This window comes from Caretta caretta, chromosome 7, assembly GCF_965140235.1.
Source record: "Caretta caretta isolate rCarCar2 chromosome 7, rCarCar1.hap1, whole genome shotgun sequence".
Taxonomy (NCBI): Eukaryota; Metazoa; Chordata; order Testudines; family Cheloniidae; genus Caretta; species Caretta caretta.
The window spans coordinates 24,570,601-24,642,689 of NC_134212.1; the positions used below are offsets into that span (position 1 = coordinate 24,570,601).

The window sequence follows — 72,089 nt, forward strand, 5'->3', positions numbered from 1 at the left end:
CCCAGAGTCCTGACTGACTTCATGGGGAGCAGTTCCAGAGCATCGCCCAGGGACTCCGTGACAACTGGTGGCAGCGGTGGGATGTACTGCACCCCGTGGATGGTGCTTCCTGCAGTAAGTGACTGGGGAGCAGTAACACGAAGGGGGATTGCCGAGGACCAGGCCTGCTGAAGGCTCAGAGAGGAGCGGTTTCGGGGGGCGGTTAACCCCTGGGAGTGTGTGACCAGCGAGAAGGATTGTGCAGTAACAGGGTTCCCCTGGGGACTGCAGCGAGCAGTCCAAGGGGCGGAGGAGTCTGCAGCTCGACCCTGGCAAAGAGGTGGTGACCTCGAGAAGGGCTGGCACACTAGGGGTTCTCCCTGGAAACCGTGGGGAGCTGAGAGCACACGGGCCTGTGAGTCCACAACAACTTGGGAGGAGCGGAGTGATGGCCTGTCACCGTCTCCTTAAGAAGGACATTGTAACCCTGTGCAGAAAGAGAGGGTTGAGCGTTGGAAAGTTCACCAAAGCAGAGTTAATCGTGCAGCTGGAGGAGGATGATCGCTCTAAGGAACAGATTCCTGACCCCAACTGGGGCTATAGCAGGATCTGGGAGCAGCTGGAGCGGGAGCCAGGCATTGCCAAGACTCCTGTCCCCGACCAGACGGGGGTCTTCACGATCGGGTTCCCCATCGGGGGATCGAGACGGACGGGATTGGAGCGGAGTCTGAGAGAGCAAGAGGACCGTGGGAGACAGCGAGAGCCCGAGAAAGAGCTGCAGAAGCAGCAGCAGGATGAACTGGAGGTGGTGGGGCGGAGAGGCCGAGGGGACCTCCCCGGGGTGAGTGGGGATAGATCCCGGGGGGCCAGTTCCGCAGGGAACCTCGAGACTAAATTGCTGCCCCTAGTTAAGGGGGGGGGTGTGGATGCCCACCTCACTGCCTTTGAGCAGGCTGGAGATCTGAACCAGGGGGACCCTGCGGAAAAGCCCCGGTGTCTAGCTCCCTTGCTGGGTCCCAAGGCCACAGACTCCATCAGCCAGATGGGTGGGGAGGTGGACAGGCTCCCACTCCTGACCCCAACCTATATGTCTGTGTGGAGTTCCCTGGGGTCAGGCCCCTCGGACCTCCAGTGGGAGCAGAAGGGGATGGTCAATGGGGAGACATTCCTGGGGTGGCGAGATCCTGGGACAGAGAGAACTGGTGTCAGACCCTGGGTGGTGCAGCCTCAGAGGCTGAGGGCCTGTGTGAGCTGGGTGAGGGTCCCAGGGACGAAGCCCCTCGCCCTGCCTATGGCCCAGATCCCTGTGCAGACCCAGGAGGGGTGGGGCTGGCTGGCCGTTGGGGTGCCCCAGGACACCAGCTGCGAGACCCTGTTGTGGGGTGACTGTGTCTCTTTGGGACAGGATCCAGGCCCTGCTCCTGTAACTGCCGAGGGTTTGAATTTGAATCCAGGGAACCAATCGGTGGAGAGGGAAATGGTCAGTGAAAATGCAGATGACCTGGCTGGCAGCAGGGAGGAGCCGCTAGGCTCAGGCTACCTGCCTGCCTGGAACCAGACCCCTGGGACTCGGTGGGACAGAGAGATGCTCCCTGCCCCCTTGCACACCAGACTGGGGACTCTCGCTGGCTCTGATGCAGTGAGGAAAGCAGTGGCCTGCCCCCACTGGGACAGCAAGGGCAGTGCTGAGCACAGTGGGAGCTGAGACCCCAGCTGAGTGGGGGGAGACACAGGCAGGGCAGGGGATCTGTGGGGAGTGGCAAGGTGCTTGGTAAGGGAAGTTTGGATGAGCCTAGGCAGCCTTGTGAGCTGATGGCTGTGTCCAGTCAGCAGGGTGGGAAGGCGAGGAGAGTGGAAGATGAGAGTCCCTGGACCTTACCTGTTAGCTGGGTGGAGAATTGGGACAGTGAAGGAAATGGGTCTCTCTGTCAGGGGTATTGACTTGCCTATGGAGGGAGCTACCCTGATCTCCAAGCAGTTGTCTGTGACCAGCCTTGTGTGCTGGGACAAAGGGAATGAGATCCCAACCTGTGTGTCTGGTAAAGGAGAAAGTGTGTCCGGCTCTTCTTGGTCTGTGGAGCAGACAGAAGGGGCCTTTCAGCCTGTGATGGTTGAGGGTCATGCAGTTGTCTCAGAGCTGGTTCTGGATTCAGCTAAAGCCCAGGAAGGGAAGGGTCCTAAGTTTCTGTCTGCTCGGGAGAATGGCCCTGTAACTAGGTCGCATCCAGTTAGGGTCTATGTAAAATCCCCGAGACCAGACAATTCTGGTGCTTGTATTTTGCCTGTTGCTAGTGTGTTGTTGGAAAGGGTGTAGCAACTCTGTCTAATCAGGGTGAGATCCTAGCCAGGGCACAAGGAGAGCAGGAAGGTGATGTGATTGTGGAACCTACTGAGGGTGTGGAAACCTGTAGCAAGAAGGAAAAGATTCCTGAACTTGTGTGTGGCAAAGGGAAGGAGAATGCTTCTAACCTTTTATCTAGGAAGTCTGTAAGTTTGCATGAAAGGGGATTGTGTAGGAATCCGCCTGATGGGCCAGAGGTGATTCTGGATGTAAGGGAGACCCAGAAAGAGTCTGTAGTTGCTCAGGAAAGTGTTCCCCTAGAGCAAGCCCTAGGTAAAGAGGGTAAGAGCAGAATTTCTGGGAGGGGGTGAATTGTTGCATAGAAAAGCCCTCGGGAAAGGAATCCTCATGGAGTCTTTGCAAGCAGTTTACTGCCACTGAAGGGTGTGAAAGTGATTTAATCAAGAAAGTTTCAGTTCCTAACAGCCAGAAATTTTCTGTTGTGAATGGATCCACTGACTTTCCTGTTGAAAGATCCAGTGTGGAGAGCTTTGAGAAGGTCTCAGATGGAGTGAAAGCTATTAAGAAAGGTATACCGTCCTATAACCAAGTGGCTGTGTTTGGCCAGCTTGTTGGGGAGACAAGGTTGTTGGGAAAGGGATGTCTCCATGCTAGTTCTGTAAGTGAACAGTATGTGGCCCAGGTCAAGATGGGGGCCCTTAACCAAGAGAGCCCGAATTGCAGCCCTCCAGACTGGAGCTCTGGGAGAAAACCCAATCCCAGTTTGACCCCCTGGGGTTTTGGGGTGGCCAAAGGGCATGGGCTGCAGAAACCTTCCCACATGCAGCCTGCTAGTGCTATCGACCACCCCCGACCTAAGGGAGGGCGTGAAACTGGAAGGGCCTGGTGTAACTCCTACCAAGGAACGGGAGAGATGCTGGGGCATCCATGGGAACATTGGTGGCTTCAAACTTCCCCAGGTCACCGGGTAAAGTGACCCCGCTCAGTTCGATCTCGAAGGGGGGAGAGATGTGACGAAGTGGGCCTGTTCTTAATGTTTCCTCTGAATAGTGTGGGGGTGCCTCAGTTTCCCCTATGCAGTTCTTAAGTATCTAGGTGGTGGGGTAAGGGTGTATGATCATTGCAGAGCCCTAGAGGGCAGGTGTGTGCAGGGATCTGGACACAGAGAATGGCCGACACCCTGTTTCCTGGCAACTGATGGCCTGGGCCCTTCCCCCCTGCAAGGTGAGAGCTGAAGGGTTGGAGAACAAAGGAATCAGGTGACCACCTGGCCCGGGAAAGGAACAAAGCCCAGAGGAGGAGGGGCTGGAGGGGTTTTCAGTTTGGGGCTGGCTGGGACATGGAGTGAAGTGCAGACGTGGTTGTCTGGCTCACTGCCCCCCAGAATGGACCCAGCAGAGGGGTCCCGTTCTCTGCACCTGCAAGCTCTGTTTTAGACCATGTTCCTGTCGTCTAATAAACCTTCTGTTTTACTGGCTGGCTGAGAGTCACGTCTGACTGCAAAGTTGGGGTGCAGGACCCTCTGGCTTCCCCAGGAGCCCCGCCTGAGCGGACTCGCTGGGGGAAAGCGCACGGAGAGGCAGAGGATGCTGAATGCTCTGAGGTCAGACCCAGGAAGGTGGAAGCTGTGTGAGCTGTGTGTCCTGAAGACAGGCTGCTCACAGAAAGGCGACTACCCCAGAGTCCTGACTGACTTCATGGGGAGCAGTTCCAGAGCATCGCCCAGGGACTCCGTGACACCCCACCACATGGCTAGTCTCTGGGATGATCCCTTCACCTCTCCCCCCGCCGCATGGCTATTCTTGGGGATGATCCCTTTTAGCCAAGTGCAAACAACCCAGCATGAACGGGGTTCTTTTACTGTTCCCTTCCAAAAATTCCCCTATTTCAACCAGGTGACCATGAATGATATCACTCTCCTGAGGCTAACACAAAAAGATATAGACCGAATGTTGCTTGAATGCGACCAAAACCCAGGACCATTCACTGCCATGCTTTGTGCTGCAATGATGCCAGACTACTTGCTTCTGGCTTGGTAAAGTGTCCTACTGTGGAGGACGAAATAAGGCAGCCCTCCCCAGAAACCTTCTGCAAAGGCTTTCAGAGTACCTCCAAGAGAGCTTCATGGAGATGTCCCTGGAGGATTTCTGCTCCATCCCCAGACACATTAACAGACTTTTCCAGTAGCTGTACTGGCTGCGGCTGCATCCCAAGTCTTCAGGGAAAATCAAACACTAAACACTATTGCTTTTAAACCCTGTACTGTAGTTACAAATGTGCACTCACCAGAGGTGCTGTCTCCGGCTTCAGGGTCAGGGATCCCACCTTGGGAGGGTATTGGCACCAGGGCGATGAAAAGATCCTGGCTGCCGGGGAGAACGGATTCACTGCTTGCCTACTGCGCATTCTCCTCCTCCACAAAATCCTCCTCCCTGTCACATGAGACTCCCCTCTTGCAAGTGTCCACAGACAGTGGTAGGGTAGTGGTAGGGTCCCCACCTAGAATGGCATGCAGCTGATCATAGAAGCGGCACATATGGGGCTCTGACCCGGAGCGACCGTTTGCCTCCTTTGTCTTCTAGTAGGCTTGCCTGAGCTCATTAACTTTCACTTGGCACTGCTGTGTGTCCCTGTTGTAGCCTCTCTCCACCATGCCCTGTGTGATTTTGGCATATATATTAGCATTTCTTCTCTTTGATCAAAGTTCGGCCTGCACAGATTCTTCTCCCCATACAGCAATAAGATCCAGTGTCTCCCTTTCAGTCCATGCTGGAGCTCGTTTGCGATTCTGGGGGGACTGCATGGTCACCTGTGCTGCTGAGCTCACCAGGCTGACCAAACAGGAAATGAAATTTCCTAGGGCTTTTTCTGTGTACCTGGCTAGTGCATTGGAGTTCAAAATGCTGTCCAGAACAGTCACATTGGAGCACTCTGGGATAGCTCCCGGAGGCCAATACCGTCAAATTGCATCTGCACTGCCCCAAATTTGACGCAGCAAGGTCAATTTTAGCGCTACTCCCCTCGCCAGGGAGGAGTACAGAAGTTGATTTTAAGAGCCCTTTAGGTCGATGGAATGGGGTTGGTTGTGTAGATACATTCATTTTAAAATCGACCTAACATAGCTAAATTCGACCTAACCCTGTAGTGTAGACCAGGGCTCAGCAACATAAGGCCAGCATAAGTAGAACTCGAGTTGGCAGACCCTGGGTTTGTGGACCTGGGGCTTGAGTGTGTCTACACTTTTATTTGTATAGCCACATTAGGAATTGTTGAACGCTGTGTTATGCGGGCCCGCATCCAACTGTCTGTAACCTAGACTCCTACCGACCTCCCAAAATGAGGCTACTTTAGCCCTTTGATTGTGGTGCAGCATGGGAAAACACAATTGTCCATCAAACTTGACTGTCCAGAGGACTAAGAAGGTTGGCCTGTTGGATTATGGGATATTTTTAACAGACTTACAGAGCACAAGTCGAGTGGGGTTGAGTCTACACTGCAAAGCAATAGGGCTTGAACACTGGGTCCTGCCTTTAGTCAGGCTTGGACCCTCCCTTCCTGTGGGACCGTGGGTGCAAGCCCTGGGTTAGTGTGATTTATATGTAGACAGAAGTGGAGCGGGGGGGCGGCTTGAACCTGAGTTGGAACCCTGGGCTTACATTGCAGTGCGGACATACCGTAAGTGACTTAGGGTAACATGTCCCCAGGACCTCCACTCAGGACTTGTGCTTCTAAGTCACCTACGTGCTTTGAAAAATCCTACCCTGCGTCACCAAATGTAAAACAAACCCAAGCAGTTATCAGCTTAAATGGGAGCGAGAGAAGCGGCTGCCTGGTCTAACTCAGGGCCGGAAGTCAAATGCTGCTGAGCTCCTTCCATCAATTCCTACTGTAGCCTTGGTCAAGTCATCGAAGCTCTCTGCCATGGTCTCGCTATCTTTACCCACCTCCGGGTGTGTGAGAGGACTTACTCATATCAGTGACTATCTGTGAGAGTCTCTCATCAGTGCGATCACTGGTGGCCCTGCTGCTCAGGCAGATTTCTGGAGACATGTATCGGCTTTTCTGTGGCCACGTCACCTCCCTTGGCTGGATCTTGAACGTGCAGGGCCAGGTATTTGCTGACTCTTCCCTTTTATGCAACTTGGGCAAGAAACAGCCCAGGGAAATACAGAAGTGAAGTGTACAAAGTACCATAATCAGCAGCCAAACAGCTGCTTTATCTGCTATGGAGAGAGGGAGAGCGCTCTAAGTGAGTAAATGTGTTTACTCATTGGCAGGCTCTCTCAGTGCAGCACAGAAATGGAAAATGCCTGGTACAAATGCATCCAATGCCAGCACATGATCTGCTGGTCAGTGCATGCCATCCAAGGAGGCCATGCAGCAAACCGGCCTAACTGCCAGGGTTGCAGCTGGTGGCATGGAGCAGCTGCTGTCTCCAGAGCAAAAGTCCCTCATTCTAGCTCAGGTGTTTGAGATCTGCTCCAACAAAGAGAGAGAGGCTTACACCATAAAATTACTGAACAGGATTTCCTGCATCAGCAACCAATACCCATCATCCCTTTGTGCCCTACTGCTCAGGGAGATTGTACAGAACCTCCCAACTCCTCAGTGGACTACAAATTTCTGAGCGTGAGGTGAGAGGCACCCCTAGCCAGGCACAACAGCTGCTGGAGCAGAGTCAGAGACCATCACATTGTCATATCTCAAAGTCCTCGTGGCACCTTCCCAGACACACAGGTCATATGAGAAGCCTCATCAGGGCATGCAGTTCTCTCTGCTGTGGAACAGGCAATCTCCTGCTCTGCACTTCTGGACCAGCTACTGTCTTAACACACTCCCTTTTTCAGCTAGTCCATGCCTGTGCAGCTTTGCATGTCCCCCCCCGCCAAGTCCCACAGAGGAAGTCTGTGGCTACTAAGGGGGCAACCCTTAGGCCTATGGGTCTGTGCATCCAGACCTGCAGTGCAGAACACCCAATTAGCCAGGACAGCGAGTACCTCCCCACATCTAGACCCCCTCCCCTCACCATGCAGTTGGAGCCTCTCCTTAGGCCTTTCTGGTGTCTTTGGAAGCCGTGTTGATGAGAATTTTTCATTCAAATGACCTTTTCAAAAGTCTTTCCTGAGTTACATGCCTCCCAGCTAATGCTTGCAGTGACTCACGCATTAGTGAAAGGATTAGAGCAATTTTAACCTGCCTTTTGTGGTGCCCTTGGAAACTGCTCGTGGAGTGTCTAGGGAGCAGTTATCAATGGAGGAGATAGCAGCCTGCAGCAACGGAACAGGAAACACAGATGTCTATGGTGAGCGTGTCCAACCATTTGTTCGTTGCACATGCTCCCCAGCATTTGCTGCTGCTGGCACCTTGACACAAACTACGGGCTACAAAAATCCTGATATTCAGCGCATGAGACATCACCCCCAGCTGCTGCCAAAAAACTGACAGGAATATCACTGGAGTGTCTGCAAAAGAGTCCCTGTGACTTCAGCCTGTCTGATGGGATTAAGGTGATGGGATTAACTGCTGGGATTAAGGTCAGACCAGCCCCACACATTCCCTTGTATAACCATGGGGAGAGAAAAAAGGGGAAAAAAAGCCAGGCCCTATTTGTCAGCTCATGTTGGTGGCATTTCCTACCTTCATTCACATCTTCCTAGCAAAAATGTGCCTATTGCACTGGGGTATCCTGTGCTGACAGCCTGGAGGATGAAGTGCTCTGTATTCACAGAACAGGCACAACAGGGCAGCTCCCCACACACTGCCCCAGCCCTCATCCAGAGGGGTTCTCTCTGACTGGAAGTGGGTACCCAGTTTTCATGACTTGTACCAGCCTTAGTCTCTCTTCTGGGACTCCCAACAATGGGGTCAGTTAGTGACAATTTCTGGACTGTGGACACAGTATTTGAAATCACACTCTGTGCTCCCACCTACAGACAGTGCTTTACATGAGGAAGCTCTGAGGAGGCAGTTATGTAACTGGCACTGTTCAAACATAAGAGGCTGCAAGGTGGAACTTCTGAACAAGATGGCAGGGGTCAAAATGCAGGCTTTCTTGCTAGGCTAAATAATACTGTCATTCAGCTCTCTTCCCCCTTTTGTCTAGTTTACGCCTTTTAATCCTTGAGCAACATGATTTAGGATTAAAAAAAGTGAGTAACACAGTCTTCCCCTTCCAGCCATCCCAAAAGGAGATGCCCAGCTCAATATACTGGCTATATATTTTTTAACCAAACCTGTAGAATACATTTTTCCCCTTGGGACACTCTGGTTTTGCCTTTTAAAATGACACAGGTGTTAGTCATGCCATTTTCCACGCCCACCCACAATTCCTTCATGTCCAGGAAGTTCCTTTGATCTGCATTTCCTCCTCCAATTGTGTTTGTCTGCATTGCAATCCTGGTATGTTATCTATATAACCATAAGACAGGTGACACTGATAAAAGTGATGGATTAATAGCACTATTACCTTATAGGCAGGTGCTACATGAGATCCTTTCCACTTCCCCACCGCCAAAGTACTCCAGTTCTGACCAGCACTGTTCCTGTTACATTAGGTCCAAAGCCTCCCTTCATCGGAGACTGTTGGCCATGTGGTGGTCAAATGAGACCATTGAAATCCAAGTAAAGCTGAACCCAAATCGCCAACTAGTGCACTACCATTTTTGTCTCCAGCCTGGGATCCTCAATTGGCTTGAAGTGAAGCATGGGAGAATTCACTTGAAGTGAAGTGAAGCTCATTCTGGAGTCACTAAATGCTTGAGTTACATTAGACCCAACTCCTTTGAGAGGGAACCTATTATATTTGTTCACAGTAAGGTCCATGTATAATAAAGCAGACTGAAATGTCAATCATTACCAATTCCTTTTCACCTTGCATACTTTAGAAAGAGCATAGACAAGGTTAACTTGGGCTGCGGAGTATGACACCTGCAGAAGGTGCATGATTATACACAAGGACAGGTGACTGCAACACATGCAGAGAGCTTTTTCATTGGTTTGTTAACAGACATGAGAACACTATTAAAAATGAAGCTGAAAAGCCAGCAACACTTTGCAGTGAGTGACCCATCCTCTCCCACTTTGGTATTTCAACTCATTGCGTTATTTTCTCACATCCCTCACAGAGGTGGAGGAGTATTTCATTGGTTAATTCTTATAAAGCATTTTTAAATTGAAAAATGCAAAGGTTATTTAGGGTTCATTTATCTGGTATTCATGCTGATGTCGTGGGTAGTTACACAGAAACAGCGAGGCCTATACCAGCCCAGCAGTGCTCCATCACATCCAGCATCTCTTCTGTGGCCAGTACCAGATGCTTCAGAGGAAAATGCAAGAAATGCAGTAGTGAACTATGGACTAACGTGCCCATCAGGGAAGTTGCTCCTGAATCATAGGCAGTTCAAAGTTAGGGGTTACACCCTAAAATCCAACACATTTTTATTTAATCACATCTAAGTGTGAATTCTCATTGTACGTAAAAAATGCTAATTTTTTTGAACCGTGTTAAGCTTTTTTGGCTTTAATAATATTGTGTAGCAAGGAGTTCCACAAGTTAATTGCATGTTGGAATTTAACGTGAACTGATGTGTAACTACTGCCAAAAACTGACGTCCACTATAAGAAACCAAAACTATGAGAACAACTGACAGGAAAGACTTAGTACACCTCTATAATAGACTTAGAATAGCATTGTCAGAATATTAAGCAGCCTCAGACCTTAAACAGGTAAGTATGGTCAGAAGAAAATCAGCAACTTGTAGGCTTTGAATAGCGGACCATAACATCACCCAGGGATTCAATGTGTTGCCTGGAAATCACCTTGCCTGGAAATCAATGTGTCAATAAGAGACCAAAGAATAGCAGAACCAATCTTCCATTGTGACTACTGCAACATCCTCCTCTCTCCCAATACATACATCCCACTCCCCTCTGATGCATTTGAATACAACTTCTAAGATCATCTTCCTGGCCCATTCTGCCAACATCGCTCCCTTTGTTTAATCTCTTCACTTGTCTGCTCTGTCTCTTGTCACATCACCTCATCTACTCTGCCATCAATGCCGGCTTCACCTGCACGTATGTCAACTGCTTCCACATAAACACCTTAGCCTTTTCTTCCATGCTGCCCCCTGTGCATGGGACTCTGTCCATGAATCGATCCATAAGGCCATTACCCTCTCTTTCCTCAAATCCCTCAAGAGCCACCTTTACTGTGACATGTACGATAGATCAGCCAATCCTTGTCGGTTTGATTGTACATAATTGGGGAAAGCGGATATGTATTTTTAAAAACTGAAGATGATTTGGCATCATCAGATCGTGCAATAGCTAATTTGAAACTGGGTGATCTTTGTTCCCCTTGTCTTCCCTCACTGCGTCACACTTGCTTATTGCATCTTGTCTCAAATTAGATTTTAAGCCCTTTAGGGGATGGGTTTTCATATTGTGCAGCAATCCATCAATAGCTGTGACTGAACTCAAACTAAGCTGAAGGTTAATCCTTTGAGGGGTTCTTATTCATGCTTTGGTTCAATTTATCTTTATGGTAATATTGTACAAACTATCCAAATGGGGCTATTTACCCCCATGAGATTTATAGTAATGAGATCCTGAATTACTATAAAAACAATTATTTGGATATTTTTAAGATAATTTATTATTTGCCCCTAAATATCCAGTGATCAAATCCAGTTTCTGTACTATATGACTGGGAAGATCTGGGAACTCTGATTCTCTTTCCTAATTACCAGCAATGACACCATCATCATTTACAATGAACAAAAAGAATTTTATTGGAACATATACACACCGGGATAACAGAGGTATTTGAATAATCAAATATGGAATGTTTAAGAAAGAGTTAAAATAAATAAGGATACCAAGATTTGCCAGTGCTAGGTCCAGCACCATTGTAAGTAAATGCCCTCCGCTGAACAAGTCTGACTCTGTTGGGACCAACCCAACAGAGTCTGTAAAGATTCCTACCACTAGAAAGTGGCCAATAATTTTGGAATACAAAGAGTCACTATAGTGCTTTCTACTGATGTGCATTCAAACTGTTTATTCGCTGCTTTCGTCTCTTATTTCTTTAATAATACCTATTAAGTTCTGAAGTCCAAAAACATAACCTGTGTCTTGGCCTTCATGCACCACACTATCTTCCCCATAGTACTTGCAGGTCGTGTGGGCAAAGTCTATCATACGGACATCAACAGTACTAGCAGTGGGCTTGTACGCATATGCTCCAGCTGATTCATCCGAAGACTCCTCTGAGAGATCCTCTAAGTCCTCTGGGTCTGAGTCCACAGTCACTTCCTGCAACTCCTTGCCATCATAAATTATCAGCAAGGAGCTGGAATAGAAACGGTAAGACTCCTGTTTTTCTAAGACAGATTTGAGTTCAGTCAATTTCTTTATAACTGGTTCAAAGAGTTCCCTGCGCAGGTATTTGCCATTATGAAAGAACTGGTAAAGTGCTTCTTTAAATCCTTGGACTGAAAGCTTTCGCCCATGGTATTTATTCATGAACATTAACTGGCCAGTGCCTGTCTGGTAGACCTGTATAGGAGAGAGAGGAACAAAAGGAATGGTTGGATTGCCAGCAATGGTAACTCTGAATCATACTCCAGAAAAATTAACGTCCCAGCAGAGAAAAAAAGTTTTACCAAGATGATGTGTTTGTCTCTTAAAACAGCTCTTATGCAGTTCGAGGGGAAAGCATCCTAGCCACCACAGGCCCACCAATACCTGAGGTACTGCTAGTCACAAAGGAAACTGAAAATTCCTCCGGCTTAGACTTGAGCTTTTCCATTTTGAAAAAACGGATGAAGAGTTTAAGTAAGATTAGGAAGGCTGAGGCCAAGATTTCTGAAGTCAAGTTACAACATGTAGGGCAGCCACTCCATATCACTCACTCCATTAGCAACTACTGCATGCCTCTGCTGGCAGCCTTACCAAACCTATTCCCAGAACTGCTGGGAGTCTGAATGACAGCAATTTCCCATATGAAACACTGAAGCAAGCTCCCATACAGAAGAAAAGGGTATTTTTAAGCAAATAGTAATCATTGCTTTTTCCTACAAACCGAGATCATCATTTACATCAAACCCACAAATCAGGTGGAGTCTATATTTACAGGGCAGAGACCTGTAAATCGAACAACCACCCTCCACAGCTCTGTATGTTTCTCCAGCAGAGGCCTCTATGTCTGAAGGGCACACACGCTAAATGGGCTGCAACAAGAAACCAGAACCTTTATCCTAGTTGAGCACCAATATGGTGGTGAACAAATGTGGCACTCCTCCCCGTCCATCTCTGCTGACAGGTTCTCTGTTCTCGATACATGAGTTTAGGTGAGCCGAGTGCCAGTCACAGGAATACTCACTTTCCCGAACAGAGCAGGAAGTGCTGAGCGAACACATCAGGCATTGGGGGAGTCTACTGGATGGAAAAGGAAGTACCCCACAGAACTGTCCATTGCCATACAGAACATTTGTGAATGGCAGTGGGTAGAGAAGTCATTTTCTCCACCTACTAAGGCCACTGGGAAAAAAAAACATGCCCTCTCTCTGCCAACATCTACGGATGAATGGGAAGAGGCTTAACTCTCCCACACAGAAGCTGGAAGGAGAAGAATGGACAGTCCTCACTCCACTTCACAGCAGCAGTGGTGGCTCTTCAACACCACTAGAGCTGTAGTGAAGCAGTTAAGGCATTTCTTAGGACTCAATCAAGTCACTCAGTTGCCAGAGATATGCAAGCTGCAGGGTTTTACTTTAAATGAAAGCCTAAGCTGCTCCCTCATTGTATCTGCACTGCAATCTTATCACTCATATTTAATGATCAACTTCTTGTTTGCACATTACACAAAGTTTACTTTCGGCAGTGAAAAGAAGCCAGACTTTCCAAGTCTCCAGGATAGTAGTAACTATAAGAGTTGTTGCTGTTGTTCTGACAGCCAAATAGTAAGATCCATGCACAGTGAGAGAAGACAGGTTTGTTTTCTGATCTCCAGCTCACAGGACAAACACACTGTGATGCAGAGGGAGAACTGCAGGTTGCTATGCAGTCGCTCCTCTGACTGATTAGTGACACTGGTGTGCTCTGAAGAAAGTCATCAAATTTCCTTCAGTTAGAAAAGTGAATGAAAGGTAGGACCTCTCAAGGGTAGGGGCATGAAGTGGGATGATTGGATAATAAGGAGATGTCTAAAACTACAAATACAAAGAATACAATGGATTAAGAAAGCAACAAAATTCATTTTCCTATTGCCATCTTAATAAGATAATGCAGTTTGTTTGTGATTGGCTGGAAAATTACTGAGCTCACATTCCGACTATTACCAGTGAATCACACTTGTAACTCTGGGAAGCAGATATTTTCCTCAATTCTGAGCAGATGAAGGCTTGTTTCAGAAGAAAGTTAGAGTCTTTGCTAATAGTACCAAACCACAAAAGGTACGAGTAGAAAGTGTTTAAAAAATGTCTCTTCAAATATAGCCTGTTTGATTCCCATCCCTACCCGCAATCCATTTCAGACTCACCTGCATGCCACACACTCGGACCCCAATAACTGCTGAAGTACTCTGCTGACACTTCCGGATCTGGTTAGCTTTCTTCTCTTCTGATGCATCATCTCCATGCTGCCGGGTTCCCATTTTAAGGTCCAACACACATGGCACTTCGTATCGGGAGGTTAGATTTTCCAGCAAGATAAATTCTGACTTGTTAAGGAAAAAGCCTTACAATAAAGAAATAAGGAAATGCTTTAAAAAGCATTCTGACAGCCCCATTCCAAGTGGAGGTAGTGGTGGCATTTCTTAGCAGTCAGCAAAAGTTAAAAAAATAAAACTGAGAAACGGCTAAAAGTAGGGGCATCCAAACTTTGCCCAATCATGACTGCGCTAGCAACTTAGCAAGAACCAAAAGGATACACCTACTTTGTATTAAACAAAGTAGACTACACATGACCTAGTCTTTCATTGGATGTGTCGTCCAAAGAGACTATAGGTTCCAGCTTGCACTGCTCTCTCTCACTCTACAAGCACCTCCAAATTAGAGATGAAAATCACTACGGGCTGCATTATTTACAAGGCTGGCCACATTCTGGCAATCCACAGACTAATTTTAAGTTGTCCCTGGACTGAGTAAACCTAGCAGACACTATTTCCATAAAGGGAGGAAAAACGTTTTAGTGATGAAGGCACTGGACTGGAATTCACGAGATATGGATTCAATTTCCTGCTCTGCCTTTCATGACCTTGGGAAAGTCACTAAAATTCTCTGTGCCTTGGGTCCTCATCTCTAAAATGAGGGGATAACACTTCCTTCTGTCACAAAGGGGTTATGAGGATAAATTCATAAATATTTGGGAAGACCTCAGATACTATGGTAATAGGGGCCCATTAAATTATCTAGCTAGGAACTTAGCACTTGTGAGGCTAACCCCTGGGAGAATTCTATTTGCATTAATCGTTCTACATGTTTCTAACAGGTTAATTACGTTTATGCATACACATTTTTAGTGATCCAATCACCCAAACTCTTCACATACAAGATTCCCTTCCCTAAGCATGTAGGTCTTAAGATCTTTACAGCATCCGTGCCAGTTGCAAGCAGAATGTATTCAAGGTTCTTTGTGCCTTATTATGGAAGAGAACCAACATCACTCTAAAGCAGCAGTGAGCAACCTGTGGCCTGTCAGGGTAATCCACTGGTGGGCTGCGAGACAGTTTGCTTACATTGACCGTCTACAGGCACGGCCAACCACAGATCCCAGTGGCTGTGGTTCGCCATTCCTAGCCAACAGGAGCTGTGGGAAGCGGCGCAGACTACAGAGATGTGCTGGCCACCGCTTCCCGCAGTTCCCATTGGCTAGGAATGGTAAACCATGGCCACTGGGAGCTGCAGGTGGCCATGCCTGCGGACGGTCAATGTAAACGAACTGTCTCATGGCCTGCCAGCGGATTACCCTGATGGGCGGCTTCCGACCAGCGGGCTGTCTACCACTTCTCTAAAGGTTCACAGGCATATAGACTCCTTTTGTCTTTACTAGAGTTAAGAGTGCGTGCTCTGATGGCTGCACTGGCACTAACAGAACAAGGAAATCTCATTTTCCATCACATGATCAATCCTACACTCTCAGAGCCAATTAGTATAATCTGCTTCTGCTTTTAGGAGCCTGCATTTACTAAGGATTTTCATCTTTTCTCAGTTATAAACCCAGATAATATTTTAGGTTCAGTTTGCTTTCACTAAAAAATTAGCTGAAATTAGGAAGCTGCTGGCAGCAAAGGACTAGCCTGTATAAAAAAAGTTTTCAAAAGTACTGCTATTTTCTCACTCAAGGAATCAAAATGTTCCACATTTGACTACTTTAATTAAAAAACAATCCCCTCATACTTAAAAAAAAAAAAATCTGAGAAGATACATTTTTGGAATTGTGAGGGTGGGGGAGTTGAGGCTAAATCCTTTGACATCATCCTAATATATGCAACAAATCTCATAACTGCTCATGCCAAGGAAAGAAGCAGCAGAACTCCACACCTCTAAACTCATGCATTAGTAAACCTGTCTAGTCAGTGATCACTTCACCTAGGATGCTGGAAATTTTTCCACTAACAGAGACTCATACTAAAGTAGATTCCTTGAGTTGCCCAGCACAGATGTGTTTAAGTGTTGGGAAAGCCCAAATTCTGGCAGAGTAACGATCCCTTCATAGTCACCTTCTATCTGACAAACCATGGTTTCAGATAATCCCATTCTCAGTGTTATAACTACAGAGTCTGGGCTGGGCCTTTTCTTTTTTTGGGGGGGGGAGGGGGGGAGGGGGAGGCTTTGCTAAGAAAAGAAAAGCAGAATCCCTCCTTGTTCTGCTGTTGTGGGAGAGACTTCAAGAAAGGATACTATATTGGTTCCGATGTTTTGCATTTTCCTTCATCCGCCGTAACTGCTGCTGGTGACATTTCATACTCCAAGGGTTATGATGCTTAAACTGTGAACTGACATTCCCCTTTTTCTCTACACTGTAATACAAGACTTCAGATTTCTTCAGCCACTCAAATTCTTCCTCTAATTTGTGACTAGAAAACAAAAAAAGTAAGAAGTCAGAAGCCAAATGGAGAAAGTAAGTACCCTACTTTTAAAAGGAAAAGATATAATTTGTTCAAGCTTTACATATTATACACTGCTGACTCTCAACCACTCAATGCTTTCAATTAGCCCATTCATATGTATCTCAAAATACTTCTACCAAAATCCATTACTTCATTATACATGGGTCCGGGCAAGATTCCCATTGCTGATATTTCAGACTTTGTAAATCTGCTTCCACAATCTGACTATATGCTAATTTATATTTGCAGACTTCAACAGACCCTATGAAACAAACAGTAATGAGATCTACAGAATACCTCATCTGCTTGTACTACTTAGAGTATGCAGGGCACAGCTAGAAGTTTTCCAGATTTCCATTTTGTTACAGCTCTCTGGTAACTGCCACTACAGTATATCACAGATCGGGGGATTTGAATTGGGAACAGGTTTCCAGGAATCCTGCTTTACCTCTAATTGCATTTTTCCTCATTCACCCATGCAAAAGATTCCAGTAGACTCATTCAGCATAGCTGAATTTTTCTCTTGCACAGTCATGCTTTTGCAGACACTACAGTTAGAAAATAACCAGAATCCTAGAACCTTCCTCGACTGACCACTGAGAAGATAGAATTGTGAAGGGGCTCAAATGAAACTCGCCTGAATGGAAACCACTTCTGCTACTGAAAGTGTTTCACAGTGGAAGAAGAAGAGAAACAAATGAGAGTGGGAGAAAGAGACATATGGCAGAAGAAACAGAAAGACTGGATAAAAACCTCCATACTAGCATTGAAACATAGTCCCCATGTATTTAATTTTATTCATATCTGCATCAGAACAGATATGAATAAAATTAAACACATGGAGGTTATGTTTCAAAGTTTTACACTCATTTCCTTTTGACCTACCTTTTCATTTTTTCCTCTTTCCTGTGCTGTCGGACCCATTCCTTAGTTATCTTGTCATTTTCTAATAATACAGTCTTTTTGTTAGACCACCGTAACAACTTATTTTTGGGTTCACAGTCAGAATTATCTATGCTTTCCAAATTATCATGGTCCCCATTTAATGGATAGGCTATTAGACACAGATTTCCATCTTCATCCTCTTCAAAGCTCACCGACACCACGCCTGGGGAAAGAAAGGAGATGACCAGTTAGCAATCATTGAAATGACACGCAAACACTTTATGCAACATGATTTTACACGAAGAATATAGCAACTTTTGGTTTTTCTCTTACCCAGGTCCTTAGTTTTTATCTTGCCACAGGCCAAAACTCATCTGTCAACCTAACAAATATCAAAACATCTAGACAAAATGACACCTCACAGAGAAGACAATTTATCATGTAGACAAAACAATAGTGACAGAAGAGATTTTTCTCTCTCTGATGCACAGAGTCAAATAGGAATCAAATAATAACAGGAGACGATTTCAATTATTGAAAAATTTTATTAATTTAAAAAAAAGTCTGACTGGTCTGACCCTAGGAGAGATGTAAAACATTTTATATTTACATCTTGCAGTGAAAAATAACCTGCATAGAAACACCAAAAGCTTTAAGTTTTGCATGACAGCAAAGCAAAAAGCATTTATCCAGATTTTTTTGCGGGTTAATAGATTCCAAGGGCAAGGAAAGGCTTGCAAGCAGAGCAAAACAAGAAAAACGTCACACATTACAACAGATACTAGTTCAAAGGCTTCCACTCAGAATCACCACGTTTAATTTTACACTCCCCCCCCCCCCTTTTTGGGGTATATATTTTATTGATGTTGGTTATGCAGCAGTCTTGTGAAATAAAGAACAAAAAGCAATACAAAGCAAATCTGATTGCAGTACATAGAAACATGGTGAACCTCGAAAGCATTTTTTCCTCCTCATCTCAAACGTCTCTAGAACACTGCATTGTATATTAAGAGTCTTAGAGGAAAGTTCTGATAGGGTTGCCCCCAGTGCCATATTAGAAAGTTTCAATGATTATCGAAGAAGCCGTAACAACTGGCTGAATGTTTTTTTATTTTTTTTTCTCAGTCCTTTCTCTTTATCCTCAAATCAATCAATCTGCACAGTTCTTGCAGCACATCACTCGGCCGGAGGGGAGAGTTCTCGGCGAGAGATTGGCACTTCTGAGCAGGGCAGGCGGTTCTGGGACCTACAGTAGCTGGGGTAGGGAGTGCAGAAGCTCTGACTGACAGTCCTGCTGCCACATAGGAAAGGACTACAGGAAAAAATGGGGGAGCCAGCTAGCAAATGGCCTTTGGCTTTATCCTGGAAAAAACAACAGAGATGGACCAAATGAGGCCCCCTTACCCCTAAATCCCTCCCACACTCCCCCAAAAAAGAAAAACCACATATACTAGTACAATTGTTCTACAACATTTTGTAAAGTATCATTTATAGACCACATTTTCTTCAACAATTCCAAAAGAGCTTTTAATAAGATGTGTTCAAACCTCTCAGCAAGTATGTGAACATTCAAACAATATAACTTTGAAACATCTTCTCTGAAGTCCTCCTCCAATTTTACAATCAATATCAAAAGACACTTGGCCACCCTTACTCAGTGTTCAAGTCTAAAATGCTTTAAAAAGCAATTGAAAATGAATAAATGCTTCAGACTTATTTTATCAATTAATCACCAGACAGCAGTTAATGGAATACCCCACAAAGAGAGAAGCATTTTGTTTAACTAGTGCAATGCTTAAAAGAACTGGAATTTCCACTCCTACATACCATCTGACTCAGCCTCATCACGGCTACTTGATCCTTGCCTATCTAAATGCCAGGAATTTTCGTTTCCTTAAGGGCAGAAACAAACTGCAAATGTTTAACAAGATACTTTTCAACTTTCTTTGCTATGCTGACATTAGATATAGTGATTAATATACGAGAGTTAGAGGACAACCCAAAACACAAAACAATACAGCTAAACTTCCACAAAACATGTATTCAGGCAATCTTACCCAGCCCCTGAAGACACACATTAAACAAGAGGCAACAAAATAATAATAATAAAAAAAAATTAAAATCAGAAATAAAAATGAAAGTATTACTGAGAACATTTACAAGCTGTTAACTACTTACCTGTCTGTGCCTAAGGGAGATATATGGGCTGTCACCAGCAGAGTTGCTCTACTCTAATGCTGTGTTAGTCAGCCCAAAGACCCACTGGCAAGCATCTCCACCCTGCATCTCCACAGCCTGGCTCAGACAACATCAAAATACATGAAAAGAAAACCCCTAAAATCTCTTCCGCACAGAAGAGATTTTAGAGGAAACAGAGCACACTTGGATTCACAAAAGAGAAAAAGCCCAACCCCTTTCTAAGGTTTCATAACATACCTTCATACTGTGGAGTGAATTTACGCATTTCTGTTGGGAGAGTCTCATAGAATTGGTGTTCCCTCTGGATGAGGGGTTTACAGATGGTCTTGTCATTAAACCGGAGGACACAGGAGTGACCCCCAACCTGGTGGACAAAAGGCTCGAGCAGGACTCCCTTGGCATAGTGCTCCACTTCCATAGCTCCAAATGCTGGGCTCATCCTTGTAGCACATTAGATAAAACAATGTGGCAATGGTGAAGGCAGTTCAGAAGTAGAAGATCTGTCTCCCAAAAGGTGTTTATTCCAGTTAAAAAAGTCTGTTAAAAGAAATACAATAGAATCCTTTGTGTTAATAACTTTGTATGTTGAGGTCTGAGCAACCAAAGCTAACAGTTACTTTCATAAGGCACAGCAAAGGAAACTGAATGTAAACAATCCTCTATGCAAGGTGAAACTGAAAAGAACCTACAGCTTTAAGTTCAGAGGCAAGTAAGAGTGAGATCATACAGGCAGAGAAAAACAAAACCACTTACCCCTCCCACCAAAGCCTCAGCCAATGGGAATTACATTTAGCTGCTACGCAGACCCACAATGAAGGAGGGGAACTGAAGGAGGGGAACTAGGTGAGGCGATACAAAAGGGAAGGGTAATAAACATACTGCTTCTCTCGGCTGTTCTCGTTACTAGCCCTCACAGCATTTTCTTATCAACAGAAAGGCCCATAGGGAAACCTAAAGATAAAACTTCATGTTTTAGCACTTTATTCTACATACTCATATTAGAGACTAAGCAGAGTTTAGATCAAAGTTAGGCTTTACATATAAACTATTATGAACACTTACAGAACTACACAAATCAATCATTGTCAATCCATGCATAAGTTTCCATTTAATGCATGTGATGTTTTACTAACTTTCAACACAAACACAAGCTATAAAGAATGAAAGACTAGTTAAAAACTCCCACTAAATTGACAAATCATCTTTTCCAGGAACTGGAAAAAAAACCCTATAAAATCCAACCTGAGCAACTTTCTGTTCTAAATTACTTTGAAATAATACATTGTAGAAATATGCTATGCACTGTTCATGCTATCTGTGAAAAATATTGATCACAGTAATTAAACTTGTAAACAGTTTAATTTTTTGTATCATTAAGCAATTTTCAAATGTACTATACTGCATAGCTAAAGGCAGAGAATCTTTAGTAGAAAGCCTCCAGATAACAAATAGCACCCAGAAGGCTGCACATCAACCCCCATTCAACAGTTTCAGTTACCTGTTATTTTACGGTTTCATTTTACAGATAAAAATAGTACAGAATGAAAAATCACACAAAGACTAAATTTTACTAGCAAATTTAGGCTGAGTAATAGTAATTTGAGACTCAGCTTTAATGATTAACTTCAGTATCTAAAAAAAGAACTGACACCTTTATTCCATCTTAAAGAATGTTGCATGAACAATAAGGCACTTAATTCAAAGACACTACAGTGTTAAAGGTCACAGGGCTATTTTTGTTTGTCCTTCTCAGATATTTAGCGGCTTTAGCTTACCTTTAAAACTAAACAACTAGAAGCTTATGGCAGTGATGACAGGTCTGACAGGCAACGATGTTAATACAACTAAAAATATCTAATGTGCTTTTTCATACATAAGAACATTAAGTTGTTTATCTGCCTAATTTAAGTTACCAGAAACAACAGGTCAACCAATTTAATCCTGACTGCTGGAAAATATACCTTCAACTAAGACACCTGTCAGTGGAATTGTTCCCAGGCACACAAGATAACAATGTATAAAAATTCCAAATTTCCCAAGTATAGAGAACACACTATGCAATAAAATTAACTACTAGATTTTTATACCAAGATTGAATTAGAGAAACAAAAGAAAATTTATCTATTGATTTAATCAATTCTCTAACAAAGGTATTTAACACCTAACTTAGAACAACGGACTCAACAAATTGTGCAATATTGTATTTGATATTCTAGTTACGTTTTATATTGGGGGAGGCATGACCCTTCCCAATCTAAATGGATTTCCCAATATTTTTCAGAATACAATCACTAAATCTACTTGGCAAGAGAAAAATGTTGTATCTGCATTAACAGAAATACTAACAATTCATTTACTTTTTAGCTGGACCTATACAAATACAAACTGAAGACTTAACAATATTTATTTGGAACTAGCCTGTTTAAAATACAAGCATGTTATAATATGATTTTTTTTTGGTCTGGAACTTTCTGGTACTGAAATTTGTCCTCACCCTACCTCATGAATACTAACTGATCCAGTCAAGGTAAGCAACGCTGTCTTATCCAGAAGATGGCACTCTTAGTATTTTTCAGTTGCAAAAAATTACAGAATATATCCTCTGAACTTTTTCTACTGCATTTCTACCCACCTTATGAAAATATACTACTATGCTGCCTTCTACCCAGACTGTAATAGTCAAGCACCACTCTACTTGTCAGTTTCTGAGATACAAGACAACACACAAGTCCATTTAAAAACAGATAGTCCAATGTGCTTCTAAGAGACAGATACATTTCAATGGACAACTTTTTGTTTTGTTTTGAGGGTTGCTTGCACACATCACTAAAACCATTTTATATACATTTTTTCAACCAAATTTTAAAACCCCCAAAGACTTAATCAGGCTTCCTGGAGCAAACAACTCCAGCCCTCTGAAACTTTGTTCAATCCTAGATAACAAAGCCTTATCTACAAACAAAAACTGTACCGATTTAATTATAAGGTACATTTAAAAGCAGTACATCACCACTTCATACAGACAACATTATACCGGTAATAGCTTATTCCAGTACGTGAAGGGGAATAAGCTACACCAATATAAGCATTTTTATACCAGCATAACTGTGTCCACACTAGAGATTATACTAGGATAACTATTTCAACAAAAATAAATGAATTAAAAAAAGAAAAGTCACACTCTAACTTAGTTGTACCGATACAAAATCGGTGTGGAGACCAGGCCTAAACTTGTGTCAGAACAGCAGAATTTATATTGAAAAGTATGCTTATCATTAGCACTACAGAAAGGAAATAAGTATCTGCCAAAAAGACACGGTTCATCTGAGAAAAAACACACCATGCCCCTCCCTCATATCCCCAGTGAGCTCATTAGTTCTTCGGTGTAACTTCACAACTTGTTTTCTTTCATATAGACCCAAATGGTCCATAAGGTATTTGCGCACTGTGTATTTAGAAAACAGTAGTCACTTGGGTAGGACATTAGCCAGTATGTAGTTCAACAGGAAAAAAATCCTAATACTTTTATCATTAAATCTGTATTTAATAAAGGAACCTTATCTATTATGCCATTATCTAATGCAAGTGCTAAATCAGAATTAAGCCATATATATGTTCTCATAATTGCTGTGTTTTATGCAAAATTTTATCAAATTTATTACTTCATATTTAGGCAAAATTTTCAGTGCGCGGATTTGGGATCATCAGCACGGAGATACCTGCAAAAAGGTCCCTTTTTGAGTAAGCGCGAGAGGTAAATACAAATCCTTCAGAGTAATGTGAAAAAAACAACACTGAAGCGGACTTTCACTGTGGTTGTGTTATGCAAGCTCTCCTTATATTTTTATATTACCAGATTTAATGAAATAATGTGTATATTCTGCATCTGTGTTCTCAAAGTATTGATGTAGGAATGTGCTTTAGGAATGTGCCACATTGAGGATTTCATTTTACACTATCAAACAAAGCTAATGCTGTTAAAATCTTAAGGCTGGGTTACATAAGGAAATTTACTGCTATAATTATAATTAATTCTCCATGCGAACACTAACCTGGAATCAGAATAACTTTTTCTGGTTTAGTGTATTTCACTTCGGAACCAGTATAAACTAAGCTAGAAAAAGCCACCCATTCTCCATGAATAAGAATCTTCACACAGGGAGTGCCAAATAGCTATAGCAGTCTAATCATGCTTGCACACTTCACTATGCAGACAAGCACTCAGAAAACAAAACTCAGTTTGGAACTTGGCTTTATTCTCAAGAACAGACTTTGATGTAAGAAATCCTGGTTCTACTTCCTCACAATCCAAACTCAGATTTAGACTGATTGCCTAACACTATAACGGATTCACCCAGTGAGAGTGTTAGATAATTCTGGGATTCTGTCCCCCAGATGTGCTGTACTAATATAAATTAATTCTCAGGACTCTTTAGGTAAGAAAGCAAACAGAAAGAACAGTTTGATTAAGTGACTTTCACAAGGTCACTGACATAATTGAGTTAATGTGATGGAATGGACTCAGAAGAGTTCCCGGTTCCCAGTAGCATTCTCTGTCTCTGCTATGTTTTAGACTGCTTCTCTAGCACATCTTTTGCTAACTCCAGTCAGCAAAAGAGACAAAGATAAACAGAGGATGCATTAAAGGATACTTCTTTACTTATACCATACATTTCAAAAGGGGAAAGTCAGAGGGATTTAACTTTAAAGAATTGGATGTAAGCTCTGCTTTTAAATAGTTTTTAATAAAAACTAACCCAACAAATAATTTAACGTCATTATTAAGATACTAGCGCTTCTGGATAGTCAAGTGTAAAGACAGAAGAAAAAAAAGGACACATGGAATCTCTGTTCATAAGAAACTCAAGAATATCTCAAGTGGAGACTATATTTAAATGCATTAATTTTATTCTCACAGGCATTCACATGACCAGCTGACCAGCCAAAGCATATCAGTCTGGATTAAGTTTTGATAAGGTGATTAATCATTTCTATTAATCATAGGCGCTAAACACAAAGCAATCTATGGAGAATTTCACCAGGTTTGCTTGCACTGCGCCTATGTCTAACTGACACTAACATCATCAATGGAACAAATTCATTAGAACAAAATCTGTTCAGCAGAAAAGCTGAAGAGCTACCCTACCCTCCAGTCATTCCATTGAACACCTTATACACCAAGAAGGAAAATGCCTATAGGCCCTAATGATTCAGAGAAAAAAATGTGTCTTAAGAGCAGGAATTCAATGCTCTTTAAGAGTGTGATGAATGTATTGTATAAGACAAGAAATATACCCCACTTCCACCACGCTCCTCAAGAGAGTTCCCTTTCCTGTTTCATTAGAATAGTCCCACAGATGTGCATGGAAGTTTATAGACAGTAACACAAGGCCCCCAAGTCAAATAATTTACAACCAAAACATACAACATGAAGACTTAACCTTTGCCTCTCTTTTAACTTTCATATTTATTCCGACCTGTTCTCAGTGTAACAGCAACATCTTCACCTACCTCCAACTTGCCACTTTTTTCATCCTTTCCCTCATAGTCCAGGAGCCCATGAATTACAGAAAGATTTAATTTAGAACCAATTATTTTTACTTATGTCAATAGGCTGATATAGACATGCAACAGAGTCCAAGATCAGAGAAGTTCATTGCAAACATATTCCAAAGATATTTCATGTTGCTAGGGGCTGGATGGGAGAACAAGCTCTCCCTGGACTCTGCCTTCTGAAAAAGCTGTAGCCTTTTAAGATATTATTTTAAGCTGTTGCTGCCATTCAGCTGAACAGGCTACATGTTCTTGTGCTTTGCTGCAGGAGTTGGCTCTCTCTAGGTGCTTTCAAGAGAGCAGCACAAGTAACTGCAATTTGTACTAACACCTTAAGATGAATGGGGAAAGGTAACAAAAAAAATCTAAACCTACTGCATATGTGGGAAACTAAACATTTTAGCACAACCTACCGAGCAAACATTTCTCATAAAAGATGCTTCTTAGAACTCAGGGAGATCTAGAAAATGAACCATATATGGAGGAAAAAATGTTCACGCTTTTAGTAAATTCGTGGCATACAGAAACATTATTTTTCTCCCCCACCTCTCCATCACTCAAAACTGGCTAAATAGATTTTGCGCACACAGACACACGCGCGATACCTTTGAGCTAAGATCACAAAAAGACAGTTTCCATCTAAGTTAATTTTGTTTGAGAAAATTAGGAGGAACCGAAGAAGGGAGTTTAAGTCACTTCGATTTAAATCAGTCCACCCTGAGCAGGTGCCAAGAGCTCAGAAGAAGGATCTGGACACACCAGAAGCCTCTGTCCTAAGCCCAGAGAGTACTCGAGAGTGGTGAGGAAACTGAGGCAGGGAACCTACCTGTGTTTCTGCCTGCTTCACCTATTAGGTAACCCTAAAGGGAAAAACTGTAAACCCAGAGCACTCACAGTGTTGGAGTTCTGGGACAGAATTTGCTTAAGCTACTGAGGAGCCGGCCAACACTGGTCCTGATGCCTAGGGCAACTGGGTTGTATGCTCCCATATCCATGGACGGGTAAAGGACAGAGTGCATATGCCCAGGAAATGTGCTTGAGAGGCCAAGGAAAGAAACAGTGTTGCAGCCTCTCTCAGTCCATGGGAGACTCAAGAGCACAAGGGCCCAGTGTGTGAAGCCCTACACAACAGCCTGGTAAGTGTTCAGCCAGGGAAAGTTCTACCAGGACTGTGTATGTAACTTACAAAAACAATGTTTACATTTATTTAAGGAATAAAACCTGAAGATGACCTCTATCTGAAATCATCTTGCTGAAATAATGGTGCCAGCTGAAATGTAGAGCCATCAAGATAAAAACAAGGTGCTTGGCAGTAGAAAATGAAACTTACCCTTCCTTTTAATTCAAGGCATCAGGATTTATACAGCACATTAAGATCAAATTCTCTCAAATTAACTCTTATCATGGAAAACAGTTATGTATGACAGTAAAGTGGACGAGTTTGCCTGAGAAATGTTTTGATTCCACATTTTTAATTGCATTATAAAACTGGCCTAAACTCTCCAATGTAATTTCTCTTCCAAAGAGACTACAGTCAATATATCAAGTTGGTAAATGTATACCCAGTACTAGAAACAGATAGGATGTACTCGGGCAGTATTCAGGAGTTACGTGCTAGAGATCTTGCATAATAAATTATAGGTTTACATTTTGAAAGGAACCTCCAAGAAACTTTTATTTGTGGTAGTATTTTAATGACACATATAAATCCCTTCCCACAAGAAACTACTTAATCTATCTTTCATATTAGTTTTTGTTTATTCAATTTGGATCATTAATTCAATTTAATCTCGCAGTCTGTCCAGCTGTCCTAACATAGTATCAGTAACAAAAGTGACTAATCATTTAAACTTTAGAGATGAACTACCCACTATTTTATTTCTCAGTCCCCACAGAAAATCCATTCATTACAAATGGTCGCACAAAACTGATTCCCATTTTCCATTTTTTCCATTATAGCTCTTAAGTAAAAGTGACCTGTTCTCTTTAAAGTGTGAAAGGCCACCTTCCACCACTCATTTTCTGTACCTCCTATACAACTTTGACTTGCCTTTAAATAATCAAAAACAATGTAAACGGTATTTCTGTGTGTTTCTAAAATGTTATCCCTTTTGAGATATACATGCTGAGACTACATAATCATATACTCATCACTGTACCCTAAAAGATAAACTTTAAAATTTCTGCTAACAATGCTTTTTTGTATTAATATTAGGAAACAGACATTTCATTTTGGCAAAGAACAGTGTTTATTAGCGCTGTAGGACTACCAAAATGTACTAACGTTGATCACTAAAACACAATTATTTTACTAATTTTGTGTTCTTTCTTGTAAGCAAGAAAGTTCGGGATTTTCAAGATTAGCTGATAATGCAAGTTTAATACAGTAGGATTAATGATTTGCAGCAGTCTCAGGGGAAAAACAAGCAAGTATGCTGTTCCTTGAGAAAAAGAAACTGAACAAGTAATGCAAGAGCGAAATGACAGAATGCTGCAGTGGGGAAAAAATCTACCATAGTGCATTGCTTGCTGCATTCCCTTTAAAACCTTGTTTAGTGTCAAGAAATATATCGACCACATCAGCAGTTTGGAAATAGACTCGGTAGATCTGTCAGACGCAGCTCAATTTTAAAGAAAATATCCAAACTAAGATTATACTCAATGTTGCCTGGTTTGCCAGGTGCAACTCTAAATACAGACAGCGGTGCTGAACAGTGCCCTTTGGTTGCTTGTAAAGCAAGTAAGAAGAGGAAGATAAGGGTAAGCTGAAGTAGAACCTTCTCCATAATTCTTTTAGTTTATGCATTTCTGCATCACATCAGTCAGCATATTGATTTTTTTAAAACTGTCTTGACAACTTAAGTCACCTGCATACCTAACATGAAGTCTTCTAAAGGATCTTCATCGAGAAACTCCCACAAATCCTAGATACCTTGGTAGGTAAAATTTACTCTCCTAGGTCTGTAGTATGTACAGTCCCTCAGTCACTCGCACAAATGAAAACAATTTTCACTTTAGCACTTACTGGTAAATCCCAAGGGCATCAGATACCTTGGTGATGAGCACAGCATAACTGCCTAGAGACACAGAGAAGTCCAAAAAGAGAAGATTAAAATAATTTTGTTCCCATGTTGGGAAGATCTAGGGGACTTTTGCAATGTCAATAAAGAAGACTGCTTCCTTGTAATGAAATAGCAGCACTGACATAACGTAATTGCTTTGCCAGAGTTACCTTTGTTGCATGGCTGGCACCTACAGCAATTACACAGCTATGGAAGATAGATAATAAACCCATTTTATCTGGAAGAGTTTGAGGATCGCTCATCTTGATCCCTTATATTCTTTTTAAATAAACAAAGAAAATCCAGGCCTAAGCTACATGTAAATTTACGCACAAGATTTCTTCAAAACTATTTTAAACACCCTCTCCCAAACTGAAAGAATGCGATGAAGTGAGCTGTAGCTCACGAAAGCTTATGCTTAGATAAACTGGTTAGTCTCTAAGATGCCACAAGTACTCCTTTTCATTTTGCGAATGCAGACTAACACGGCTGTTACTCTGAAAACTAACCAAATAGTGGCCCTAATGAATTAACTGCCAGGGAGGCAATTGGCTAAAAACGAACCGTGATTATCTTTAATATTAGTCCTTTCAGAGGAGAAAGCTACTCTTGAATTCTTATATAACACAAAACTGCACAGATGTTCAGTGGGTAGAAAGTATCCACACATCCATTGAAGAAATTAAAGCAAGAAAGCTTCTATACCAATTATTTATGTTAAAGATGAGAATTCAAAGTTCAAATTGTTTGAACTTTCTCTCCTTTCAGTCACTGAAAGGAGAGGAAAGATGGTCCAGTGGTTAAAGCACTAGCTAGCCTGGGACTAGGGAGACCTGGATTCAAGTCCCTATTCTGCCATAGACTTCCTTTGTGGCCTTGGGCAAGTCTCAGCCTTTCTGTATCTGTAAAAAATGGTTTCAGAGTAGCAGCCATGTTAGTCTGTATTCGCAAAAAGAAAAAGGAGTACTTGTGGCACCTTAGAGACGAACAAATTTATTTGAGCATAAGCTTTCATGAGCTCATGAAAGCTTATGCTCAAATAAATTTGTTCGTCTCTAAGGTGCCACAAGTACTCCTTTTCTTTTTGTAAAAAGTGGATAACTGCACTTCTCTACCTCACAGGGATGCTGTGGTGATAAATACATCAAAGATCGTGAGGCACTCAGATACTATGGTAATTGGGGCCAGGTAAGTACATTAGGTAGATAGAAAGGTATTTTAAAGACAAATTTGACAACTAAAGGGATATCTTTTTTCTACCCGAGTCAGCAAAATTACCCGTTTCAAAGAACACCTTCCCCTACCCCTAAATTCCAGTTTTTATTACCCTTTACATACAACCTGATCCAGCAATAGACTAGCAGTAGCTTTCTGTGTCAGAATTAAGACATTTAAAAAAAACCCAACAAATTATACCATCCAAAGCAGTTGCCACTAACAACAGTTTTGATAAAACAAAAGTCTATGTGGGTAATAAGACAGCTACATTTATCCTTCCTCACTCGAATGACTGGCAAGAATGTAAGGACTTTCTGAGTGCAACTGTAAATGCCACTGCTTCCTAGGAATTACCAGATATAGGTATCATAGTACATAATGCTGGACACAATTATAAGACATATCTGATGTTATAACATTTGCTTTATTACCCACCTCCATGAAAACACCACAATTCCTGTCTTCTCTAACCCAGTTCTATTTCCATTTAACAGGAGTGTAATTTCCCTGGCCCTCTTCTGGAGGTATGCCCAAAATACTTTTAAAAAATTCCCTAAGGTAACCTGAATAACTCTAGTATATTAATTCAGTTTGTGAGGAGATTATGAAACACAAACCTACAAAACAAAAACAAAAAAACCACTAATTTCACCAATGTGTAACAGTAAGCTGCTGCTGCCTGGAGCTTACCCATCGCCTCACCAAGTAGCCTTTTCAGATATTGAGAATACGAGCATCCAACTTGGTCTAAATCATTTTACACCTTGTTTCCTATACACATAAAATACCAAAGAGAAATGACTGAGTTCTATTTTTTAGTAAATCTATTTTTCCTCTTTAGTGAAACAAAACCAAGTTAGAGAGGTTACAGAGCTTTTCCTGCTCAGACAAGAACACATGCATCTGATCCATGCAGCTCTTGAGTTACATAATACCTGGAAAAATTAATTTCTTTTCCAAGAACATAACTGCCATAGTAACTAAAGACCCTAAATCATGTATTCTAAACTACTTGAACTTCTTGGAAGAGGACCAAAAAAATCTGTTTGGGGCACTAGTTCCTAAAAATTCCATCCAAAAGATATGAAAAAAAAAAATCTTTTGACAAAGAAATGAAGTGTTTGGTTAAAGTACTGAATAGTTACATAATTTCAACTGAGAAATATTTCTACAAGAAAACTATTTTTAGAAGGATGATTTAAATGGCTGACTTCTGCAGGAGACTCATGAATGTATATATATAGAAACTAATGGTGTATATGAATGGCTAATTAGAGACAGTTTCAGTATAGAATATAAGATAACAGCTAGAACTCAGATCCACTGCTTAAGAAAACATTCAAGCTCTGAAAAATTTGGGAGTGGGCTACTTTCCAGTGGTTAAAACAGACTGAGAGGTTAATGTGAGTTCATGGTGTTGAAGTCTCCAGGACAATCAGCAGGGATCTCAAACAAGGAGCCTCTCTCTGAGATTAGCTTTTAATTTGTTTTTCATTTTTTTTATTCCCAACAAAAGTGACAGAATAGTTGCTACCATTTTTGAATATACAGCGTTGAGTGAATCTTTAATTCTACAATAAGCCAGTCCTGGTTAACGTTATACAAATTGCTAAACTTTGTAAATAAACGCTGCTATAGAAACATGTCCACTAAGTCAAAATAAATAAAATTCTATTATATCTAATACTCATGATAAGCCACAGTGATCTCTGCAATTTTCACCTTTGGACAAAAAATAAATTCATGAATTCAAACTTAAGGGCTGTAAAACATGCTTTGGTATCAAGAGCTTCATTACGCTAATTAGTCATTTCCCCACAGGAAGATTTTTTATGAAGTTCTGTCCAACAGCTACATTGTTTTGACTAAGAATTTTTTCTTACTCATATTCAGTTCACAACCCCCTAATCCTAATGTTTTTCTTGCTCTTCCACATCTGGGTCTCAGCACATATTTTAAGGAGATAAATACTTTAAGTTTAGGAGAGGATTTTCAAAGGAGCCTAAGGGAATTAGGTGCCCAAATCCTACTCACTTCCAAAGTGATTTGGATGCATAACTCCACAGGCTCCTTTGAAAATCCCAGCTTAAATTAAGTTTTTATAAATACATGTAAACCACAAGTGTTCTTTTATTGTAGAAAGACAAGTGACTGAAATCCATCAACACATAACCTAATAATGTGTGGCTTGCAATGAACAAGAGCAATATACATAGTTTTCTGCAGCCACTTGTCACATACAAAGGCAATTTAAAGAAAGGGGTATTCATGTCTCCTTTTTGTGATTAATTACAATTTAAAATAAAGGTTTCCTCATCCTCTAACACCTATTTCTGATGTATCATGGCAGAGTGAGCCTGCACTCCGATGAGCTATCCATAAGGTTCATGACTGGTTATGTACCAAGGGTGCACCTTAGATACTATATTAAATGCATTTAAGGCAACAACCAGTGCTAAGCATGTCACCTTAGTGTAATACTGCTACCTACTCATACATTTTTAATGGAAATAGCAAATTGTTTAGAGGATACATCAGGTATCTGTTCCTGCCCTAAGTTCAATTGCAAGTCAACAACAGTTTAACAAAGGCTCTTTTGGCAGCAGCACACATTGTTGTCCACAAAGGTACAACTTTCTTTGATTAAAGTCAGAAATTTCTGCCAAGGCTGTGACCAACCTCCTGTCCTCTCCCTTGAGCACGTACTGTATGCATTTTAAACTGTTGGTGTGTACAACATTTTAATGAGATTCTACAATTATGATAATGCACTCATAGCATTTTGTTATAGCTGTCTGAATATTTTTCAAAAACTTTTTTTGTTTGTTGACATTTAATTTTTTTCAAATGAAGAAAAAGGTTCTGGTTTGATTTTTCAGCTTTCCCCCTCACCTTTCCCCTTGCCCTTTTTTTTTTTTTTTAAATAATTAAAAACTCTCCTCCTGTTCAAACCCCTCTCCTCTCCTCCCCTCCCCCCCACCCAGTGGGAAAAAACGGAAAAAGTTTTTCTTGTAACAACTGCCCAACACACATACTTTTCCAGTTACATAAAAAGGGGGAAGGGATAAAGAGAAATTAAAAAGGGGGAGAAAGAATAAAAGTGAAATGAAAATTGGTTCAAATTTTTTGCGCAAAAATAATTTCAATCATCCTTACTTTGATAAACTGCTCCAAGGCTGACATAAGATAAAAACTACAGTTTTGGCTTCCCAAACACTCTCCACCTTCAGGTAGCTTCCAGAAACACAGCTTTCTAAGGCCTTGTCTACACTACAGGGGGGGGATCCATCTAAGTTATGCAACTTCAGCTATGTGAATAACGTAGCTGAAGTCGACGTACTTAGATCTACTTACCGCGGGGTCCATACTACGCAATGTCAACTGGAGATGCTCTCCCGTCTACTCCCCTTGTGCTTCTCGTTCAGGTGGCGTATAGGAGTTGATGGGAGAGCCGCTAAATCAACCGCTGATGCATCAATTGCCACGCATTGAACCCCTGGTAAGTGTAAACAAGCCCTAAGTAAAAGCTGACTAGCAACTATAGTTAAACAAAGGTCTTATTTTTAAAAAGTAACATTTCCCCTTAAATGGGGAAAATTCAACAGTAGTTCAACAGTTAGTTGAGACCTGTGTTAGGAACCTCTTTCAAAGGTTACAAAAGCAATACAGGTTTCAGAGTAGCAGCCGTGTTAGTCTGTATTCGCAAAAAGAAAAGGAGTACTAGTGGCACCTTAGAGACTAACTAATTTATTTGAGCAAAAGCTTTCGTGAGCTACAGCTCACTTCATTGGATGCATTCAGTGGAAAATACAGTGAGGAGATTTATATACACACAGAACATGAAAAAATGAGTGTTATCATACACACTGTAAGGAGAGTGATCACTTAAGATGAGCTATTACACCCCCTACCATTCCTCAGACGTTCCTGTTAACTGCTGGAAATGGCCCACCTTGATTATCACTACAAAAGGTCCCCATGTCTCCCCTCCCCCCCCCCCCCCCCCCGCACTGGTAATAGCTCATCTTAAGTGATCACTCTCCTTACAGTGTGTATGATAACACCCATTTTTTCATGTTCTGTGTGTATATAAATCTCCTCACTGTATTTTCCACTGAATGCATCCGATGAAGTGAGCTGTAGCTCACGAAAGCTTCTGCTCAAATAAATTGGTTAGTCTCTAATGTGCCACTAGTACTCTTTTTCAAAAGCATCACAGTGAGCCATCAATATTTCAAAAAACAAGGATCCTCTTAAGAGCTTTCAAAATATAGTTGAATGCATAGGAAAATAGCTGCCCTGAGTCAACAGGAGTTGCATTTATTATGCATAACAGCCAGTGCACTGAAGTGGGGAGGGAGACCAATCTCTTATGAAATCTTTCCCAGCCACAGCAGATCAGATCAGGATAAATAGAGGCAGAATAGAAAAGGGCGTCTCGTAAGCAAAATTTCTTAATTAGTGATACTGTGCAATCTGACTGGAAAACACTTTTCTACAGTACTTGTCTCTTCTGTGATTCAAGTAAAATATAAAAGCAGGTGATAGTCTAATTCTTTCCCTGTCACAACCACAAAATTTTCTCTAATTAAATACTGTTCAATAATGAACTTTTCCAATCAAATTATATCAAGGTGGTCTTGTTTTTTCTTCTCTACAGCATTACTAATATGTATTACATACACAAAGCTTTATATTTGACTTATTCCACACTTTTCATCCTTTTGTGTTGAGAGGCTGGCTTTCCCGGGCACCATACATGGTCAATAACTTATTCACGAGAATTGCCAAGAAGTTCACCTATTCTATTCTGTAAACTAGGTCATGAGATTCAAACAGCAATGTGAAACCACCTGAGTAGCAACCTGATGGTCCACAGTGGCAGGTCCCATCACCTGAACTCCAAAATGCACTTGAAAATAATTATTTTGTTATAATTAGCCCACCTGATGAGGGATGACCACATCAATATTATGCCTGTATGATGTGTTACTTTTTACCAGAAATATATCACAATAGCAATCAGCATTTCTGCACTACAAGCAAAGGTGGCGAAGTTTACTTTATTCAAACTGAGGGTCCAATAGGACTTCACGGGCAAAAAGCCATTGGCAGGACCCATCATCCACCCAAACAAGAACTGAAAATCCCTAGGAGGAAGTTGCTGACAGGCTACTTCCCTCTCCACAGCCAGGGGACAGCCATATCCAATAAGACATTCATGGCCTGGAATGAGACCAAGAATATGGATTCCGCCCCCCCAGATGATGCAGTTTTAGTGTTTATGTGTAAGGGCATTTTGACAGAAGAAATGCTAATTTCAGCTAGAGGCCAGTCTTGAATAGGAACATGATTTTACCTTTTAATTTTAACTTTCTGAGCAAATTGTGCATAGTTCTCTTTAATTTATTTCATTTACATGTCTACTCGATATTCTGGGAAAGCACCTCTTGGCTCTTAGAAGTTTTTTAAAGCAAAAAGGATAAACTGCTTCAAAGTTATTTAAACCCTCAATAAAACTGTACATTCATCTACAGAGTTCTCTAAAGGAGAATATTATGACACCATGAATTTTGGGAACAATAATCCTCAAAATAATATTTTCTACGTTTCCCCTCTTCTATACAGGAGAATTTCATGTTTTTCACTAGATTCACCTCCTGGCATTTTAAACATCTGCACATAAGGTTACCAAACATAAATCAGCTCTAATAAGAACAGCAAATTTTTTACACAATTTTTTAATTACCCCCTGAATAATTTGCATAAGCGCAGAACAGTGACTCAGATTAAGTTTTATTTTAAAGAGCTATAGTACTGCTATCATTCTGCTTAGCTCCCACTTGGGAGTGCAAATTAAAACTGACCCTCCTCTGGTCCAATTCTAAAACTGCGATTAGCAGAATTGCATCATCTCTTGTAGCTTTGCCACGCCCACTATGAATAGAAAAAGGCAGATTTAAACTGACTCACTAAATTGAGACCACAGGCCAGATATGAACTGGGTGAAAAGTTTTGAGAACACTATCAATGAAAATTAAATTCCCCAAGGCTTGAAGCTTGAAAAGAATCCAGCACTACTAACATGGTTTGCAGATTACTTATTCCTGTATGAGCATCATGAACTGAGGTAAAAATTTGTCCCTATTGAAGGCAATGATTTAAATGGGATTAGGATTTCACCATAGATTTTTGTTTTAATTTGCAGACAAACAAATTATTGAAACGATGTTGGCTGGAAGAGATCAAATATTTTCCATGTTCAAGATTACAGGTTATTTTCAGGTTTCAGAGTAGCAGCCGTGTTAGTCTATATTCACAAACGAAAAGGAGTACTTGTGGCACCTTAGAGACTAACAAATTTATTTGAGCATAAGCTTTCGTGAGCCACAACTTCAGAAGACCTATGACTATCTTAATTACTCTGTCTGGCTTTAATTCCCTCTATATTCTGTTAAGAAGAGTTTTGCATGCATGGAAACAAGAACAAGGTAAGCAATCTAGCAAGTGCAAGTTGAAACCAGCAGACACAGCCTGTCTATAAAAGTCTACAGGATCACATTCACAGCAAGGGAAGGATGACATGTCTAATATCTGCTCTCTGGAATCCAGTGTACACATAAATGACATCTAAGTAGAAGATAGTAGTCTATTCTCAAAGTAAACAAGTCATTCCATCCGTGTATAAAGTCATGTTTACGCTGAACTGATATTCGAATACATAAACATTAATCAATCCAAAACCATACCAATCAGCAGATTTCTCAAAGTAGTAGTGAAATGCCAAATCAGGGGTTCTCCAACCTTTTCACTCAAAATGAACACGTCTAACTCTGCACAGATCTGCACAACCCAAGAGATTTTCAACATTTGAATTACCTTTTTAATGCTTTCAAATGGTTTTGATTACAAGACATATTGAGTCCAATGCCTATGTCAGGAGGAGAAAGAGTTAATAGTATGTGTAACTATCTTTGCAACTATATGGCTAAAACAAAAAAGCAATGCAGACATAAAACAGTACAAACCCAATACAAGTGACCTTAAATTTACATCACCAGCTTTCTCAAAACAGGGTTCCAAGTACCAACTATCACTTACTCTAGGATAAACATAAATCTTGGAAAATGCAACTTTCTTCAATCAAATCTCCTAACAGTTTCAAGGTGAAAAACTGGGCCAGTGCCTTTTTTGGGTTCTTTATGATGTGTAATAAAGGCCTGAAAGGGTTCGTTTGTTTTTTATTTATTTCATGTCTTTATTTTTCCAAGTTTGCTGGTTTCTTCCTGTTTGTTTTACACTTTAGAAATTCAGGCCTTTCCTACCCTTGAAGACTATGACTGACTGAAGATCTAGTGAAATGATAATCATCACAAAAAGATTCAAAGTGGGGGAACTGAGGTAAAAAATAGGAGGGGGAGCATTTTTTTTGTAAAGCACAACACAAAGACAGGCATATATTCAGTTTTTTAAACATCCTTTGCAAGTTACCTTTAACAAGGAATCAGACAACAGGAACTACTTGTTTAAAAAGCTTCCCACTTTTTAAATAAAGCAACAATAGTATCTACTAATGCTAGTAGCATCAGACAATATAGGTTACCCTTAGTTTGATGACTTTGCTTTCTTCACAGGTTTGAGTCCTAGACCATGTCTACACAAGAAAAGTGCACCAGTGTAAACTTAGGCTTAGTCTACACTGCCACTTTACAGCGCTGAAACTTTCTCGCTCAGGGGTGTGAAAAAACTGTAAAGTGGCAGCGTAGACAGTGCACCCTCGTGGGGATGGGTTTTTACAGCAGGGGGAGAGCTCTCTCCCAGCACTGGTGCTGAGACTACACAGCCATGTTAAAGTGCTGCCACAGCAACGCTTCAACTTTGGTAGTGAAGACATACCCTCAAGGTGTGATGTTAAACGACTGTAAATCCCTGCATAGACACGCTTGTTTAGGTTTAAGAGTACCTTATTTCAATTTAGCTTAAACTAAACCGACCTAAGCCTGGTTTAAACCAAAATAGGAATATAGCCTTTGTCACCAATTCAACTAAATCAGTTTAAAATAACAACTTACGTTAAACTGATGCAACTTTCTCATATAGACATGGCCTCAGAAAACATAAAACAAGCAGGTAAGCAGTTTGTCAGCAATAGTATTTCTCACCTTTGTACCCAGGAGCTGTGTTAATCTGATTGATGTCATAATGAAAATCTGTGACCACAATACCGTCTAAATATCTCAAATAGAGCATAGACGATTTACTGTACATTTGGAACTGATCCAAACACAAAACAGGAGCAATTGCTAAAAGAAAGTCCTTTTTTTCAAACGAGCATGAAACAAAGATTCACCCACACTTCCTGACAAACCTCAGATGCTGTAAAAGCTTTCTGCATCATACTACTGCATAGCTACTTAAGTATTCTGGTCAAGTCCCTCTATGTATAATGAAAACAGACTAAAATTGAACATAGGAAAAATGACAAATTCTAGTTGGTAGAAGGCTTAATAAAGCTAAAAAGTTAAATATCCTGGATATTTTTAGCAATGTAAACGTGGTGGTGGTGGAGGAAGCTTATTTTTTAAAAGTCTGATTTTAATCATTATATATGCTATATAGGCTGGTTCTCAGTCACGTGAGCCACAGAATGAGACTGAGGGCTGTATAAAAGAGATTGCAATAGGAGACATTGCTCTAAGGAAGAAGAAAAGTCCTAATAGCTCAATTTTTAAAAAGTTCTTAAAACCCATTTAATCAGCATACACAGCACTTGACAAAAAAAGGTTCTCTGACAAATGTATAGTCTAAACACAAGATCAGGAGAGGGCGTATGCTAGGATTATTAATGATGAGAATGGGCTGTTTAAAGAGGAAGGATTTAAAAGAGAGAAGATATCTCACAAGAGAGACCATTCATTATGGAGTCATCACAACAGAAATGCTCAAAGCAGAGAGCATACAAAGGAGATGAAGACAAGTAAAACTGACTATATAGTCTATATCTATACCACAGGTCATGACCCATAGCGTAGATGCACCCCTACAATCATGGAAGCAGTTTTTCCATTGCTGTAGGAACTCCACCTCCCCAAGTGATGATAGTGAGGTCAACGGAAGCATTCTTCCTTTGATTTAATTGCATTTACACAAGGAATTAGGTCAACATAGCTACAGCACTCTTGGGGGTGGACCTTTTATACCCACAGGTATGTTGAGCTAAATTTTAAGTATAGACCAGACGCAACCTAAAAGAATTGGGATGAGGGCAGGAAGTGGGAAGTTAGCTAGGAAGAAGTTAGAGCAGAGAGGGAAGATGATGCAAGGCCCTGAAGATGAGGCAAAGGAACTTGTATTTGAAGTGGCAAATCAGGAAACCAATAAGCAGCATGAGAAGAAGCAGAATTTTGGACAGAGTGGATGACAGGCAAGGAGGCCAGAGGAGAGACTGAGATGCTCCATATTAGCTAAAAAGCTACCTAAAAATCTATGTAACCACTATTATAATGTATCTACTTCTTCCATCTACCAGACTACAAGCAGCAAATCTTGTGTCGCTGTCTTATAAAAAATTTAAACTGCCTGGTCTTTTCTCTTTAACCAAAATGACTCTTTTGTGTGTTATATCCTGACCATGAAGAAATTGAGACTGGAAGAAAAATCAGTGTCAGTCTACTGAACAGACCTGAACTTTCCAGCTTGAAATGCAGACTAGCACAAAATGACAACTGTTTTATTTCTTTGAGCATAAGCTTTTGTGGGCTAAAACCCACTTCATCAGATGCATGGAGTGGAAAATACAGTCTCTACTGTATTTTCTACTCCATGCATCTGATGAAGTGGGTTTTAGCCCACAAAAGCTTATGCCCAAATAAATTTGTTTGTCTCTAAAGTGCCACAAGGACTCCTCGTTGTTTTTGCTGATGCAGACTAACACGGCTACCACTCTGAAACCTACTTTATTTCTGTGAAAGGATGAACTTTCCTCTATTCAGATAACTCTGGCTCTGAAGGCCATTACTGATTTGAATAGCACTTTTTAAAATAAAAAATTAAACAATATGAACAAACATGCTTTACTAGCTTGTGCAGTTTTGATGCTTCTTAAGCTAGAAGTTCTTAAGGTCTTTTAACTTATTAAATAAAGATAAATGTAGTAAACATCTAGGATAATAATCCATCTACATCTATTTACAAAGCAAGAGTACTGCCCACATCCATTCTGAGGATTAGTGTTATCACATTAGATCCACCTCGATCTTTCTAACACAACTAGACATACTCATGACATAAAAACCCATTGCTGCACGAAACAGGAAGTTAAAAAAAAACTTAAGTGGTTAAGCCGTCAACTCAATGCCTCCAGAGACACGTAGCTAGCACCTGACTACAGACATTTAATAGGGTTTTAATTTTAGCAAATCTTGTTTTCTTCCGCTTTCAAGATGTGTAGTGAATTTTAAATCACTGTCTGGCAAACAAAAGTGGTACCTAGCTCCCATAGCACATTACAATAGATGTCCACTGGTGTTAAACATATCGTGCTGTCTCTTGATAATTGTATTTTTGTAACAGAATAGGACAGAGGGACCAATTTTTAAACAAAGAAAAATGAAGTGCTTTTCCTCTATTAACAAAAATTCCCTGACAAAAAATTCTGATGAGATGTTTCTAACTAAAATCTGTAATATACATCTAATCATACCTTAAAACAGAAAAATTATTGTAATTAAGTGGTTATATCGTGTATTTTACAGATGGTTCCTGCATAGTTACAAAAATACATTAACCTTGAACAGAAAACAGCAAGCCAGATGAAGGAATTCCAGTACAAAGGAAAAATCCTCTTCCCCTGCAATGGAAAATTTTAATCTCTTCAAGCAGGTTGCAGAGATGCTTAGCAGGACTTGGGTTGCCTAGATACCAATCACACCCTCTTGCCAATAGAGACAAACTAACCATCAGCAAATGAAACAACGGACAAGTGAATGAACTAAATTAGTGGGATTTTTATTCCATTGTTCCTCTGCACATGAACGAAAAAATCACACAGCCTAACCTGGAAAGGGCCAGTTTGTTTAAAATTGATTTAGCGCAAACTCATCAAATGTAATGGAAAAATACTGATAAACTCTAGCCACAATAATCAACAGGAACACAATAGTCATTAGTCTCAAATCACCTTGGCTCTGAAGCACAAGACTGTTTTGCTCCTACCCTAACATTATGAACAGAACAACAGGTAGTATAACGTCAATCTCCTAAACTGTATTCCTAACTCAGAATTAAAGAAAATAGTAGAATTACCAAGGCAGCACTTTTAACAGCATTGCAACAAAGAATGAATTACCATTTAAATATTGCTATATTCTAACCTTTTGATCAGATAATTGAATTTTGTGAGCATATTCTTAGCTACAGAACAAGTTATACGTGAGAGAAAGCAATAAAAATCAAATGCAGATGATGAACTTCACTATCAATTCTCACAATCCCCTGAAAATATTTAATTTATATCTTGGCTTAATGTTAAAGATTGCAACTAATTACAATGGACTACAACTAAATGAAACAAAAACTGTATCTTCAGACCTTGTGTACACCAAGATGTTTTTCCTAAAATTTCCCATGATAGCTACCAAGTCCATTTCACTGTTATAAGCTAAACTAAGATGCTATGATTTCGGACACTGTGTATTCTAGACCTGTTCTTACCAGGGTTAGATGAAACAGTGGTTAAAATGCTTGTGGGAAAGCACTGGGCCCATTAATACTCCCACTGCTGCTACCACAAGTGTAGGTGAACCAGTGGCAACAAAATGGAGGTAGTGTGTTCTAGCAGACAGACAGACCATAAGATGGTGATTCAGGATACCATTCCGAGCTCTGCCACTACCTGTCTGTGACACTGGGCAAACCACTTCACCTTTCTGTGCCTCCACTTCCCCTCCCACCACTTGTATTTAACTCTTCAAGACAGGGTGAACATCCTATGTTACATGTAAGAACTATCACAATTTGGACCCCAGTCTTGGCCGGATCCTCTAGATGCTTACGTAATATTAACATAGATGTGGCCTTACAGAAAACTGGCCTGTTTAAATAAATGAATAGTCTACTTGCCTATATGAAATCACCATCATAACTTAAAAGTTATTTGGGTGTTTAATATTCGTTTCCAATAAATTTCTGCAACTCACTTCTTTCTGTACAAGCCTTGTCTTACTTATCCTAGTCACTAATGTTGTGTACACATATTTTTGTTCCTAAATATAATGGTGTAAAAAATATTTTAAAAACCTGTAAAAAACAGCCAATACTATTATTTAACTTGCCCTTCTAGATATGAAATCCCTTTGGGGCTCCTATGTCCTAGTTAAATTAGTTTTTTTGGGGGGGCTAAAATGACTACACATTTTCCTTCTGTGTATTCACAGAACAGTAACATTTCTGACATTTGCTGCCCATGCCCCTTCAACCAATATACCAAGGCTATCTCAGACAAACGCTTTTGCTTCTTTTTTTAAGTTACATTTACTGGGCAGAGGAAGATACAAAAATAAGGAGGTATAACAGCAAGGTCTAAGCATAGGGGCCCTAGTGGGATGCTCATGTCTCACCCCAGCTGCTGGAATTCTTTTTAGAGTGGTGCTCCTCAACCCTGCTCAAAGGTCTCCATCTACCTAATAAGATTCTAGGACTGTCATTCTGAGAGTCACGCTGAAGCTCAGAATATCTGTTGAGTCAGTGTGAAGTGATGGAACAGCTACAGGCATGGCTGAGAGCTCCTTTTGTTTAGATTTTCACCAGGTTTAATCATCACTGGAATTCACGGACTGCTACATCCAATTTTTAAGTCCACAAACTTTTTGACTTTATGAATTACACCCATAAGACAAAATGGGCTTTCAAAACCTCTAGCACATGGGTGTCTTATAAATTTGAAATTCTCCTCTCCACTGGTGTGGGAGGAAATTGTGTTACCCATCATATGTATTCCTAACCAGTTTCCAACTTTAATACTTCCAAAATATAACAAAGCAAGATACACAGAAGTAACATATATATGTTTGACTTTAAAGCGGCAACATATTCAATTTAAATAACTTTGTAAATGGGGTGAGAACTAAATTATATGAAACAAAAATGCCCATACATTTTACATGAGTATATAAGAGTGGACTCAGTGCAAAGATCCTCTTTTTAGTTTCTCTTTTTAAGCTTCAAATTCAGCACACAACTCCCACATATTCCTAGCAGCAGCTCTCCAGTGGGTTTATAGCTACATAATTGCTGAATAAGATCAATCAAGTTTCAAAATCAAACGGTGTCTGAAGCTTTCTAAACTAAAAAATATCTTATGCCCATGTTAATTTTAATCTCCAGAGCCAAACACTACCTCTTATGTTCAATGTTTGTCGTAAGAAAAAGGCACCAAAAAAAGCCTCCTGCCTCTTTAGAGAAGTTCTCCTCAAAGCTTTTCTGGACTATTTAAAGGATAAGAACACAAGATTCGTTTATTAAAATACTGGTTTTGAAATAACCGTGGAATATATTTGGTTGCTGTATCAAATAAAAAGAAGAAAGCCCATCACTATATGTGTTTCCACGGTATGCATCCGATGAAGTGAGCTGTAGCTCACGAAAGCTCATGCTCAAATAAATTGGTTAGTCTCTAAGGTGCCACAAGTACTCCTTTTCTTTTTGCGAATACAGACTAACACAGCTGTTACTCTGAAACCCATCACTATATGGTGATTCAGTGTATGACTACACTAGAGAAGAAAGGTGTACTTTAACATGTGTTAGGTAACAGGTTATTTCTTTCTAGAGAATGCAAGGCCCAAAACAGGATGGTTTGGGACAACTACAACAGGAGTTTATTTTGGCAGCAATGTTAATACAACAGAAACCACATTTTACAAAACCTCACTTAATCCAAAATGCCTTTTTGTCCCTGTGCCTGAGAACATTATCACATGCACACTCAATTTTATTAGCCCTTGATTTTACAAAACATTTGCAGAACAGGGTTTCTACTGCATGCAGTGTAGTACTTTGGAACTATGATTAACAAACATTTATTGAATCAAGAAGTGTTTCCTTATACAAGAAATGTAATTACCTTATTTCCATTTCTGTAATTTTTCAGTGATTTTGGAGCAAATACTAAATTTAATTTGTATCCACTATACCGAACCAAAAAAAATAAAACCCAGCCCTTCTCCCCCCACTATCTAAGCAGGTAAGCAACACTGTTTTAAAATTGGTAAAGAACACTGAATAAGGAATGGAAAACTATCCACTTTTACTCTTACTATAAAACTACCCTTTGTAAAACTCTGGTTTTGTTGCCTCAGAAGTTCTGGCTACCTCACTATTTGAGGACATCCAGAAACTAGCACCAAATTTCTGAACACTTGTTTGGGAGAGAAGGAAAGGGAGAGAAGAGAAATGGTCTCCTTAAGGAACATGATGCGCGGGTGCTAAAAGTGCTCCCACCACCCCACAGTTATAAATTCCTCCCGAGCCCCTACAGAGAAAAATGCAATAACTGAGTGGAACCCGGTGCAACATGAAGCCAGTCCGCACGCAAAGAAACAGAGGCACACGAGCACCTCTTTGAGGGACGTGGAAGTGGGACCCCTGTGCGTGCATCAGCCAAACACAACGACGGGGCAGCCCCATGCTTCTGCGTATGCCTGGCACGGCACCAACGCCGGCCGCACGAGGGGAAGTCGGGAGCGGAGCGGGGGGGAAACTAGGCAGCAAGGGCAGCGGGCTACAAAGCCTGCTAGGGATTTCCGCGTCCCACGGGGAGGCAGGACCTGGACGGCCCCCAGCAGTGACGCAGGGCTCTGCGGACCCGGACCCCAAAAGCCCAGACCAGCCCGACCGGGAGAGGGGGAAGCGAGGAGGGGGAGGGGACAGGGATCCAGTTAGCTCAGCTGGCCCGGCCCGGCGCCGGGTCCCCATGGGAGGAACGTAACCTCCACAGGCCGGCCCCGCTTACGCAGGCTACCGAGCGGTTCGCCAGCGCCTCCGGGTCCGGGCGGGTCGGGCGCGGCCGCCCGAACCGCTGTAGCGACTGGGAGGGGCTGGGCCCAGGAGCCGGGCGGGGGGGGAAGACTCAGGACCACAGGAGCCGAGGGGAGCTGCCGGAAAGGGGGTGGAAAGGATCGGTGGGGCCCGAAGGAGGCGGGAGAGACAGGTTACCTGAGTATCAGATCCCCGCGGCCAGCCGCTTCGCCTCTTTTGTTTCTCTGAAGCCAAAATGGCGGCGCCGAGGAGGACAGCCCCCGGCGGCCTGCCCCCCCCTCTGTCCCCCGCCTTCCCATTGGCTCGGCGGAGGCAGCTGCCCGCTGATTGGGTGCCCGCGAGAGGCATTGTTGCTAGGGCCACCTGACTGAGCCGAGGGGAGGGGGAAGAGCTGGGGGACGCGGGGCTTTGAGCGGGCTAGCAGGGAGATGCCGCCGCAGCGTGCCCCGGTGGGCAATGGATGTGGCTAGCCAGCCCCCCTTTGGTTTCCACTCGCTTGCTCCGCTTCTAGCTCCCACGTTGTACATAACGGTGAGGTGCAGTACCCAGCACTCCAGCCTGCGCTGTCACAACGCTCACAGGGCCCTGGGCCTTTGTGCTACAATCCCCTTCGTGGTCCAGCAGGTGCAAGTGTTCCTGTCTCCACCGCCCCTCTGAGAGCCCATCTGCAGCCGGCTGAAGCAAAAGCTGGAACAGGGTCATACAGAACACGTAAAGATGATCTTACTTTCTAGTCCCACTTTTGCTCCTGTTATGTTGGTAAAATCCCATCTCATTCCTCCTAAACCTTTAGGGAACATTCATTCCTGTTCTCCCTCCTCAGATCCTTACTGTGACTCAACCTGGGTAATCACCCTATTGTAAACCATGCCCTAGGCCTAATGCTTTTTGAAGTCACAACGATGGGGCCCAACTGCAACCCCATTAATGAACCTATGACAGTAGAGCTGCCATCCTGGAAAGAATATAAAAACCAAATAAAAATAATAAGGTTTCAGAGTAACAGTCGTGTTAGTCTGTCTTCGCAAAAAGAAAAGGAGTACTTGTGGCACCTTAGAGACTAACCAATTCGTGAGCTACAGCTCAGGAAAGCTCATGCTCAAATAAATTGGTTAGTCTCTAAGGTGCCACAAGTCCTCCTTTTCTTTTTGCAAAAAATAATAAGATTATTGCAGTTCAGTTTAGTAAGCAACAGACTCGCTCTGCCATCTGTTTAGTTTAGGGCTGTCAATTAATCGCAGTTAATGCCTGCAATTAATGCAAAACAAATGGATTAACTGTGACTATTTTTAAAATCTAATTAGTTTTAATCACACTATTAACCAATAATAGAATACCAATTTTGTATTCTGTGTTGTAATTGAAATCAATATATTTGAAAATGCAGAAAAAATCCAAAAATAGTTTTAATAAATTTAAATGAGTATTTTATTGTTTAATAGTGTGATTAAAACTGTGATGAATCACAACTATTTTTTTACTCATGATTAATTGGGATTTTTTTTTAATTGTTAGCCCTAATGTAGTCATGGGATCAGACATGTCCACATAGGTATAAATTACTAGCATTTTATGCTAATTTTAAATACATAAAAGGTCAGGATGCTAAAAGTGGTAAAAACCACTGCGAGTTCGTCTCACACAGCACCCAGCAAAGAAATCTGTACCAAAAGCAATGCTTAGACCTTTTATAAAAAGAAAAGGAGTACTTATGGCACCTTAGAGACTAACCAATTTATTTGAGCATGAGCTTTCGTGAGCTACAGCTCACTTCATCAGATGTTTACCGTGGAAACTGCAGCAGACTTTATATACACACAGAAATCATGAAACAATACCTCCTCCCACCCCACTGTCCTGCTGGTAATAGCTTATCTAAAGTGATCAACAGGTGGGCCATTTCCAGCACAAATCCCTAGATATCAGATGCTGTGGCACTGCACCTCCCACGTTTGACCTGTGAATTCCTATCTCAAGCATACAACAAAGAGCAAATGTTCCTTAGTGGCTATCTGTTTGGAAATATGCAGTGTCACTTCACAAATGAGGTCTACAGGCGAGGGATCTTTCAGCTGTATCTGTTTTAAAAGCACCATCCACACAGGCAGCACGATATAAATAATAATTATAGGCCTTGGGTTCTTTTAACCTCAAATACATCCCCCCTCCTTTTTTTTTAATGTTGCAGCAATAGTGAGATTAGCTCAAGGGCTTCTGTTAAGAGTCTCCAGAGTTGTCTGTTTGGAAACTAGCAGATTATCTTCAGTAGAAGCCCTTGGCTCTGGAATTTGCTTTCCCAAGACTGGTGACTTTTGTTGGATGCTTTAAGATTCTATTATAAATTCTGTTCTCTCAGGACTTTGCCTGGGATGGGTGGCTGTGGAGTATGACCATAGCTTGTTAGATTGGCAGTTTCTCATTGTGGCCAACATTTTTTTTAGTAAATTGTGCATATTTTAGTTACTAAAAGAAAAGGAGTACTTGTGGCACCTTAGAGGCTAACCAATTTATTTGAGCATAAGCTTTCGTGAGCTACAGCTCACTTCATCGGATGCTGTAGCTCACGAAAGCTTATGCTCAAATAAATTGGTTAGTCTCTAAGGTGCCACAACTACTCCTTTTCTTTTTGCAAATACAAACTAACACGGCTGTTACTCTGAAACCTATTTTAGTTACTGTTCACGTGGGCAGAGGTGCGCTAGAAATCATGGAATTGCCCCAAAGTGCATGACTGATTTGTGTTTACTTGTCACTGGGTGGTTGATGCAGAAGTGCAGCCCTTTGAGCCCATTGCCTATGTGTGATGACTGTTATACTTCCAGGGGGGTGAGTATATTATCATATTATTAATGGCAGTATTAGTTTTCCTCACACCTTGTTCCTGATTGCACTTCTCTCTGCCCTTCTTACGTAGATGCTTGTGAGCAGAGTTCAGGTATAGAGGTCCCTTAGATGCCATAACCCATCTAGTTTTCCTATGATCAGTTTCCCTGATACAGTTCATGACTGTACTAAGATGTTGAGACCAGGCCTCATTTGGCAGGTGCAATATTGTGTCTCACCTCTCAGTCCCCACACTTCCCTTCATTGCTGTATTGCTCTCATGTTCCTTTTCTAAACAGCTGCCTCCTTCTCCAAGTCCCCTTGCAGCTCTCAGCTCTGTCATTAGCTAATGACTTGGTTACATTTTGAGACATGGATCCAGTATCAGTGCCTTAGTTACTTGGCCCTGCATGTGACCCCACTGGATCGATCCTTTGGTAGCTTGGCACTCCAGGTGACCCCATAATTCTTATTTTGAACACTCACCCTGGGCTCTTTCTTGTCATTGTATACAAGACATTTAGCTCTATACGAAGGCAAGAGCTCCAGGAAAATGATTTTCTTGCCCAAACAAGGGAGATGCACCTTGTACACAGCATTAGCACTGAGGCATTTTATTGATCCAGACAATCTCAAAAGTGTCTGCTTCTCGGAGTGGCACACTCACAAAACAAACCATATTTTGCTTCTGCAAACACCTACCTTTTCTTTGAGAGCTGGTGAAAAGTGCCAGATTGACAGTTGTGGAAACGAAAGACTCTTCAGTTCACCCACAGAACTGATACAGTATGGGAGCTGCAAAGCAAGCTTCTTGTTTCCCCACTGTGCCTCATCTATGATCCAAAGGGAAAATCCTCTAACAGGAAGTTCATGCACATTCAGTGTTTGGCTTCTCTGCTGAGACTGTCAACAAAAGGCAGGTTTCAGAGTAACAGCCGTGTTAGTCTGCATTCGCAAAAAGAAAAGGAGTACTTGTGGCACCTTAGAGACTAACCAATGTATTTGAGCATAAGCTTTCTTGAGCTACAGCTCACTTCATCGGATGCAAGTGAGCTGTAGCTCACGAAAGCTTATGCTCAAATACATTGGTTAGTCTCTAAGGTGCCACAAGTACTCCTTTTCTTTTAACAAAAGGCAGCATCATGCTAATGGGGGGTCTTATAGCACATATAATCAAGGCATTACGACCCACTCCCTTTATATACAGCAGTAAAGACCTATCAGATGAGGATAGATTCAGTTCACTATCTGAAGGTTATTTTTGCCACAGTCAGGGCAAATAGCTATGCTGTTGTAAAACCTCTTCCATCATTGTAGGAGCTCCACCTCCCCAAGCAACAGTAGCTAGGTTGATGGACCACAGGGATTAGGTTATGGTGCTCAGAGCTGTGAATTTACCCTGAAACACTGTAGCTATGTCCAGTGCTTAATTTGTGCCAGGGCTGAGCCCCAGCACCTCTGGGCTTGCTTGGCAGTTCATAGTCCTGGCACCTCTGGGCTTGCTGCATCAGTTATGAAAATAAAAAAATTGCTTGAGCTGTGGCACCTAATTGCTCTTTCGTTACAAATTAAGCACTGGCCCTGCCAACCTAACCTTTAAGTGTAGACCAGACCTTAGGTTTAAAGCCTTTTTTAAAATGAAATCTGAGATTCTGCAACACAAGATGGCAGCCTTAATAAAATACATGGACCTGCTCACCAAATCAATGTCGTTATGGTGCTTTCCTAATCATGTGATCCTCCCTGTCTCCCAAAAACCCTTATTCTAGCTACAGGGTGTGGCTAGCACAACATTCATGGTGATTTGCTCTCTGGGGCTTGGATTGATGCACATTGTGTTGTTTTCCAAACAAATTCTTCTTAGATATGAGAGGGTTAATTGGGCTGTGTTTGATTCACTACACAAAAGGAGCACAGCACATGTTTTAGTCACCAGGACAGATTAACAGTGCCATGCTGTCAAGAAGAGCTCTGTGTAGCTCGAAAGCTTGTCTTTCATCAATAGAAGTTGGGTCACTAAAAAGATACTACCTCACCCACCTTGTCTCTCTAATATGCTGTAAAGAGGCAGTTTAGAATGGAGTGTGGTAGAAATGCACTCAAGTCTATTCTCAACCCTGGCAGAGTCATGAAATAATAATTATAACAAAACCACTGGAAAAAGAATAATGACTGAAAGACTAATTTCTCTTCAAATCAGAAGCAAAGACAGCTGCCTGGGCAATGACAACCTAATGAATGAGTTGTGGATGTTGCACATCAGGCCTTTGTTTACTGGGATTTCTCTAAAGCTGCAGAAGTGGGTGGGCAGACAGCTGCCATTTTAATGAGGTAGGGCATGGAGGAATCACAGGTGAATCATTTCTGCCAGGAGCTGTAATTAATGGATAATATGTACTCCACTCTAAGCTCATTTTAATTGTGGCGATCAGATCTAGGGAATCACTAATAAATCCATAATGTGCAATTTAAGAGTTTATTTTTTCAGCTATGATCCAGAAAAGCTTGGAGGCCTCAAGTCTACACCGCTTTTGAAGGCGGTTATAGAAAGACTGGCTGACTGAGCAGAGTACTGAACTATGGAGCCTTGGTTCTCTTGCTCACTAATTAATATCAAGCTGTAAGAGGAAATGTCCTCAGTTTTAGGGTGCCTCCTCATGCCTGGATGCAGCATTGCAGGGAACTTCACCTTTTGTACCCCTCCCTGTCCTGGTGGCCACTTCCTTGGCTGTGATAGCCAGTCCCTGCTGGTGTCTTCCCCTGACTCCCTTCCTGGGTTTTCTGTGGCTCAGCCTTCCAGCCAAATCAGGTTAACAGTTCACTCTCCTTCCAGAGTAACAAAAGATCCAGCTTAACGTCTAAATCAAATGCCCAAACTAATAGATCTTCTACTGCTCTCAGACTCCACTAAAGTTCTTTGCTTCGTGGCCCCTTCTCCTGGACCTGCAGAGTTTCTCTTATCTTGCTTCTTCCCCAGCTGGATTCCCCTACTATTTCCCTTCACCAGGGACTCTGCTGGAGGATCTCCTTATTCCTTTTAGGCCCTATCTCAGGGCTTCCCTTCCACTTGAGCTTACTCTACTCCAGTGGATGACTCAGCCTGACTTCCTCAAGCTCTTCCCAGAGAGCATGGCTCCTTATTCCTCCAGCCAGAGTTTTCCTTTATCTGCTGAGTTCCCAGCTCTATTTAAGTAGCACACTCCCTGCTTCACCACCAGACTTGGGATCATTCTTTCTAATTAAGTCCCCTTATACCAAAATAGGGTCACTAATTAGCCCTTATGTTGCCAGCTCAAGACTGAGGCTGAGGGATAGCTTCTAAAGAGACAAGGTGGATGAGGTGATGTCTTTTACTGGACCAACTTCCATTGGATAGCTGCTAAGGCATGGGAAGGCTGAGTCCAGATTGCCTGAAGGACCAGCCAGCCCATGACACCAACCCAGCCTGCTCATATGTGAAAGTCTTTGTGTGCCTCAGTTCCCCATCTGTAAAATGGGGAGAATACAACTTCCTTTCTCCAAATTTTGTCTATTTATGACGCAAGCTTTTTAAGGGAGGGATTTTCTCTTACTGAGTGTTTGTACAATGCCTATCACAGTGTTGGCCCAAGGTGCTACTATAATATGAAGAATAATTACATATAAAAATGTGTTAAAAGAACATTATTTAGATTGCAAAGTCAAGCACACACCAAAGTTAGGAAATGTCAGAATTAAGTGTCTCATGCATCTTAATTCAACCCCCCTCTGTACAAGGGTAGTCTTCAGCTCCATGATCGCATACTATTTCTGCCCCAGGATCCTTGCCTCATTAAATAACATTCTTTTAACATAGGGTTTTTGTTTGTTTTATGGAATTTCCTAGGGCATTTTTCTTAAACTAAAAAGATAAAAACAAATTCTGTTATTGCAACTGTAGCAACTCCCCAGCCTGCATCAACTAGTAGGGCGTGAACCCTGAACCTTCAGCACAACTTGAACAGGACTAGCTACATTAGCTGGGCAGCAGAAGAAGACTATTATACCGGGTGGAAAGGGTGGTCATGGGGAGCCCAGCCTGGTGCTTGTTGTCCCGCTCCCCACCCCCTAGTGCAAGGGGAGCTCCTTCCGCATGTGGTGTCCCGGGGAGAGGGGAGGATGGGCCACCTGCTGGTAGGCAAGGGGAGCCTGATCTGGTTCTCTCTACTTGAAGGAAGCTATCTGCTCCTAGGGGTCCCAGTACCAGGTGCGCTGCTGCTTGGGCCAGTGCATGCGCTCAATCTTAGGATTTTGTCCACATGAGGAAACTGACTTCCAAAGCAAAATAATTAGAGTGAAATAAAATCATTTTTATTCCAAAATACAATATTTATATGGGCTGTTATACTGGTGTAACTACAGTGGTGTAATTATGCTGCTACAATTCTGCCATTCAGTTTCCCCAGGTACACAAGCCCTTAGATTAGAATGCATGCTGCCAACATTTTACTGCCAACATAAGCAACAGAAGGGAAATAGTGATTTTCAGAAGTTTCCGTTCAGATTTGATTGAAAGAGAATTTGGTAGGAGAAAAAAAAAGCACCTATCTGGCCCATGGCAAACAATGGAGGTGTTGACAGAAGGCAATTTCCTGCAATATCTTGGATAAAACTTACTGAATTAAGTTAAACATTATTGAATTAACTTTAATATCATTGGGGTCCACAATATTAAAAATGCAAGTGTTTGTGTACTGTTGTAGGATTGAATGTAATTTTTCCAGGAGACTGACTAATGTAAACCTTGGGGAAATGTTAGAAACTTCAGAGAACTGTTTGGGACAATACATGTAAAGTAGTTGGGAAGCCTCTTGAAACTACACCCTGCAGGGGAAAAAAACCTTGTCTACTCACCTAGCTCCTGAAGATTCCAGATCGGAGACTCCTGACCTATACAAAGGATTGACTAAACTTTTCCTGAGTGTGTTAGTTCTGAGCTAAGGCTGTTATGAACTTGTGATCACAGAAGAGACCCCTTTGTGGGATTTGAAGGACCAATCACCTCCCAGAGCCCATGTTGGAATTGGGGTGATCTCTGGTAAGCTTATTAGCATGCATATAGGTTCTTATATTGTTTTTGACGTTTCTCTGTAATGCTTTTACCTTTGTAGTCCAGTGGGTTTGCTTGCCTCTATTCTATTCTCTGCTTTACATTATATTCTGCTTTATTATATTCAGCAGTAATGCAAGGAACCTACAGGCTTGTATCCTGCAAGACATTGGCTTCAGCAGTTAGCATGAGACTTGAGGCCTACGAACTTTGGCATAGATAAACTTAGGTAAATCATAAGTTTTGGGAAACTGGAAGTAGAGTGTAGGAAGGAATTTTGTCCATAATGACATCAGTCAACCACAGAGCATGAACTAACACCAGCTTCTGGAAGTTTTTGGAAGGAACATCCGACCGCAAGAGTGCCATGGCAACGAATTGACGTAAATGATAATGGGGTGAAATCATAAATACATTAACCTATAGAAGGACACCTTAACATTGGTAAGGGGAGGAAATACAACTAAGAAAGAGAGGAGAAACCACTACTGAATATGCATTAGACATGGTAACGTCAGCGTAACATATTATAAAAGTGGCATCCCAGCCTGGGGGCAGTAGGAAAGAGACGTAGCCCTTGGGAGGGCCCAGGATGATGGTCACTGGTGAAGATGAGGAAGGTGACAGTGATGAGGAAGATGATGGCTAACATTTCAACTTGTTCCGCAAGGGATGGTGTGAGTATGAATGTTTGGATGCACTTTCTGTATTATCTCTATCTACCTTACTGAGTTAGAGTATGTGTGTGACTTTGCTAAATGTATTAATAAATTATTTATCTGTAAATATAAAAGTGTTCCTATAGTATGTGTGTGTTGCACCTGTGCACATCGGGGTTCACAACTATATAATAATTTTAATAATACTAGGCCTGAGCTTGGGACAAGGACCTGTCAACCCTCAAAGTGATAACGGATTTTTTATTCATAATCTATAGATCAGGCTACACCTTAAGACTAAATAAGCATTCCTGGAAAGAGCTGTGTGGCAGCTTAACTGTTGGCAGTTATTAATGTCTGAGGAGAAAGCAAGCAGATCTGCATAGGCAGTCTGTCTTTTGCTGGGAAATACACAGGGAAGGCAGGGAACTGTTCAGCCTGGAGATACTCCAGTCATGAAGGGAGAGAGAGACGCAAACATCCACTCAAGAGGTGACAGTCAGGGAAGCCGGAAGCCAAAGAGTGGGTGCCCTTGCTGGGCCACTGTGGGGAAATACAGGTGCAGTTGCCCTGAACTGTGACAGGAGCTTCTCTAAAAAAGGCTGCAAGAATCTTTTATAATGTAAAAAGAAAAGGAGTACTTGTGGCACCTTAGAGACTAACCAATTTATTTGAGCATGAGCTTTCGTGAGCTACAGCTCACTTCATCAGATGCATCAGATGCATCTGTAGCTCACGAAAGCTCATGCTCAAATAAATTGGTTAGTCTCTAAGGTGCCACAAGTCCTCCTTTTCTTTTTGCGAAGACAGACGAACACGGCTGTTCCTCTGAAACCTGTCATTTTATAATGTAAAGTGTTAGACAACCTAACAGAGGGGTGGCTTCCGACTTCCTCTATAATAGTTACCATCTACTAGCTGTTTTGTCTGAATCCCTAGCCCAGCTTCAACAGACCTTGCATTTAGTGTCCAAACTCACCCTCTTCCTGGGATTTGGCTTTATTGGTAAATCAAAACTACTAACAAAATCTAAATCTAAGCTTCCTCCTCTGATCCAAAGAGACATGCCCTGTTCCCCTTGTATCCTGGCTGTAGCTAACTCCACTCACTTGTTGGCAATGATCAGCAGTAATTACCCCAAATGTTAACAGTGTTTTAGCATCCAAGCCTAGGATGACTGAACAGAAGAGCTCAACATTCCTATACAGGGTGTTAGGCTGGTACCCTGTTAATGTGGGGGTCAGTCCAGCTACCAGTGGGCAGATGTTCCCAACCCAGCAAGCACCATTGTTGCAGCCTGAACAGAGCTGGGAAGTCACAACTCTCCTCCACAGTGTAATAAATGAATACATAATAATAGGGAAAAAAAACTAGAAAATCTACAAATTTATTGTTTCCTCTTGGGAACAGCTTTGTTCATTCCTCTCGGCTTGGTGCTGTTGCTTAGTGAATATGAGAAAGAGTTAACAGAACAGCATCTACGGCTTTGTTGAAGCAGGAAAGAGCAACCAGGCTGAGCTTCCTGTTGTTGCTCCTCACACCTCCGCTGCAGCACACCCCTGAGCGTGCTTCCTGGCTCACTAGGACTTTGCTTCTTGATTTTGATTTTTGAGTTTTCAGCTTTTCCCACTTTTCATAGTGAAGGTTCCTGACAAGAAGGCCTGGTTCATTCCGAACTTGACAACTATACTCCCCTCTTGCCCTGAAGAGGCTCCCTCTGGTGGAGATCTGCAGGCGGCAGAATGGGGAAAACTTACCTTCCCCTTCTGTTGCCTGCACTGTGTCTGCTCCATGGCCTAGAAGACTTCATTTTTCAGGGCTGTCAGTTCAGCACCGTTTACCTGCTCTTTAATAACAGAAGAATGAGTGTTCCACCCAGTGTTGGATTTACTCTTATGATGGGCTAAAGCATGCTCTGTCTCTCTCACTAACAGACCTGAGCAGTACCACCTCTGCAAACATGCTTCGTTTCCTTTGCAGGTTTACAGACATGGGAGCCATAAAGGACACTGCAAGCTCCGCCTATAATGATCCTCCAAACGCCCTTCAAAGCTCCATGTTTTGGAGATTCTCCAACCCAGCAGGGCTGGCCTGGACTTTGCTTCCTCCAGAGCTCAGCATCAACCTGGCTTCTTCAGTGGGCTGAAAGAACCTCTGGAAAGCAGAGGCTCACTCCCTGTCTAGGCTTTGAATACACTCCCGCTCCAGCACCTTCCATCCAGGAGTGATCTTGTGACTCCATCTGTGTTTCCCACTGCACTGCCACGAGATTATCCCAGATAGTCCCATTGAAGACAAATATAAATATATAAAACCCAGGGACCAAAACTTGCTGTCTTTTCAGAAGGCAGATAGCCTGAAATCTGGTGGAGCACACAGATTTTTGAGAGGCAGAATGCAGGCCTTTTCAGGTTTACCCCTTCCATGCTGCATGACCATGTACACATGGACAGCAATTTAAGTGAATGTCTCTTCATTGGAATGAACCATCAGGCCATATGAGGCATTATTAGTCTTACATTTATTACAGTAGTGGATAAGGACCAACCATTGTGCTAGGCAGTGTACAAACACAGAGACACTGACTGTAAGCTCTTCAAGACAGGGCCAATCAATGCTATTCCTGGTCACAAAGCAGCACGAGGTAGAGTCATTTTCATGGCACATCCTGGTTTCGTCCTGAAGCGGATGCACCAAAATCCCAAGAGTGAGGCTGTTCCTGCAGAACAGTTCATCCATCAAGAAATCTGATGAGAGAGACATTTCTTGCAAGTTTTTCAGCCCATTTTCCAGATCAATAAAAGTTCAAATGATTTGGACCACCAGCAGCATTTGAACGTTTGTCTCTTTATCGGACTCCCAGAATCATTTCAGGTTCACCAATGGTGAAGTCCTGGATTCCACTGAAAACCTTTCCATTCCCCGTTAAGCCAATTTAATGGTTGTAAGATTTTGATCCAATAAATAAAATAAATGAGAAATATATCCCTGCAAAAATGTGGAAGGAGCTAAAATTGCACAAGTTGCACACATAACAGAAGAGTTTTGGTCCCACAGGACATTTATCTTCGTTCATGACAACTCACTTGCAAAGACAAGTACACAACCCATTTGTGTTGAGATATGTATGTTACGTCTTCCCTGATGCAGCATGTGGTCTCTGTTTATAGAAATTAAATGTAACTCCCATTCACAACAATAGACATTTTTTGACAATACTGTACCGTATTTAACCCAACCCTTCAGCAGCCAACCAGCCACAGACAAAGTGTTTGTGACGCTGATGTTCAGAACCAGTGAAAGAGACATTCCAGCATGCACAGACCCAGCTCTCCCCGCAGTTACTAACTAGATCACTCTGTACTCTTTGTTGCAGATGGGCTCTGTCAACCTGCTGTTGTGTCTTCTATGGACAGAGCCTCCTCTCTCTTCCCTCTGGACAGGTTTTTCCTTCTAGTTTTTTTATCTTGTCCTCTGCTGTTTCTAGTTCCCTCCAGACTGGCCACCAATAATGCTGATCCTTGATTCAGCCACCAGGGAAAGCATATGACTGCAGCATTCAGACATCACAATAGCTACCGCATTTATTTTACCTTTGCAGGGTTTAGGTTTTTTGGTTCCCTCTCCCCGTCCAATTTTAATGGAAAAGTTCTGCCAGACACTAATGAATGAAAAAGGGCAGGTTGACTCAGGAAGCCCTTCCACTTGCTTGTGGAAAGCTTAGACTTCCATCAAAGTAGACCACTCCCCACTGATCATCTGAGGATGTCAGTGCTATTTAAAGAGAGGAGACAGGGATGAATAATTCTCAATACTGACCTGCCAGCAAGTGCAAGTTCCTCATTTGTTTTGCAGGACATCATCTTCTTGTGTCTCTGGGATGAAGAAATGGAAATGTGGGTATTCTCTTCCCAAGGTAGAATGTGGATGTACAGGCCACCAGAAATTGCTGTATGATTGCTGGTGCCATCAACTCATGGTACAAGGCTAGTTACTTTCCCTAAACCCCTCTCTGCCCCCGTGGGGTATGCTCTGTTTTAATGTTCTGCTTTTGCCAATAGCTAGGGGGACGTGTGCACCTGTACTTTTGCAAAGCCCCATCCCTTTCCTTTGGGATATTCACCCTGGCTGACCACCTTGGTGGCACTTTCCCATCCAGGCCTAAATGGTTAAGCAAGCGGATTAGCATTGTGGCTGCTCCATGCATCATCTGGCAAGGGTTGATAGGGACTAGAATGAGTAGGATTCTCTTTCCAGATATTAAATATGCTACATCTGCCACAGGAGAGGAACACATGGAATAGATGTAGGAACAAACAAAGAATATCTTGATAATGCCAATACACAGAAGAAGGAGGTACTGCCAATACACAGAAGAAGGAGGTGAGAGCAAGGGACTAGGAGTCAGGAAAACTGTAATTTCACAAATATTACAATTGCTTTGCTGTGAGACACTGGGCAAGTTAGCTAACCTCGCCAAGCCTTTGTTTGTTCTCTTTAAAAGGAAGGTAATGGGACCTCCTTCACAGGGCGATTGTGAGGTTTGCAAAGTGCTTTGAGATCCTGGAAGAAGGAGGATTTCTGTAGAAAGTACTAATTATTGTTATTAATATGCAAAACACTGGAATAACAACTGTAGTGAGTGAAAGAGGAACACAATAGCTCAGGAACACGGGCTTTGTAGGAGAGGAGGTTACATGTCGGGTTACACAACCTCAGCCAGTAAAACATATGTTAGGTTAGTGACAGATTCTGACTATTGGGCCATGGCAATGTATATTCTAACTCACTGGACACATGTAAGGATTGTTTTGGTTGTGAGACAGCAAGCACAGCCAAGTGGAAAGGGATTACATTTTGCCCCTTTGGGAAGATGTTACATATTGGTATTTTGGGGCCCATTTGGTGCTGGAGGCAAAGAGAACTCCCCAAGGTCAGTAGCTTTCCACAGACATCCCTAATCAGTATGGAATGCTGGGTGTATATTTTCATCAAGTGCCTTGTCTACATGCCTGGGAATCCTGTCAGTCACTAACTAAAGCCCCCATTCCTCATGTTAGGAGGGCTCTGGCACAGCTCACAAAGTGTAATGGATACAATTTCCGAATCAGAGTCAGGACAGCCAGTGGATCTTCATTGCAGGCCCACTGGATGCCCATTAATCTGACAGAGTTTAGAATTCCTCGCTGGTTACCGTAATGCTGTTACACTCAGTTATGTAACCCTACAGATCCCTTTGGGACTGCTTTTCATTTTGAGCTGGTATGAGTTTTATTCCTTTGCTCTCCCTCTCCCAGCCACACCCTGCTCTAACTGCAGCTGCAGAACTGTGTACAGAGAGAACAATAGGAATTGGGAAATAGTGACTTGATTCTGGGTTTTAGCAGCTAAATCTTCTCACCTGACTGCCCCTGGTACAGTGGGATTCCCCCTGTGGCACAGAGCCAGCATAAAGGCCCTATACCAATCCTCCCCTTGAGCTCAAGATTGTATTAAGGAGGAAAGGGTGTACTATAGTAGGGCACCTCTACAGTCTGGCTCTCCTGGGCTGCTAGATGAGATCCCTCAGGGAGGGTGTAAATTAGAGCAAACCCAGAGCTGCTCTAGCTTATGATGGGGCTTGAATTGGGTTCCAGAATCCCAGAGGTGTAAAGGTCGTATAAAGCCAACTTTCCCCAAAGTAGGTTCTGGTACATCTTTATTGACTTCCGACCTCCCACATCACTATAAAAATGGAATGTTCCATGTTCATAGCAGAAAAGTGATGTCTTTCTGTCTACGTATTCCTAACCACCCATCACTGCGGTGCCTATGCACTTAGCATATGTCTACAGTTCAGTTAAAAACTAGCAGCTGGCGTGTGCCAGCTGACTCAGGCTTGCAGGTAAGGGGCTGTTTATCTGTGGTGTAGATGTTTGGGGTCAGAATGGAGCCCAGACTCTAGGACCCTCCCACCTTGCACGTTCCTAGAACCCAGACTCCATCCTGACCCCAAACATCGACACCATAATTAAATAGCCCCTTAGCCTGAGCCTGAATCAGCTGGCCTGGGCCAGCCAAGGGTGTCTAATTGCAGCATAGACATACCCTGAGGGGCCTACCAAAAATCAAGGTGTTTGGAACGTTAGGGAGTCGAAGGATCTGAGCGGTAGAAAATAAGCTAATGGTGGCTTCAAAGTTCCATTGTCATGTCAGCAGGATGCACGGAGAACAGGTTGGAAGCTATTAGCCAAAAAATGCATTGCTCGCACATCCACAGGGGGGAAATGAGATGCACAAGGCCACTGCCAGGGGAGGCTCAATAGGGCAGCCCGGAGGAAAAGGAAGGAAGGAAGGAAGGTGAGGGTTATATATGCATACAGAATGAAAGCACATATTAGTTTAGGGCTCAGCAAAAGCCAAATTCAGGATTAAATCATCAGGGCCAGTTCCTCAGCTGGTGTAAATTGGGATAGCTACACTGAATTCAACAGAACTATGCCAATTTACACCAGTTGAGGATCTGACCCATTGTTTATTACCAAGCTCTCAACTGATTCCTCCTAAATTACTGAGGCCAAAGTGGCAACAATGAATAGTCAAAGGCCTTCCAATTACTGCAATCTGTTTATTTTCTCTTTAAGTCGAAAACCCAGAGTGGGGACGGTGCTGCTAGCAGCCATCACTGACCTATGAGAAGATATTCTGCTCCTGATTAAAATAGGACAAGCAAGCACATGTGCGCACACACGTACACACAGCCCCCATTGCGAGAGCAAGTGCAGCTGACCTTCTTGTTAGACTGAATCTATCAGCAAGAACAATCATATGACTAATTATCTGTTTTATTGTAGTGGCACTAAAGCTATGCAGGGAATTCCAATATCAGTCATGAGGATTTCTCTTCACAATTCCCAGAGCTGCAGCAAGCATCCCTCCTCTGAGCAATTTGTGTAGAGATTATTAAACCAAACTGCCTTCACTGCAGCTGGGCCAAGGTTAACTAGAAAGCCCACGAAAATCCCGCCAGCCACAGCAGTTGAGTCCATGCGAGAAACGGGGTCATGACAGCACGGGATGGGCAAAGCAGCTGGCATGTGCACAGATCCTTACATGAGCAAGTGGTGAAGGACTGACATTGGGTTTCTCCATTCTCATAACGGAGTCAAGAGGCTTAATTCTTTCACGTTTGTAAACCACATGGAGCTTCTCAATGCAAAGTAGTAACAGAGGATAAAGGAGTATTATTAATAATCTCTATTAACCTGCAGAGACAGGCACGGCAGTGCTCAGTGATGGCTAAAGCCATCCCAGAATACAGGCGAGAGTGCTATGCCCCCAACTGTCGCTTGCAGGGCAATTAAAGCGAGTGAGTAACTGGCGATGCAGAGCTGTGTTGTGATATAGCAGCCTCACCTCATAATGCTGCATCAGTGTGGGACATCATCACATAACAACGCCACGTTAGTGCAACGCAACAGCATACACTGATGCCACTAGACAAACAGGCAGCAGCTCAAGTATATCTGTCTGGTGTGCATGCATCCACCCACAGAGCCTGCTGCACTTGACAGCTTGAGGCTGCCTCATTTCTACCAGCTAGGACGCTCATTTCCTCATTTCGCTATCAGCTGCTGATGCATTTGCAATGGTAAACATGTCCAAAGGCTAAAAACGCAACTTTCTCTCTCTCTCTCTGAAGCTGCTGTGTAGGCACCAGCGTAAGAGGGGCCCATGGAAGCATGAAAAGAAAATCCTACTATATGTGACGGGGAAGATGACCCACAAAGTTTTGTGTATTAACTATGGTATCTCAAAGGGAGCTTTGTCGTCAAAAGGTGGCCTGCAAAGGATAAGAAAAGGGTTCATGCTGCTACCCCCCGCCCCTTGCTTCTTATCTTGTGAGCAGAGAAGCCCTGAAAGAGTCTTCCATTTTTTACATTACAAATTCACATCTTTTCTATCCAGGTAGATTTTATGGTGGTTGGAGAAGTAGTGAAATGAGGACTTGACATTTCAAAGGTAAAAAAACAAGCAGGAAAAACTTCTTTGTGGAAAAAATATCATCCCCCAATCATGACAGGCCTATTTATCCATTAGAAAGAAGCAAAATGGACATAAATATTTGTTTGTATTAAACAAATCCTTTGCAGGTCACCTCTGTGTAGCTTCAAAGCACTAAGATTCCACGGACAGAAATCAGCAGGAGCTGAGATCCCTTAGTGAAAGCTAGAAGTAAAATGCAGTCATTTTATGAAACAAAAAGCAATTTGGGAAATAGCCAAGACCGGTAAAGTGCTCACCTCTAAATTGCCAGGTCGAGTCTAGCTCTGCCCTGTAGTGGCAAAAGTAATCATTTGTTGGTTATTGGGTGTCTTATGTGACATGAGCTGGGGGAGGGGCCTCACTCCAGTGCCAGTAGGCAAGTATCTGCATCACAGCTGGCATTGATTAGCTCACTCCTTGAGTATCTCTGCAGAAAGGCCAATAATTGAATGTGTCATGGTGCGTGAAATCCACTCATCCTTATAGGAAAGGCCAGGGTATGTACTATGACAGGGTCAGGCCAGATAGCTACAGGAGAGTGATCCTACTGGGATCCAGGAAGCGATCCTGGAAAAGGACTCCACCCCTCCCCCAGCCTAAGGGGAGGATCCACAGGACCTGGAAGCCAAGTGATTCCGGGGGACAACTAATGAAATAACAGGGACAGGAATCCAGTCAAAGGGTCAAACAAAGGGAACCTGACGGGAACACCGAGCAGAGAACCCTGGACAGCGCCCACTGCTTCTCGAAGGTGTCAAGGGAGCCAGCGGATGCCGCCCAGAGGAATTCTGCCTGGATGCGTGAACAGACAGAAGATCGGAAATAGGCCCCACAGTCACAGAAGGCCCCATTGGCCAACCTCCTCTTCCTGGTTTTATAGATGGCTACTTTAGCCAGGGGCCGGAGGAAGTTGACCAGGAGGTCCAGTGACTTTGTGGGGCCACAGACAGGGAGTGCATAGATAAGAAGATGAGGGGAAAAGTGCAACCAAAAACGTAACAGGATATCTAAGAGGAGCCAGAATAGGGGCTGCAACCTGGCGCACTCCAGGTAAATGTGCGCCAGGGTCTCCCTCATGCCGCAGAAGGGGCAGGTGTCTGGGATGGGGGTAAACCATGCCAAGTACATGCCCGTGCTCACGGCCCCATGAAGGAGCCGCCAACCGATATCCCTGGCGGGCCTTGGGATTAGGGTGGAATATAGGCTGGCCCACCGGGGCTCCTCACCCTCTAGAGGTGGCAGGAGGTCCTGCCACTTTGTGTTGGGGAGGGACACAAGGGTGAGGACGTGAAGGGTGTGGAGCACGAGCGTGTATAGATGTTTCCTTGGCACGGTCTGGAAGCTGACTGGCTGAAGATCATGCAGCTGGCTCACGGTGAAGGGGTGGGGGGGGCTGGTCAGATCCACGGGGGAGGGGTCCAATGAAAAGGTCCAGAGGGCCTGGGGTGGAGGATGGGCGGTGCATGCCCTCTTGCAGGACCCGGTCGAAGTAGACCCGAGCAGCGGGCGGCAAAGCGGCCCTCACCTCCTGAAGTATGCGTCAGGGAGTACAAGGCCTGGAGAGCCCCATGCGCTGAGTGAGCGTCGGGGGATCCAGCCAGTCTCCCCGATCGTAGTCCAGGAGGTCTCCAATTCTTGTGACTTCTTCCAGGACCAACCTCTGGCGCACTGAGGGAGACTCTGCCACCTGCACACGGAGCTGGGGGTTGTGTAGCAGGGGCTCTGCGAGATCTGCCCCCATGATGGCCGCCACAGACCTGGCGCTGAGAACAGTTTCCAGGTCCGGAGGAGGTCCTGGTAGAAGACCGGCAGCCCGGGGAGGTCTCGCGGAAGACCTCTCAGATGGAGATAAAGGAGCTGCTGGTCATATGGGAGCCCTCGAAAGCGGCGCAGGAAGGCGTGCGCCAGTATGCTCCACATCGAACTACCTGCACTATAAAGGAGCCTCTGCAGGGCCTGGAGGCGGAAGACACGGACCTGAGTGTGCAGACACTTCAGGCCCTGCCCTCCTTCCTTCAGGGGTAGATGAAGAACCCCAACAGGGGCCCAGTGCATTCCTGACCAAAAGAACTCTAGAATCGATGTCCGGAGGTTGGTCAGGAAACCCGGGGCCGGGACCAGAGTGTTGAGCCGGTACCAGAGCATGGACTGGACTAGTTGATTAAGCACCAGTGATCCTACTGGGATCCAGGAAGTGGGCAGGCAGAAGCCCACCCACTGCTAAAGGACCCCCCCTCAGCCTCAGGGGAGGATCCATAGGACCTGGAAGCCAAGTGATTCCGGGGGACAACTGATGAAATAACAGGGACAGGAGTGCGGTCAAAGGGTCAAATGAAGGGAACCTGATGGGAACACCGAGCAGAGAACCCCAGACAGCACCCATTGCACCTTGAAGGCATCAAGGGAGCTAGAGGACACCGCCCAGAGGAACTCTGTCCGGATGCATGAATGGACGGAGGATCGGAAATAGGCCCCACAGTCACAGGAGGCCCCATCAGCCAACCTCCTCTCCCTGGTTTTATAGATAGCCACTTTAGCCAGGGCCAGGAGGAGGCTGACCAGGAGATCCCGTGACTTTGTGGGGCCATGGATAGGGAGTGCGTAGATAAGAAGGTGAGGGGAAAAGTACAGCCAAAAACGTAACAGGATATCTAATAGGAGCGGGAATAGGGGCTGCAAACTGGCGCACTCCAGGTAACAGAAGGCACATATATTAGCCTCAGATTAAGCAGGTCCCTTTTCCCTGGGTAAGGTAACAGGGGTGGTTCCAGAATAATCAGGAACTTGCTGGAACCAATTAAGGCAGGCCGGGTAATTAGGACACCGGGAGCCAATTAAGAAGCTGCTAGAATCCATTAAGACAGGCAGGCTCATCAGGCCACCTGGTTTTAAAAGGACTTCACTTCAGTCAGTGAGGGGCGTGCATGGAGCTCAGAGTGAGAGGGCATGCTGCTGGAAGACTGAGGAGTACAAATGCTATCTGGCATCAGGAGGAAGTGGTGAGGATAAAGAAGGTGTTGGGAGGAGGCCATGGGGAAGTAGCCCAGGGAGTTGTAGCTGTCACACAGGTGTTACACTAAACACTGTAGACAGCTGTGATCCACAGGGCCCTAGGCTGGAATGTGGAGTAGAGGGCGGGCCTGGGTTCCCCCCAACTTCCTATTGGATACAGGAGGTGTTGTCCTGGACTGTGGGTCCCACCAGAGGGGAAGGTCTCTGGCCTGTCCCCTGACCCACTAGGTGGACCAGCAGAGACTGCGGGGATTGTTCTCCTTCTGTTTCTCCATGCTGGCCAGTGATGAGGCTAACTGAGTGAACGGCAGATTTGAGCCACGAAAGTGGCCAAACTGAGGGCTGCCGTGAATCTCTGAGGCGAGCAAATCCACCAGTAAGTGCAGGATCCACCAAGGCAGAGGAGGAACTTTGTCACGGTACCAAATCTCCAGACCCCTTGTTGCTGTATTGGGATCCAAAATTTTAGTGTTAATTTAAAAGACAGTTATGTTGCCAGTCATGGTTGCTAAGGTAACCTAGAAACTGTGGCCCAAGTGTAACCACAGTTGTGGTGTTTTCCTCATTCTGCAGGACAATTGAAACAATAGCTCTGACAGGTGTGAATGGCTCTATACATCTTAATGGGGTTGTTCACACTGAATGTCACACTTAATGTTCACACTGAAACCTAAAGATGACAGGCTCATGTTAACATTCTTAGCTATTTCACTGCCAAAATGTTTTGGCAGAAATACCCTGCTAATCTCACATAATCCCAAATTGCCCTCTCAGGATCCCAGACACCCACTTTTGAAACCCTCCAACTTCCTCACAACATCATCTTCAGGACAGTCAGGTATTAACAAAAGTCCACAGCACACTGAAAACACGTAGACAGCATAAAAATATAAAAGTAACTGTACTGAGCAATTGTTCATTTGCATATTTAATTCAACACAAATCTTCCAATTCTGGATTTAAATAAAACACCTGCAGAATTTCCAGTCTGCTCCACCAGAGCAGTGCAGAACGCAGGGACTTGAGAACTTGGGTCTAGCTGTGCTCTAGAGTACACACAACCTTGCTCAAAGAGCCTCAAATTGGTCACTTGAGATCAGATTTTAGGGCCAGCATGTGGGAGCTCACCCTGCCCTGGAATTATAATGTGACTAAAGAGAGGGCTTAGTCTCCAGGGCTACACCCGGCATTGTGAGACCACTGATGGGATACTGCCTCCAATTCTGGTGTCCACACTTTAAAGAAAGGATATTGGAAAATAGCCAGGAGTTCAGAGAAGAGCTCCAAGAATGCCGTGAGGTCTGGAAAACAAGCCTCGCACAAGAGACTTAAGAAGCTCAAGCTATTTAGGTTATTGATAAGAAGCTAAATAAGTGACTTGATTATGCTCTACAGGTACTTGAACAGGGAGAAAATATCTGATACCAGAGGGTACTTCAGTCTCGCAGACAAAGGCATAACAAGATCCAGTGGCTCGAAATTGAAGTCAGAAAAATGTAATTTGAAAATAAGATGCAGTTTTTGACCTCTGGAACAGTTTGCCAAGGGATGCAAGAATCACTGAGTGAACTTCTATGGCCTGTGTCAGGCAGGAGCTTAGACTAGATGAGCTAAGCAATGAGGGGAGAGACTGGGTAGGAGAAGGAAAGGTAGGTGGCAGAAGAGCACAGGGGCACATATGGAAGGAGGAGGACAGAAGAAGATGAGGGCAGGGAGCGGTCCCCTCTGTTACTGTGACTCCAGTGATGGGTCTTGTTCTGCTCACATGGCAGTAGGGGGGGGTCACACAAGCTGCAGGAAGGGGAGCCTGTGCTCAGCCATCTGACACACTCTCCCTCTCTTTAAGCCTCAGGTCAGGTAGGTTCCCGGTGGGGTGTTTGTGTATCATTTGTTGTTTAGGTAAGTAACTACAGTTTATTTCAAGCATTAAATAGGAAGGCACAAATGAATGCAGCCATGGCTGGTCACTCCCCAGTGTGGGCCCTTTGGCAGGGTGAGGCAGGCCTGCACTGTTACTACCAGGCTGTGCTGTGCCAGTTCAAGAGAGAAGCAGAGGCCTGTCTATCTGGAATGAGGAAGCATCCCCCCAGAGATCAGGCTTGCAAATGTAAGTGTGTGTTGCCAAGGCCTGGCTCCTAGTTCTGCCAGTCACCTCCATCGTGATCCCTACTCTGTTGTTCCAGTCCTGCTGCTGCACCCCAGTCCTCGGTCCATATACAAGTGACTTATTCCACCACATTGCTGAAATGTTTGACATTAAACTATGTTTCAGCCGCGACTATTATATGCCAAGGCATGCTGCCATTGCCAATTTCACTTGTTTCTACTTTTAAGCTGCTCATACTGGTGTACACAGCTAACAATGGAAGCTATGATTATTTGTATCTATTTTTGTTTAACTCCTTTATCTGTCATGCTCTACTGCAGAATTTACTACCTCTGTGATATCAACCAGTCCTTCTTCCAAGTCAGCTGTATTTTATTTCCAATCCTGCACGGCAAATAGATGCATTTGTCTTACTGACATTCAAAGCTGATAGCTTTGTCTCCCTTGTCGGCTTTCCTTCAGCTCCTGGCTCAGATAATCCCCACAAGCTCTGATAATTCTCTGTGCCAGCAGCCTGGTTCCACTTTGGTTAACTAGCAGAGGAGTGTCAGAGGGTGATTCCCACCTGGATTGCCTTTCTGCGCAACCTGTGGCACAACAGGTGTGCCTGCCTCAGTTTCCCCTTCTGTTTGACCAGGAAAGCAACAGTCTCTCAGTGCTTAGTACAAAGTCCCACCTCTGGCCACAGTTTATTCACATACACTAGTGCAGTAATTCCCCCAAAACCTTTGTAGCAGAACCATTCTCAACAAGCCCACTGTAAAGGTACAAGAGCAATTTTCCTTTCCCTTCTCCAGGGGCGTCACTTCCAAGTCACCCACCCATGAGTCCCCGAACATTCTGTTCCCAGTTCCTTCCTGCCTTTGTTCCAGGGCCCCAGTTGCATAACTCTGCTGCCCAAGTAGAGTCCAATGACCCAGCCCTTTTCCACCTCCCAGCCCTGCTTGTAGAGCTCAGGGCAGTCAGCAGATTAGCCACGGAACTGGCCACCTAGCCAATGCCTCCCTCTTCCCATGGAACTGGCCACCTAGCCAATGCCTCCCTCTTCCCACGGAACTGGCCACCTAGCCAATGCCTACTGGGCTTTCTGCTCTCTGCAGACTGTCTCTCCATGGCAGCTCTCACCTGCCCCTTTCCTTTGCTCCTCCAGTCTGTGCTCTCAGGCATCCTGCACCTGCCAATCTCTCACTCCCAGACAGCTCTGACCCACCAGCTCTCTCCCCCATCTAGGGCTCAGGTGCTGTCTTAAACCCAACTGGGAGGCATCTGATGAGTCAGAGGTGCACCTGATCTTCTTAAAGGGCCAGTGTCACCCTGTGACATCAGTCCCGAGGTAGGCTCTCCCAACAATCTCTAGAAACAATTTCTCTCTCTCCTCTGTGATTCAGTAGTTCTGGACCCAAGGTGCTGTACTTGGGCTCTGAGGGCTATGAGCTGTTTGCACTGGGTATGCACGCTGGCCACTTGTTCACACAAAGCAAGTCATTGTACATTCCGTGCCGTAAACTGAGACACTTCCACTCGTCCACCAACACCCTAAACAATCTGCTGCTGCTCTTCTACCTCCATAGCGAAATGGGGGGGGGTTGTCACTGGGAAGTAGGCTAGGGGCTTGATTCTTGTCTGATATATACCAGTTTTCCACTGCCTTACTCTCCTGACTTCAGTGGAGTTAACCTAATTTACATGGGGATAAGTGAGATAAGAATCAGTCTCTTTATTGTAAAGTTAGAAGCGAAGGCTTATTTATTGAATTTAGAGTTTTTCTTTATTTGAAGCCATTGATAACTGATTTAGAAGCCTACTGCCTTTACTGCTGAACGCCAACTCTCCCCCAAAGCAACCAATGCTCACTCTCTGCAGGGCCTCTCTCCGCTGTCTCTTGGCAGATCAGAATCGCCCTTTCTAGGAAGTTCTGCCTTGGCTCCGCTGACAAACCCAAGCCAGTCAAGGGACTTGCCCAAGCTCAGGCTGAGTCAGTGGCTGTGCCCACGCTGGAACCCAGCTGCTATTTACTGACAATCACCCTATAAAAGGCCACCTGAGTCACGCACTCACAATTATCCCTTTCCCACAAGTCATTAAAAACAGTGAATCAGGGATTCTTGCACAAGGCCCCTGTGACAAATGAAGCGGGATGGGGGGGGAGCGGAGCTCCCTTTTATGGACACCCAGCCAGCCAGTAGCTATACAGTCCCTCTTAGGGCATGGCTACTCTTGCAGATGTAGAGCACTTTGAGTTACACCAGCCTTCGTAGAGCGCAGTAGGGAAAGTGCTGCAGTCTGTCCACACTGAAAGCTTCAAGCGCACTGGCATGGCCACATTTGCGGCACTTGCAGCGGCCCTGAGAGCGGTGCATTATGGGCAGCTATCCCAGCATGCAAGTGACTACAACGTGCTTTTCAAATGGGGGCGGGGGCGGAGTGTGACAGGGAGTGTGTTGTGTGTATGTGGAGGGAGAGAGAGTGGGTTTTGGGGGGGGCTGAGAGCATGTCAGCATGCTGTCTTGTAAGTTCAGACAGCAGCAGACCCCCCTTCCTCCCCCGCCTCTCTCTCTCTCTCACACAGCATTCCACACTAATGGTTGCTTTGTCTCGGAGCAGATAAGCAGCCTGCTGTCAGAAATGGAGCTTTGAAAGGGCATATCCGCATTCCTGCAGCGATTCAAAAACAAGGACAAGAGTGGCCACTGGACTTAAGGGGATTATGGGATGTTTCTGGAGGCCGATCAGAGCACAGTAATGCAACTCGTTCGCACTGACGCCCAGGTGTTGTAGCCAAGGCGCAGCAAACGTTATTCCACTCGCCGAGGTGGAGCACCAGGAGCGCTCTAGCTGCGGAGTCAGAGCGCTCTATGTGCCTTGCCAGTGTGGACGGGGAGTAAGCTAGGGCGCCCGGGCTGCTTTAATGCGCACTAACTCGCAAGTGTAGCCAAGCCCTTAGCAACTGTTCTCTAATTGCTCTTCCTGTAAAGAGTTAAAAAGTCTCACTGCTATGCATAGGTAAAAGGAGGTGAGTGGGCACCTGGCCAAAAGAGCCAATGGGAAGGCTAGAACTTTTTAAAATTGAAACAAGCCTCCCCTTTTGTCTGTCTGTCTGAGATGCGGACAGGACAAAGATATGCTGTAAGAAGCTTTGGGCCAGGTATGAAAAAATCATCAGGATCAGATCTAGAAACTACTCATTTAAAAACCCCAGATTTGTAAGTAGATCAGGAAATGTCAAGAAAGATGTGATTAGGTTTATTCCTTTTATTTTGTTATGGCATGTGGATTCCCCTGTGCTTACCCCAGGTGCTTTTTGTTTTGCTTGTAACCTTTAAGCTGGACCTCAAGAAAGCTATTCTTGATGCTTAATCCTTGTAGTTTTTTTTTTTAAATCTAGCAAATGCCTAAGTTCCCAGATGTATTTTCTTTCTTCAAATTTTATTAATAAAATTTACCTTTTTTAAGAACAGGATTGGATTTTGTGTCTTAAGAGGTTTGTGCACATGTTGTTTAATTAGCTGGTGGCAACAGCTGATTTCTTTTTTTTTTTTCCTTTCTCAGCTCTTCTCCGGGGGGCGGAAGAGGTGAAAGGGCTTGAGGGTACCCAACAGGAAGGAATTCCCAAGTGTGCCTTCCTGCTCTCTCAAAGGGGTTCTGCACTTGGGTGGTGGCAGCATCTACCAATCCAAGGTCAGAGAAAAGCTGAAACCTTGGGAGTTTAATACAAGCCTGGAGTGGCCAGTATTAATTTTTAGAATCCTTGTGGGCCCCCACCTTCTGCACTCCAAGTGCCAGAGTGGGGAATCAGCCTTGACAGTGCCTCTGTAAACGCTGGTCAAAAGAGGCCTTATCAGAATGAAGTCTCCAGATCTCCCCCTTCACTTAGCTGGGAGAGTGATGGTTTATCTGAGCATTTCGTCAATGGCAGGCCCAAGATTGTGTGTATGAGTGAGGCAGCCAGATAGCCTGGAAGCAGCAGGTCACTCTCCCCAACAGGAAATGGCATGGTTTACCATGTTATGTGAATCTTTGGGAAAGGTACCTTACAGACATGATGGCGTGGCTGTATTGGGGCCCAAGAAACCAGGTTCAGGTGTGACCCTGAGGTCTCTCCTGGAGGTCGGTTTAGTTTAAAAAAAAAAAAAAAAGCATGCCCATTGACACTAAGTAGGGCAGTTCACGGCACTCTCTCACTGACAGCAGCTTCCTTCCTTCAATACAGCCAGGCGCATCAGAGTGTTTGCATCTGAACCTAGCCACGCTTGTATCAAGGCACTCTGGGAAAATCTGAGCAGCTGTCCAGTAGTGCTGTAGCAGGGGACAGAATACCCAGGAGGCATACACAGAGACACCAGCAGAATGTGGGTAAATGCACTCTGCTATACTCAACTGCACACAGAGCTGGAAGGAAAGAGAGACAAACTGGTCATGCCCACACAGGCAGAGGGTCATGTCTACACCCCAAAATAACACTGTGTGGGCTGAACCAGTCACAGTCAGCTAGCCATAGAGTAGTTTAGGTTTGGGCCAGGGGTAGAACATGGTTAGCTATGACGGTTACTAACTGAATACTAATCATGTTGCTTATGGACATGGACCACATTTTGAGCCAACCACATCAGGAACTTAGGCTAAAAGTTGTAGTATGGAAGGGGTCTAAGACCAGAGACATGGGGAGGAAAGGCAGCTCATAATAAAGGTGAAGGATGGCACCTCATGCAGGATGACGTAAATGATGAGATAGACCAAGTCGCTGCATGTGTGGACAGAGGAGGAACCAGAGGACTGCATTAGGGTCAGTCTGTTTGGTATTAGGCTTTTGCCCATTTGTAGATGCTTGTCTCAAAGAATCAGTTACAGAAATGTGCCGACAATCAGCCCGACTGGGAGGAAGACAAGACTTCTCCTCCGTTCCCATGCTTCGTTAAGCAGCCAGACTTTTGTTCTGCAGTCCCAGTAGGGTTACCCAAGGTGACCGGGTGGCTTTTTGGTTAACCCTTTATAAACCACTCCAGCAGGAGGGACCCAAATCCCAGTGTTAGGGTGACTGTACGTCCTGTTTTAGCAAGGACAGTTCCTTTTTCAAGCCCTGTCCCAGCAGTCTGGACTTTTTTTTTCAAAAGGAGGCATTTGTCCTGTTTGCTTTTGCCAACTTGATCAAGGGGGCGGGGTGGGGGGAAGAGTTCCAGTGACCAGCAACAGCGTCAAGCAGAGTCGGGGCCTCCGTTGGGTGGCTGGGGGGTGTCCCATTTTCTCTTTGGGAAAAGTAATCACCCTACCCAGTGTGGACAACCCCAGGTGAACATCTCCCTGCTTTGCATGCTGCAAGCCCAGCCTGCCATACTCTTTGGCTAGCAGAGCAGGGCTCAGCTTTCGTGGAGGCAAAGAACGGGACAGTGGAGCAGAGAGGAGAAACAGACAATGGGGGCCAAATTCAACCCAGGCATAACTTAACTGAAATCAAGGATGGATGTGACTTACAGAGACCGAGAAGGGAAGATCTGCTGTCAGATGCAAACAGCAGATTCTGCTCTCCCTCTGCATATTAAACAGAATGTCTCGTCTTCATTACAGCAAAGAATAAATGAGGAGCCTGCTCCCTGGATACTTGTTGTTTTCCTCCTGCGCTGTTACCCAAGGGCTGACAATTACCCCAGCTCAGATCTGAGCTCTAGCAAATCGCTTCTAATCAGCTAAATTGCACCTTGGGCACGGGTTGCAGGGGCCAAAGAGAACATTCTGGGGGAGAGATGGAGCCTACGGGAGAAGTGAGAACTTGCCAGAGAACAAAGGATGCCAACACATTTGAAAACAGAGGGTTAGGATCGGGCTGCAAGGGGCAGGAGGGGAGGAATTCCACTCTCAGGTTGCTATGATGGTTGCTTTCTTGTTACTGATCCAATGAACAGTATGGGGAGAGCTGTAACCTAGGCACATTGTAATTTAAAAGGCTATTATGCAATCTGGGCATTAAAATCTTCCCTCGGGCTTTGGGTGGGAAAAAAAAAAAGTTGGGATAACCTTCTCCTGGTAACTAATCCAAAATAGGAACTCCTGAGA

The 72,089-nt window shown here is 43.5% G+C and overlaps 1 protein-coding gene across 2 annotated transcripts; it reads right to left on the bottom strand.

The window, feature by feature from the left end:
- Positions 1-11,048: 11,048 nt before the first annotated feature.
- On the bottom strand, positions 11,049-44,615 carry IP6K2 (inositol hexakisphosphate kinase 2). 2 transcript variants are annotated; one of them, XM_048857541.2, is made up of 7 exons: positions 44,525-44,603; positions 32,666-32,807; positions 19,716-20,015; positions 17,280-17,502; positions 16,186-16,361; positions 13,824-13,999; positions 11,049-11,839 (listed from the first exon to the last, which is right to left on the bottom strand). In XM_048857541.2, exons 3-7 carry the CDS (start codon positions 19,915-19,917, stop codon positions 11,342-11,344), a joined length of 1,275 nt encoding a protein of 424 aa, XP_048713498.1. In that variant the 5' UTR covers positions 19,918-20,015; positions 32,666-32,807; positions 44,525-44,603; the 3' UTR covers positions 11,049-11,341. The 2 variants fall into 2 exon arrangements, with proteins under 2 accessions (XP_048713498.1, XP_048713497.1); XM_048857540.2 differs by lacking the exon at positions 32,666-32,807 and having other exon boundaries at positions 44,525-44,615.
- Positions 44,616-72,089: the final 27,474 nt, after the last annotated feature.

Excerpts from the sequence above, each read along its gene's own strand:
- IP6K2 (XM_048857540.2), bottom strand. The coding sequence starts at position 19,917 with ATGAGCCCAGCATTTGGAGCTATGGAAGTGGAGCACTATGCCAAGGGA. Across the intron at positions 16,362-17,279 it reads AAAGAGGAAAAAATGAAAAG|TCACAAATTAGAGGAAGAAT; the intron begins GTAGGTCAAAAG and ends TTTGTTTTCTAG. Across the intron at positions 11,840-13,823 it reads TCCGAGTGTGTGGCATGCAG|GTCTACCAGACAGGCACTGG; the intron begins GTGAGTCTGAAA and ends TCTCCTATACAG.